We start from the raw sequence: 72089 nt of genomic DNA, 5'->3' as shown, positions 1-72089 counted from the left end.
ATTTGGACTGGCATTCAATATGGTTTTAAGTATCCTCTGTCCAGGCACAGTTTTGGTGTTTTGTTTTACCAGGCAACTGTAAGAATATGTCCTTATTTCTGAACACAAATTATTAACTTTCTATTTCTAAGACACTGATAGCATCTTCCATATTTTGACTTCAGGACATGCTGCTGGAACCTTAACTTCCACTTCCAACCAGAGAAACGTTGGAATATTTATATGGTACAGTTGTTCTGATTTTCTTTTTCTCAGTTGTCTCACCTTATAATTCACTTCACCTACTTTGTCTGCCACTTAAAAAGGACCTTGCTGCTTTCCAAAGAATTTATTTTCAATGGTTTTATGAATGCAAATATGTTTTGATTTAACCAGTATAATATTGTTTCCTGAACCCAGCAATCTTAGCAATTATTTCCCTTCTATTACAACAGTATATTCCATATGTTTGGTGCTAACACAATGGCAGAATGCATATTATATGCTTCTATGAGGTTAATAATTCAGTATACATTTAATAGACTGCTGAATAGTTTTAACCATTTTATAGAAATACTGTTGCTGCCATTAATTGGGCTGTATTTGGATATATGCCCTTTTCTAAAGCATAGAAGCATATTTAGATGAATACATACTTTAAACCATTTGTAATGGTTTAGAATCTACAACTTCACTTAGTAACAAACATCCCACCAAAGCAACTAGCTGTTCAGAAGACTTAGGGTTATTTGGAATATCAATTTCCTTAAGTTATTCGGAAATGCCATCTGAAATTTATCTGCAGCCAAAATTTCAAAAATGTACTTAACATTATTTATATGCAGTTCTAGCCACAGTTTCAAAATATGTAGCAAATCTGGCTTCGTATTAGTGTAGTACCTCACAGGATGCACAGTAGCAAGCCCGCCTAAACTCCACCCACTGTCCAACAATAGGTTACATCTTAATAAACTTAAGTAATATTCATACCAATGGCAGCATGAATATTTATTGTCTAGTTATAGTTTACCCTTTTCCTCCATGTAGTGCGATCTCGGATTTGACATATTTAATAGTGGGAGTGGAGGTTGGGGGCACAACCCCCCTCCACACAAACACACATAGGTGGTGCAGGGGGGCTTGCCCCCCCCCCCCGAAAAAAAACAAAGGAAAAAAATTCTAGTACTATAACTGCCAATACTATTTTTTCCTTTGTTTTTTTCAGGGGGGGCAAGCTCCCTGCACCCCCCCATGTGGGGGGAGGCTGCACCCTCCCTATTAAATATACCAAATCCAAGATCACAATACATTGATGAAAAGGGTAAAGCACAAATAGCCAATGAATATTCATGCTACATCTGCATGGCTGTCAATCATGGATGTTTCCTATACGAAGACACAGCACTTTCCCCTGTCAATCATTATGACCAACCTACATTTGCACAGAATGGCCTGCGAGGTACTACACTAATACAAAGCCGTAAATCTGTCATTTGTGATCTAACCAATCTGTCCATACAAAATGTCTAGTCATAAAACTTACAGGACTGCACTAAAGGTGAAATCTGCCCAGTTCTTGCTAAAATATCTTGTCCAAGTCTTCCAGGTCCTTGAAAGTTTTCAATATGTCTAGTTAGGTGAGATGATAGAATTCTGGCATATATTGTGACCAGTTCTCACTAGCTGTACACATTTTGAAACCAACCAGGGGTGGCTCATGCCATCGGACTGCAGGACTGCAGCCCTCCCAATAAAAAAGATTCAAGTTTGGAGTTTGGTCATTGACTCATTAAACAAATAAAACATGTTTGTTTGTTGCTGTGGATGTGCTAATGTAAGCAAGTCCGACTGACTCACAAAGTCCCGGAACTCGAACTGCACATGCTCGTCGAGTTCCGTTTTTTTTTTTTTTATTTTAATTAGCGATGAGAATGTTTCTAGGCTGCTTTACAAGCAGTCCAGATATGAGAGAAGGCATTAGTGTGATGCCCAGAAGTCTATGCATTTTTTAACCACACAGTAAGTAGAAGGGGGTTTGGAATGCCACGTCCGCAGGCACATATGTGACGTGGATGGCTGGATTGCTACTGATTGGTTCTCACTCTCTTCTCAAAAAAGAGAGTGAGAAACAATCAGTAGTAGCCTGTAGCACACTAAGCACAGTACTTACTTGTGCTGCAGAGTACGAAGACTATAGTATCGTTGCTTGTTAAAGTTGAAGACTTGAAGTGTCTGTGCCTTATCTTTGTTTTTTTTGGCTAATCGGCTTGCATCTGCCTTTTGCCTTGCTTATGATGAGCAGCTCCACATTGAATCAGCAATCAGACAGACAGGAAGAAAAAGTTCCTTGAAGTAAAAGTTATTAAACTGAGGTAGGTGCCGGACTCGGCTGGCTCTTTACAGATGAGATGTCAATGTATTTTTTTTTTGTACAGTCAGTAGTACTCTCGAACGCAGCAGTGAATCTGCACTAGACAGATTCATAGATAGATGATGTGACATCAGTCTTTAATATTGTATTGCCGTGTGTCAATCCTCAGAAGCAATGATGACCTCTCTATAAACTAGAAGTTTGGAGTAAAAATGATAGAGAAATATGACCACATTTGTAGTATGTTTGCTGCCAGGCGTATTATAGCCTTTAAAGTTAGCAATGCAATGCATGCATCGTATGATGATTGGTCTCTGATCAGTGAACTCAATCTTCATAAGAGTTAGAATATTTTATGTTAACTGAGAACCACTCTGTTTTTATCCTCTGTGTACAGTGTAGTTTTTAGTGAATATGACTACTGATTGTTTTCCCTGCTCCAGTTTAAAAGGGCTATGGTTTGCATTAGTTGTTTATTGTACAGTAGCGTGAATTGTGAACCTGTATTAGTGTATTCCTCCTCTTCCTATTGTTATTAAGCCTCTCAGGAATTACTTTCTGTCCTCACCAATAACTAATGAGAGGGGGGGGCAAAGTGGCACCCACTGCTATGTTGTTATTTAAGGATGTTATACTATAGGTTGTTCGTTGAGTAAGTATGTAGTTACAATGTACTTACAGTTGCATGAACATTTTAACTGTTATTAATGAGGAGGGGTTAAGGTGCATGGAGAGGGATGCCTTTCTTATCACAACTCCTCTCCACCCACAGCAAAGAAAGCTCATGGACTGCAGCCATTCCAGTATTGTCAAAAGGGAAGAAATCTAATTTCAAATTTCAGGCTGTCAGCTCCCACAACAATGCAAATGCAGCTGCATTATAAATATATAACAACATATGTAATAAAACATTTATTAATAATGCTGTTAGGCACCTAGCAAGCCTTGACATATTCATCAAAAAGTGGAAATGGAAGGCCCATGTTCTTAACATAAACTTATTCAAGTAAATAGCCCAGAGTAATATCTTCTGGGTGCTGAGGAGGTGTGACCGCCAGAACTATTTATACATAGCTTAATCTCCAGTCCTGGTATGGCATTGAAATGCTTATTTTGTAGAGCTGTTCTAATCAGATCAGTCCTTCCCAGAAACTGTTCCGATATTTAAATTTTTTTTGACTTGCAGCAGTGAAGTGTAAATTGCATAGTAAGGCTTACAAGCTTGTGGGAAATTACTTAGCTGAGTGCATGGGATTTAATTATAGGCTCTAAACTCATTCATTCAACATTGTAGTGGAATGGATAGACAAGGAAGGAAAAAAAAAAAACAAGAAAAAGAGTTTATATATAAAACAGCTTTGCTGGACAGCATGTAAAACTATCTAAGAATGGCTTTGTATGTTATGGATTTTTCATTTCCTTGCCCCCAAAACACCAGCCTCCGCATTATGCCTATCTCATTTATTTAATGACTTATACTTAACAGGTACTTGGGGTCTCAAATTTATTGAGTAGAATTCTGCAGCCCATATATTAGTTAAATAAATCCATAATAACATTAGTATTTTAAGTCCCCAAAACAGATAATCTTCTAAGTGGCTGCATTATCCTTTATTTTGAATATCACATATATGCTGAATAGTTTTTCTTTATTCCTTGTATTATGCAATACTTATATTGCAAGTATTGTGACTACTCAAGAACAGTTTTTGTCTTTGGCAACCTGTAATGGGTGCCACTTACTTTCAAGATAAGTAGCATTCCTTTTATTAACTTTATCCCTTCTCATAGGTTCATAGGTTTATAGGAGATTACTAGGCTAACGGCTCAAGAGCCCTTACAAGCCTAGCCATTATTATCTGGATTTACCCAGGTTATCAATACATAAGGGCTAGAAGATGGTTTTGGTTTGTGCATATCTATGCCTTTCGGTATTTTACAGACTGCCGCTGTCCATAAGAGACCAAAGCACGTCCCCAGGATTGAATTTATGATTCCCCATCCATTGATCCAAACTGTGTTTGAAGAGGGTCAGGGAAGGGCTCTACGTTACATGAATTAAAACTACAGTGCGAGGAGAAGTGGTTTGAACTGAGTGCTGCTTGTTTTTTTTATATTTGATTTTGACTGGCATTCCAGTAATGTATTTAAAAAGTAATTTATTTTTTCATGCCTCACAACCTTTTTGTTTCCATCTAGATATTAAGTAAGCTGTCATGTAACCAATGCATTGAAATATTTTTTTTTCTTCTACACTTCATTTTGTCTTGACTGGACTCTCATAATGATGGTTTGGCACCCAGGGCAACATATTTAATTAAAGTCCCAATGTTTGCGGTTTTTAGCATATGTCCCATCCCTTTCTGGTTGGCCACACCCCTTCCTATTGGCCCCACCCATCCAGCTGTCTCCTGCAGCCCCCCTTTGATTTGAAGGCACCAACCGCCCCTGAAACCAAATAACTTAGCCTCTACTTCATCCTCTGATCCAAGATTCTTCAGGGTTGAAATGGACTTGTACAATCCCACTAAGGTAGATGGCTGGTTAGCTAGGTGGGGAAATATGCTGCAAGAGGTTGATTAAACACTGGATCAATGGCAGCACATCCATATCTATATGTCTTTCCTAAAGACTGACCAAGAATTGTTCAGTTCATTCATCAGGGACTATACACACCTCCTAAAGGGATCAGTGGATTTTATTTATGCCACAAACATTTACTCCATTTTCTAGCACAAGACATGGTCTCACTACAGAACCAGCTACACCAAATGTAATTACCAAACTCCTTGACATAGCATAGGTTTCTCCTGCAATTTAATGCTTTCCAGACTAATTCTAGTGAGAAATGTATCTCAAGTAGAGCAGGCAGCTTTTGAGAAAATCACTATAAAAATGCATTTTTCCCCTGCATTCTCCACTAATGTAATATATTGTTTGGTTTTGTAACAAAGTCATCACTGGAGCCAACTTTCCAGTGTGAAGCTCAAATGTACTTGCAATAAAAAAGTTCAGAAAATAGAAAAATACTGTTCACACCAAATATCTCAGACTGCAGTCAGAATAAATTCTCCTTGCAGTTTTTTTTTTCCAGTTTAAGTCAAAAGCAATATTCCAACAGGGTTCTATCACAGTGGCTGGCAAAATAAATGAGCAGTACTTACAGAACCGCCACATCGATACAGAAGTTGTTTTTACTGTTCCACCAACATGGATAAACCAAAGTATTTTCTGCTTTCACAATGGCTGGGATAAGATAAATCCAGCTAACTTCTCTTCTAAAGGGTTCACCAGAACATTCTCCAGATTGCCTGTCATCTGGTGTATATAATTTCCTCTAGTGCCAATTCAGTGCATGTTCAGACCAAAAGATCATGGTCTGCTCTACACAAGGACAATAAGTTTTCCATATCCCTGTGTGTAGCTGTCCCTCATTAACTTTAACTCCTTTGCTTGTTTTGGGGTTATATTATTAAAGGTACTATCACTATGCTGCCTGACCCTTTTAAGCTAGTACATGTATAATGTGTAAACATTTTGAACTGTACTTTTATCAACCTGCACATTAAGTAAAACTTCCTAAATTCCATCTGAACAAAAATTGGACTCCAGTTTTATCTTGCATCAGTGGGGGTGGGATTCACTATTCCCCCACATACAATACCCTGTAACTCTGGAATGGGTTTTAAATTTGAGTCCTGCAGGGGGCACATACACTATTCTCCTATTTGGAAGTTTCACTGTGATATGAATTTGTAAGTATTAATGAATGATCTGTAGGTCAATATACAGGCAGTACAACTATATGTATCTATAATATAAAGTATGCATATGTATATGTTAGTTATGAAAATGTGCCTGTGCCTTCAAGGGTACTGAGAATACATATTGCAGTATGGAGTGTGGAGATATACTAACAACAATTAGATAAAATAGCAAGATTTTCATTGCCAATTATTATTATAGTATAAAAAGGAGAAACCTGGAGGGCTAAATACAGATTTATCATAACAGTAGACATCCTTCTCTTTACTGTTGCAGTATAGGAATCCCCTGCCTAGGGCAGCCTGATGTCTGGCCAGTTTACCAAAGCCTTTAGGTTGTAATGGGTACACCGTATGTCACATGTATGCTCCTCACACATGGACATACCATCTTCAGAACTGAAAAGCCCTAGAAAGAACAACAGTCTAAGGATATCATCAGGGTAACAGGCACACCCAGAAGAAAAAAGGACCAGGGGGAGGAGGGATGAAGCGGATAGTGCAACAGTGAAGAAACATCCAGCTACAGTTATGGTAAGATTTTACACAACTGTGCTATGTCTTTCCATATCACTGCTGAAGTATATTTACAATAAGGAGAGTATAAAATCTCAGTAAGAAGACTGGGAGGAGGAAGGGCCAGCAGAGCCCTATAGAAAGCCATGAAGACTGACCTTGGCAAACTAACTCTGGCCCTAGAAATCGTATCCAACTTAGTGCTTGGTAAAAGTATGCACAGAAGTCTATGCAGCTGCCTCAAGGATAGAATAAGTATCCAGACCTTTGAAAAAAGCACCAGTTGAAGCCACAGCCCTAGTAGAATGATACTTAACAGAAGAAGGAAGGCTCTTCCCATGAAAAGAATAGCAAAAATAAATAGCTGTAGATATACAAGAATGAATGGTTTGCTTGGAAACAGCCAGACCTAAAGACCTAGGATGAAAAGAAACAAAAAGTTGATCAGATTTATGAAAGCTTTAGTCTCATCCAAATAATATGTGAGTTGTCTATGCAAATCCAAGGTGTGCAAAATTTTCGCACTAGCCAGTTGTGGAGAAGGGAAAAAGTAGGCAAATGTATGAACTGATTAAGTGACAACTCATTAACCACCTTGGATATAAAAGAAGGATTAGTACGAAGTGACACCCTGTCCTTATGAAAAACTAAAAGAGGAGGAGCGCCCAGAATGCCTTGAAACTCAGACACCCATCTGGCAGAAGTAAGGGACAATCCTGTACAGAAGCTGAAGCATCAGGCTCAAAGGAGTCTGAGACAATTTTTCTAAAACAAAAGTAAGATCCCAGAAAGGAGGGACAGGATTTTTGGGAGGCCTAATGTGAAGGACACCTTTAAGAAACTGTTTGGTCTTAAAATCTTGAGGCCAAATGGGGAGTCAAAGGCAAACAAGCAGAGAGAGCTGATAGGTGAGCCATAGCAGAAGAATATGCCAACTCAACATTGAGCAATTCACACAAATAAGAGAGAATGAAAGGAACATCCAGAATAAGTGGATCCAGGTTACGAGAAAGACACCAAAGAGAAAATCTCCTTCATTGTGGCACAGTCAGGATAAGGGAATATTCCCTTTTCTCCACTGTAGTGCGATCTCTGAGGTAGAATATATAAGTAGCAGGGATGTGGGGACACAGGCTTCCACACGAGGGGTGTAGAGGGGTTTGCCCCTGCTTAAATGTGTTTTGTTTTGTCATGTTTTTTTTATTTAGTTTTCGTTGACTCAGTTTTTTGTGGAAGTACATTTTTGGATAAATGCACCTTTGGAAAAACTGGGTCACAAAATTATGTTTCGGAGAAAAGTAATTTTGGTGTGTCGAGGTAGACGAGGTACGATCTCAAAATAGTGCAAGTATATGAGTTTCCCATCACTTACAGTGTTGTTTGACACAGATGTTAGTATATTTAAAAACTGAGAATGAGGGATTCAGGGAGCCACACCTCCCTGCAAAAACACAAAAACAATGGTAGTTTGTTTTTTTCAGTACTGTTTAATTTGATTGGGAGTTTATGTATTTTTCCACTCCAAATGTGTGTTGTGTGTGTGGATACCTTATTGTTGACCAAAAACTCAGAATTTTGAATTGTGTGTGATACCAGCATAAAACATTGAAATTCCAGAAGTTCAAACTACATTGGCAGCTGTGTGTGGAAGATCATGGTATAGCAGGTTGTGAGATTTTGCATTTTCCTCATTGCAGTGCGATCTCAAAGTTGGGTTATGTAAGTTGCAAGGGGTATAGGAGATGGGGGGTAATAATTTTTTTTGCTTGTTTTTCTTTTGGTTTTGAATCTTTTGTGATTAGGGTTTTTGATCTACTGTAGATGAAGTATATATATATATATATATATATATATATATATAGATAGATAGATAGATATATATGTGTGTGTGTGTGTGTGTGTGTGTGTGTGTGTGTGTGTGTGTGTGTGTGTGTGTGTGTGTGTGTGCTTGTGTGTGTGTGTGTGTATATGTATGTATATTTACACATATATGTTACATGTATATCCATCCTCATATATGTGTGTGTCCCTGAGTATGTTTGTATATGTATGCGTATATATATATATATATATATATATATATATATATGTGTGTGTGTGTTTGTGTGTTTGTGTGTGTGTGTGTGTGTGTGTGTGTGTGTGTGTGTGTGTGTGTGTGTATCTATATATATATATATATATATATATATATATATATATATATATATATGTGTGTGTGTGTGTGTGTGTGTGTGTATGGATCCCTTTAGCTCAAAGTTTCAAAACTTTGAACTTCAAAAGGCCGAGTCCGTAAGATTGAAGTTTTGAAACTTCTAACATTTTGAATGGAGATTGCCGTACAAAGTGGAAAGGGATATTTACCATATTCCTCACTATAGTGCGATCTTGGAGTTGGTATATTTAATTAGCAGGGGGTGTGAGGGCATAGGGTGGCTTGCCCCCCTGCAAAAACTTGAAAAAAATGTTTGTTTTTATTTTTTTAATTAGGTTTTCAAAGTTTCAAAACTTGGATCTTATGGACTCGGCCATTTGAATTTCAAAGTTTTGAAACTTCCAAGTTTCTGAAGTACATCCATATATATATATATAGATAGATATAGATATATATATATATATATATATGTATATAGATATAGATATATATATAAGCGCTACAGAATCCTGAAAGCCCAAAATCCTCAGACCAAAATACTGAAAACTCAAAATCCTGAAAACACACACTTACTGTATTCCAACACAAGTACATACAGAAACAAATAAAACAAACTACATTACTGTTTTAATATATAAATCACATTCCTTTATACGAGCAGGGGAGGGGTTGTTTGATTATTGTTTTGCATTTTAGTCCTGAGGCAATTTTTAATCTGTTTTTGTTTTTTAGTTTAATATCATTGTTTTGATATAGTTTAACATTGTAGGGAGAGTTATATTAGCATCTGTCAGTTATTTCCATTTACTTCAGTCCAAAAAAGCAATTTCACCAATTACCCATCTAAACAATACTGACCACCTAAATTGTCCCCCTCCCCTATAAAGGAATGTGATTCATATATTAACCATTACAAAAAAATAAATGCAAAATAAATGCTAACAGTAAGCAGTCAACTGATAAATTGCAATAACAGCAAATCTGACTAAACAGTATGACTAACAGATGCTAATTTAACTCTCCCTACACTATTAAATGATATAAAAACAATTATATTAAACTAAAAAACAAAAACAGATTAAAAATTGGCTTGGGACTAAAATGCAAAACAGATTAAAAATTGCCTCAGGACTAAAATGCAAAACAATAATAAAACAACCCCTCCCCTCCTCGTATAAATGAATGTGATTTATTTTTATTTAAAATCAATGTTAAGAAAAAAATAAGAGATTTAAAAGAGGAGAACATCAGCAGAACACCCATAATGGAAATCAAGAATTATGTAGAATGTCAAACTGTGGCAGTAAAAGCAGCTGGGACATGGGTATTAAAAAATACCTTTTTCAAAGGTCTACATGACAATAAGGGTGCTACGGATTGCACATGGGCTTGGTTTTCCCCAAGTCAGTAATGAAAGAGACTGGTATGAATTTGTGGGACCTCCCATGCATCCAGGGAGGAAATAGGAGGTCCCTGGAGTGGTGCAGGTACTCATATCAGCCATCAGTGGACAAGGATAGAGCAATAACTGAAGTATTTCCATAGTTTTCACTCAGCATGATGTCTGGTTCTGATTGGAGAGACAGAGACAGGTAGCTCCATGTCTCAGGCAATGTATGGTCACCAAAGGACCCTGTGCTGGAGGAAAAGTTAGAGGTGCTTGAACATGAGAAAATGATTCTTTTTTGCAGCAAGCATTCAGAAGGAGAAAAGGGTGAAAACAGAGGCACAAAATTACCATCACAGCTGCTTTAAAGGCGGACTTTCTGGATGTTCTGTCTCAGTGAGAGAAGCTTGATGGTGAGCAAGCTGAAAATGCAAAATCACCATGAAAAGCAAATGAAAGACTGGCCACTGTAATGTATTTCAGCTTTTTGCTTTCAGAAATGTACAATGCTTTTGTTTTAATGTACAGCCTGTTTCCCTGCCACCATTCAATACATAGCTGATTTTCATGTACCTACTTGATGTTAGATAATGATGAAACTGAAAGAAAAAATTGCAACAGTAATGTATTTCATCTTGTTGGTCTGATACACTATATACTGTTCTACTACCATTACCAAGCTTTGCCAATGATTGATCATTTCATGATTATTATTTATTTATTACAGTTAATCATTCTTGCTTTAACCAGCTTACTTTTGAATTTCCCATGAATGACATTGTTTGGTGTACCTTAAATAAATTCTCCTTACTTTACAGTCTGCAAAACTGTCTATCAAAATAACAACTGCTTAATAAACTAATTCAGACAAATTGATAATATTTCATTTTTGATATCTGAAACATTAGATTGCTGCTATTTAAAGTCCTGTTAAACCACTACCAATACAGGATACTGTGATATCTGTGGCTCACTAATTCCTATTGCCAGAATCAAATCCAAGCGAATGATGTGATGACTTCATTTCATGAAATGCTACTACTTGAATGCAGCATGCAAGCAAAAACAGCATCGTTTTTAAACTATTGTAATTAAAATGTGCAAACTATTTTTATTAATTTCAATGCATTCTGAGACTGGAATGCTCATTCTACTGCAGCTACCAACTTTCTGGCAATTTGGCCGTCATTTAATTTCTTTGCCTTGATCTTTAATTATATGATGGGCCACAAGAATCTCCAAAGCTGACTGGTCAGCTATATTACTTGGGCATGATTAATTTAATTTAATTGGTTTGCCACTGCTGAAAATAAAATGCTTGCATATTTTTATTTCTACATTGTGACTAAAGTGTATATTTGGAACAGCATCCTCCAGGATGTGCTTTTTTATAGGCTATCTTTCTGCTTCCTCACACTGTACCTTGAGTCATGATGGTGTGACAGCCTCTGTACCCCAGGGCAGTAATCAAGGAGCCTCAATCCTCACCACTGACACCAGTGAGAGACAGCCACTTAGAAAAGGAATGGATTTACGTAGTATTTTTCAGATGCAGCTCTCTGCATCAAGCACAGTTTCTCACAAGAGCACACAGGGAACACACTCCAGACCTGGGACTAGACTCTCTGTCTCTCCAGATCCCAAACAAAACTCATTTTGGAGCACTGTGCCCCAGTTCCAAGTAGCTGACACACCCACACTTGGGTATTTAATTTTCAGACACACACACACACACACACGCACACACGCACGCACACACACACACACACACACACACACACACACACACACACACACACACACACACACACACACACACACACACCTGAGAAAGGCTGGCACAGATTTATTAGCTGTGCCCCCTCTGCTCAGACTATAAGGTAACCATGCTGCCACCAGTCAGCCACTCTAATGTTCTCACAAGGGTATCCAATTATACTGAGAAAAATCAATACTAATATAAATGGCAGAGTGTAACCAAAGTGGCAAGGCTTTTCAGAGTGGCAATGTGTCACTGAAATAAGCACAAGTACTCTCAAGATGTTAAAAGTATTCTCTAAAAGACCAGCCACAATGAAAGGTATAAAAATATTTAATAATAAATAATAAAATAGAAAATATGAGCATACTGAGTATCTAAGTACAAAAAACACCAGCGTTTCAATCACAGGAGATATAAAAATAATACAGTTGGATGGATTCACACAGATGCAGAAATAAATAGTTAATTAATCTCACTGTATTTCCTGACTGTCAAAAGAATAACCATTCCCTAGTTAACTTAATACGCCAAGGCAAGATGAGATGCTGAGATGCTTATTTCCACCATGCAAGGTGATGAGCCTCAAACTAAACTGAACTGAACTGTGATAACCAACACAGATCTTTTATATCAGGTTCAAAAGAAAAGAAAACAAACTGTTGTGTGAGTTCCATCCTCTTCGTGCTGGTTATAGAATGACATCACATTTAATCTCCTGACTCTGGTACAATATACACTCAGACCTTTGTTAAGATCTGTTGCAGTATCTGAAAGCTATAGAACAATTTCAAAAACTCCTACTCTTCCCTTCCAGAATTCTTTGTTTAAACATAAACATTTAATCAATTATAATAACACTGTTCATACATGTTTTACCAAAAGCATCTGCACAAATTAGTGCAATAGTCAAATGACACAAAATTTGTCACAAAATTCCAGCTAACCACGTTGGCACATGCCACACATGCACTGCCCCACTCTCCCTGGCACAGATGACAATATCTCACATCATCACAGAAGGTATCCAGTGATGAACAGCACACTGTTGTATGTTGGCTTGCAGATTATATATATATATATATATATGTGTGTGTGTGTGTGTGTGTGTGTGTGTGTGTGTGTGTGTGTATATATATATATATATATATATATATATATATATATATACATATATATATATATATATATATATATATATATATATATATGTGTATATATATATAAATGCACTAAGCTTTTGTCAGTCTTTCTGGTAATATTGTACAGGATCAAATCAAACAGTGTTAATATCCCAGTAGCCTTAAAAAAGTTACTAAAATAAAATTACCAAAACACAGATAGGCATCTGTGCACTTTTGTGACACTGACCTGCCGAATGACACTCTTTCATAATTTTATTTTGGCTGAAATGTAATTATTAGTATAAGTCAAAGAACTGCTTTTGTCAGTCCGCACTTAATACTTTTTTTTTTCCAAACATGGAGCTGTTGTAGAAGGATGTAGCTGTCCACAGTGTGCACTCTTTTATGTTATTTAGTCAAATGTTAAGTCATCAAACTGATTATGCCCATACCTGGAAGCATCGGAAAAATAAAGTCAGCAATGAAAAAGTCATTTTTTTCCAAAAGCACAGACAAAAGTATTTGTATCACAGGTAAGACTCCCTGCAATCCCACGTTGGAGGCTACACCCTGACCCTCCCATCTTTAAATCTACTAACTCTCCAAACACTCAACCTTGTGCTAAATAGAAAAAAATGCTCCAAGGTCTTGAATTAGTAGCACTGATACATGTCAGTAAAGTGAATTCAACAATTTATAATCAAGTTTTCATTTTAGATCGTCATGTTGATAAAAAATATATATATATATCTTTAGTCTGATGGAAACTGTAGGTAGAAACGATTGGTATAAGTGGTCTGCTTCCTCCTAGTAGGGGAATAAAAGTATATGTAATTACAGCAGACTTATGCTGAAATATTCTTATAGTACCCCAAAGTCAACATTACAGAAGACTATTTTCCTTGATGAAAGGCAAATAAATCTGCTGAGAATTTAGTTATTTGATATCCAAACTAAGATAATACAGCAGCATTACTAATAATGTTGGTACATTATGAGAGAAAGTGGGAAGATAGGTACATTTTCTCTGTGTATCAGTGTTTTTGGACTTTTATTTAAAACTATGTTTTGCAAAGAAATTTTTTCAGATGATATTTGTACAGTGGAGAGAAAATCATCCATGCATAGTCTATTTTATTGTGGCAAATTATGTAAGGTGTCATTACTCCAAAGTCACTGTCTTTCTTTCTTTAAGATGCAGTGACCTCAGAGTTGAATATAATTAAGGACAAATATGGGTGGGGTCTCTTCCTATATGGGAGATGTCAAGGTTAATTTAGTCCTAGAAAGACAAGAAAATATTCCAAGAGTAGCAACCCTGCACGTTTCCAGTTAATTTAGCAACTATTAAAAATTGACAAAGTGTAATATCCCGGGGAAGATCCAAACAGTAATGATATAATATTTCACCAGGGCAGAGTACAGGTTGTAAGGAGGCAGTCCACAGATGGGATGTGAATTCCCATCATTATTAATCAATGTAAGGATAAGATAAGATGGCAGACAGATATGGTTTGAATTCCACCACTGCCAGCCAGTGTGAATGGCCACCAGGAGTATAGCCTTTCAAGCCGCATCACTGATGCCAAACAGATTAATTCATAAATATGGCACACAAATAAGAATCACAAAATATTTCACTAAGTGCAGACTGGTCACTAGGGCATGCAGAAAATATGCACTGCTACTCTTGGTATGGGCCTTCACCCTCCATACCAAAGAAAAGACTTTATATTGAATAATCCACCAATCAGAATCTTTGGCCTAGCTCCCCAGAAACCTTTCTTACCACTATCTGAGTTTCAGTGCTTGCTTGCCCAAATACAAATATGAATGGAAAGTTTGACAAAATGCATGCCAATATGGTCAAACTAAGTGAGAACTTAATAGATTATAAAAATAACTTCACGCACAAACACACACACATTTTCAGGGAACTAAGATAATATTCTCCAGTCTTCTGTCCTGGTTCGTGGTAATAAACTGACACCATCCTCATATTATGAGGCAGCTGGTAACTTCCCATTTACTGTTTATTATAGATAATAAGCTGAATAATTATAAACATACATGATAGTGTGTAGCAAAACAGTCTGGCCAGTGGAGGTGGATGTGCACAGCTTAAAATCAGTTAGCCATTAAGTACTCTCTTTTTAATGAATACATACATGTTTGTCTTTTCAGCATTTCCTGGTTAGGGGTTGCCACAGCGGAACTCTGGTCTGCTAATGATTGGCAGTTGATTTTTTATGGTGCCGAGTTGCCAGCCCGACACCCAACCTTCAGCAAAGGCACGCCCATTCAAGCATTTCTTTCGGAGGCCACTCGACCATGGAGAGGACATGCAGACTCCACACAGAAGGCACTCCAGCCGAGAATCGAACAGAAGAACCTCTTGCTGTGAGGTAACAATGCTACCACTGTACCACAGTGGATACAATAAATAAGTAAATGATGAGCAACCTCAAGCTTTTAGAAGTAAATAATTAAAAATACTTTACTTCAAAAAGAATGTGTTAAACAATGCAGTTAACAGTTAAATAAATTTAGAGAGAGAATTAATTGAACACAAAAACATGCCCAAAATAAGAGCGATTTAAGGCAGATCAACAGCAGCTAATAAGGAAAACCTTGGGGAATTAAATGGCAACTTAGGAATGAGTATCTCCTGCTGAGCTGTATTAAAAGTAAAGGAGACACTCCAAGGAGTTAGTGTCCTTGATAATTTTAGTGGCCAAAAAAGTGATCATGAGGGAATGGAAAAATAAAAAAGCCCTCTTCCAGAGGGAAAAGATGATAAAGACAACTGGATATTTTGAATTTGGAGGGCTACAAAAGTAAACAGGACTAGCAGGATGAAATGGGACGTGGGATCAGATACTGGAACAAGAAGTAAGCAACTAAAATTGGGTCTATTTGATATCTGTTTGTGGCATCAGTGATCTAGGAAAAGGTAATGAGATCTGATTAAATGCGTGGCATTTTGAAGGAAAGAATGCCATATATGTGACATACCTCTCAACCGTCCAGATTTTCACTTCATATTTTTTGTCTGCTCCTCATAACATATGTGGTTTACTGTTAAATCACTGAGGATTGATGTCACTAAACGATCTAAATTTGAGTTTCAGACTAAACAGCCTTCAGAAAATGCATGCTGACACAAATTCTGTTATTCTAGCAGCCTTCCAAATTTGTAAGAACAATATTTAAAATCTGCCTCTATTGTATGGGACTTTGTCCCCCCATTATTTCATGCTCTGTCCAGATTTCTTGCATTAAGAGGTTGAGAGGTATGGCAATATACAAGATAAGCTATTTTAGTTTGTGAAATGTAATGAGAACTGACAGTATATATTTTATTAAAGATAGATATGTACCTCATATGGATATGTGTACTTGGAAAATAAGTTGAATAGTGCACCACACATGAAGATTGAGCTATATATAAAGTCTGGTGTTAGAAATGTGTTTTTCTAATCAAGGTCTCTATGGTTTAAAAAAAAAAAAAAGATGTCCAAGTAAATATTATTTAGTATTCGGGCACTGACATACTGAGACAACTGACATTTCCAGAAAACATGAGTGTATCATTCCCTGTAGAAAAAGAAACTGAACAAAACCAATTGATATCAGGAAAATAGAAGCTAACTTTGGGTACAAAATAAGCCCATCTTGCCAGCTCACTTCCTATTGCCTCTGTCCACTCTCACTTTGCTCTTTCTTTTCTTACTACCCAGTTTAGTATCATCTCTAATTTCTACATTATACTCTGACTTCCCCTCTATTCTACTGCAGCCCCCACATGATTTGCCACGAAAAAGCTCTATGAGCCAGACATGTTACCAATTCCCTCTATTTCCCACTCTTTTTACCCAGCCTGTCCTACTTTTTACATGATGTCCCATTCTTGGATTCTTGCTAGCTACATTATAGAGACACAGCTGCATTACAAAGACACTAATGTCAGAACATGCAAGTATATAAAAGTTGCGAATTGCAGTGGGATAATGCACTAACAACTTTATTTTAAAAGTGACTTCACTACTGTTATAATTCTAATCCATTTAAAATTAAATGGCCAATAAATCCATTTATATTTTATTTCAAAAATTCCATGCTTGGACGGTGATCCCCTTTGAATATATAAATAAAACCCATGCTAATAAACTAATGCAGCATACCACCTGACCAGAAACTAGTGAGCTATATAAGTACTGGCCAGTTTACTGCTGACCCATCTATTTCCTTATATTTTATCTCATGAATATTATACATAATCAGTACATCAGTATCTGGAATATTGTCCTTCCAGATACTGACTTTTTGCAAGTCAGCTTAATGATGGTGTTATATAGACCATCCAATTCCTCCTTTCTTGTATCTCTTCATTCTGACCATGTAACCCACCCTGGATTATGCTTAAATGGGAAAAGCAAGTTGGTGTTTTACTTACCAGATATCACATTTGGAGATTACATGAGAGAAGAAACCTTTGTACGTTTTGTATTTAGTTGGGGACTAGATGCCAAAGGAGCAAAAGGGACAACTAATGCAGTCTGAGGGAACTCCTGAAAGGGAGACACTGCTAGGTAGAGAAGCTAATATACACTATCAGTTAAACTTTCCATACCACTGTATTATTTACTAAAGTTAATTCTGAGATAAGTTGCACAAGGCCATAGAGTTGAAGTGCAGCATGAGTGGGAACAGTAGTGTAGGAAGGGCTGTGCAAAGGGGGCAACCACTCCTGGTGCAAACTTTGAGAGGGTGCATATCAATAAAATAAATGCAAAATATATATATACATTTCACTAGTTTTTATTTTACACTTTCCATTTCTATATTGGTAGTTCTATACTTCCTGACTCCTCCCTATCTCTTTGGATGTTCCTAAAGTTGGTGTCTGCTCATCCCTACATTTTATGTGAGAGATAGGCCTCAGGCACCACCCCAAATGCTACTGATTGGGGGACTAGGTGGAGGGGTGGGGTAGAGGAGACAGTTATGCTGGGTTTTATGTTTGGGGCACATAGTCAAAGAGCAATACTTGTTTTTTTTCTACATTCTGTTCGAAGAAATGAGAAGAGATTAACAAAATTAAGTAGAATTTTTGTATGGGAACCTCGACTGTGCTTCCCTATCTCTAAACATTAATATCAAATTTGGAATCTGACTACTGATTTTTTTTTTTTATTATTTAACTTTAATTTTTATTTATTTATTTATTTATTTTTTACTGCATGGACCAGGTTGGAGAGTGACAACCTGCTATTTTTGCACCTGGCTGCCTGTGTCTAGAGAAAAAAAAGTTGTTCACTTTACTTTTAAACAACAAATGGACCAAGTGGTAACCAGGTAAGTTAAAGCAAGTAGACTGGTCACTGGAGAATGGGCAGTAGGTGGGCTGAGCAGGCAGCAAGGCAGGTAGGCAGGTAGGCCAGAGTTGGCAATTATTATTATTATAATTATATTTTACTTGCTATGCTATATATATTTTTTTGTTTCTTTCTTTTAGAGGAGGTTTCTGTACTTGCTTCTTTGCTGGCTATTGCTGCAAATAATATGTTTCATAAATACTTCTGCTAATAATATATTTTGTTAGTTGTAATTGCAGTACTAGTCTAGTACAGTACTAGACTAGTGCTTCAGCTCAAATTGCAAACCATAGTATTTGAGCAGTAGCTAGCAAAGCAGCTAGTAGAGTAGAATTGTGTCGTTATTTATTGAGTTCGAGATATTAGGGGGATCAAATCAGGAACAAAGTGCAAAACAAGGCTTCCTGTTATACATTTAGAAGACTGCTGGAATAATATGTTATGCTTGCACCACTATGCACTTTCTAAAGGACGAAGTCTGAAACCCAAACATCTGTGTCATTTGATGACTTGAAGCTGGAGGGGTTGGAAGGATCAGGGACAATGTTTAAAATATTGCTTTTTGTTATAAAAGAAGGAAGTTGCTAAAATAATGTGTTATGCATTAATATGCATTCTCTGAAGCCAGGATATGAAGTATGAAACTCAAATGTCTGCCATGTAGTGAAGTGACTTTCCTGTTGGGAGGGATCACATCAGGGTCAAAGTTTAAAATACTGGTTGATGTTGTAAACCTAGAAAGTTACTAGAATAGTGTTTTGCATTAATATGCATTTTCTAAAGGATGGAGTCTGTTATCTGAACCCCAAATGTATATCATTATTTAGTGACAACTTCTAGTTGTTGGTGATGGAGGATCAGATCAGGAACATTTAAAATATTGCTGTTATAAACAAAAGAATATTGCGATCTGAAGAAGAACTATTCGAATGCTCTTATCATTGGACAAGGGACTTAATTTTTATTATTTTGTTCTTATTTTGTTTTATTTCATTCTTTTCATTAAATTCTGGATTTTAACAGAACTTTTATTACTGGATTGCACAGACAGTTTATTTGCTTTTCAGCACAGTGTTAGCCTGGGTGAACTAGCTGTCTTTTCGTTTGTAGGCCAGGGAACTGGTTTCCTTCCATATCCCCTGAAAATGTATCATCCTAGATACAGGCTATAAAGGCATTTCATTTAAGCCCTAAAACTCTCTCTACCTCCTGTCACAATTGGCTTACATGAGCAGTTGTATCACCACATGGACCTGTTATGCTCTCCCCTTGCATGTTCCCACACACTCATTGAAAGCTGTGATCACTGGTGGGGTAGCATTATGCCCCCATTCATGGTCTCATACTGCCTTACCTCACCTGCAGGCATTCACTTCCTGGTGACAAGTGCAAGAGAGCAGAACTTCTGTTCCTTTCTCCCAGGATGGGTGAGCCAGTCTTGGCTGCTCAATCCTGTTCCCTCCCCCTTACCTAGCTAATCCAGAGACCGAGCCACTTCTTGAACTTGGTTTACAGCTAAGACTTCACCCCCTTGTCCCGTGGAGCTGCATGAAGAAAAACAGGGATTGGCACACTAGTTGCTAAACAGTAGAGATTGCCTTCACACAATAGTGCCACTTCTTCCACACCTTCATTCTCCTGTCACATCTATTTGTGGCCTAGACTGGTCAGCAGGTTGGCATTATCTCAGTCATTTGGTTTCAGCCAAATTTCTGATGGTGTGAAGATACCAGATGTGAATAATAAGGGATTTTTTTTTCTGGATACTTCTCACAATGACATGTGCAACTTTTAGAGTATGTTTTCTATAATACATAAATTAAAGCAATGACTTTGACTTGACACAGAGGCCCTGTGTTAATGTGGATATCACCTAAGAGTAATAGAGACATTCAGGTATTAGGAAGTAAAAAGAGTGTGCAGAGCATCTGATTGTGAGGTTACAGACATTTTTTTACCTTAAAAATGATGTAGAGTATGGAGTGGAAAGGATGAGTATAAACTACCTGTAGTTTGCACTTTTTGAGTATTGCATAGAAAGACAGTTGTTCAAGGTTTACAGGTGCATGGCTGAAATCAAGCCAATGCATTGGTGATGACTTTGGATAACTGAAGATCACATTAACTGTGAATAGGGAACAACAGAAGCAAGAACAGGTCCTCATGAACCGAATGGTAAGAAGAGGATTCAGCCTACATGTCATGAAAGAAATCTGATAGGCCTCTGTGATCTTACACTGATTGGATGACACATAGTACAAAGGGCTTGGTGGGATATATGGGTAAAAGGAGCTTGAGGTGGATGGGATACTAGACATCCAGACCTTTGTAACAAAGAATGAAGACCTCTGTATTTTTTTTTTTAATGCTCAGTCAGCGCAAGTAAGCATGTGTGGAATCTTAAAGGACATTCAAATGGCAGGCAGAGCAGATTGTGCTGTTAGAGGTGTGTAGGGATGAGCGTTCTATGGCCCATATGTTTCAAATCTATCAGTGAACTAGTGAATGTAATTCTTAGAAACACATATCCTGTAAGAGCAAACTTAACACCTTGTCAGCTAGAGGGGACTCAAAAAGATCAATGAAGAACTTGAAACAGTCAAATCTTCCAAAAGCAAGCACAATATGAGAATTTATACCCATACTAAGGGTAATCATAACGTATTCTTCAGCTATATCAGAAACCATAGAAGTAATACTCAGCAATACTCTGAGTTTATACAAAATAACTCCACATACTCATCCCTCTGAAGACATAGTGAATGTACTAGCAGACAAACTCAGTTCAAACCTTATTCCACTATCCCCCACAAATTTTCCAGGCTTTGCCACCCTCCTGATTTCATCTGATCAAGACATGAATGCTCTCTCCAAAGCTAAGAAAACTAGCTCCATGGGCTCAGATAAAATGCCAGGTTGTCATCTTATCAGCACCAAACATTGTCTGGCAGAGCAAGTACTAAGTCTATTCAAGATCAGTCTCTCCATGACTTGTGCTAAAGGTATGGAGAACTGCTACCGTCATCCTACTTCATAAAGGAGGAATGCACTACTGATCCAGGTAACTACAGACCCATAAGCCTTACCAGACTTACTGTAAGGCACTGGAGTACATCATTATGGATCTTATTAACAAGGATATAGGCAGTCTGCAAATCCTAAACTCAAACTAGTATAGGTATGTTAAAGGCAGATACTGCCTCCTAAACCTGGTAGACTTTTTTTGAACAAGTTACTGAGACATTAGACTCCAGCAACTTGGTCCACATTGCATACCTGAGCTTGGCCAAGGCCTTTGATACCATTCCACAATCTGGTTTTACTGGATTAACTTATGTTACCTGCTGGATAGCAAACTGGCCCACACAAAACCCAAACTATTAGTGCTAGAGGCATACTCTCATCAAAAGAGTAGTTACCAGTGGTGCCCACAGTCATCAGTCATGGGACTACACCTCTTAGTTATCTACTTCTCTGATGCCAAGACTGACATCAAAGGCCTATGACTAATGATTATAAGCTCAGTGTGCTGTCATAATTTCCCCAAATGACCGAACACACTCTAACAATTGGTGCTTGAGCCATAGACTTAATTTAAATGCCAAGAAGTGCAGCATCGTATCCTTTGACAAACCTGTGCACCCATGCTCCTGACACATAGGTGACACCCCCTAAACAACTGACCCTGACATTAGGGACTTGGGCAATTTCCATACCCCTCAATCTCTTAGACAAAAAAACTGGACAAAGGCAAAAATAGTTGGGGAACAAAGCTCAAAAATAGGCACAACTTTTAAATATTGCTCTCATAAACTTATAAAGTTGTTATAATAAAAAGTATTGTGTTATCATGTATTTTCTGAAGAATATGAAGTCTGAAACTCAAATGCCTGTCATTATTTAGTGAATTCAGTCCTCACTGATTTGCCACAAAAATCCAGTAAACCACAAATTTTATGAGGAACAGACTAAAAATATGAGCAAAAATCTGGACAATTGAGAGGTATGTTAGGAAATCCTTTTATGTAGTCAAACTGATCACCAGGGTTATACCTTCTAGATCTAAGGAAGTCAACATCCCTCCCTACTCCTCCCTTATCAGGCCAATAAGCAAGAAATAATATCTGGCAGAGTGGATATTACTAGGAAAATAATGCCTGCCCAGGGATACTGTGTGACACACACACCCCTAGAAGGTATTATTTCCCCAGTAACACCCGCCCTTGAGGGTATTATTGCACTTAGATAATAAGCTATCTGTTAAATTCTTTCATACATAATTGGGTAATTGGGGATGGAAGAACTATTTTATATTCAAAAGTTATAAGTTGCAAGCTTATATATATATATATATATATATATATATATATATATATATATATATATATATATCACACACACACACACACACACACACACACACACACACACACAGAGTCACACAGACAGACATGCAGAGGCAGACAGAATCACCAGACCTCTCAACCGCTTAGAGCAAGAAATCTGGACAAAGCCATGAATAAAAGTGGGACCAAGGCCCAAAAATAGGGACATTTTTAAATATTGTTCTTACAAAACTTAGAAAATTGATAAAATAACAGGTTTTGCATTAGCATGCTTTTTCTGAAGGGTATGAAGTCTGAAACAATTGTCTGTCATTGTTTTCTAACTTCAAATGCCACTAATTGGCCAGAAAACCACAGTTTTATGAAAAACTGACAAAAATATGAGGCAAAAATCTGGACATTCTGTGACAAATCTGTACAGTTGAGAGGTATGGTCACATTCATGCATATAAACACAGAAACACAGTACAGAAACACACATACACTCTGGATATTTATATATGCAAGGAGGTCCTTAAGAAGTATTTGTGTACTTATTTTCAAACCTGTCAAATGTGGGGAAAAGAATGGCAGATTATTCTTTAACAAGTAGTGATAGGAGCAGCATTTATTAGGTTCAACATAGGTTTGCATTTTATTCCATCCTAATCAAAATAAGCAAAAATGTGGAATACACAAACAAGAAGTTAGGTTCTTGTGGCAGGGAGTAGGGGAAAACTTGAGGGGCATAACAAGTCAGACACATTTTTGCTAATAGCTGCATAGTGTTTAATAAAGGACATTATGTAACCTACACTTATTAGGATGACAGACGTGTTAGAAATGCAAATCTTATATGTTGCTGTTAGGCAGAAAATAGGTACGCTGTGTGTCAATTCTGATTCTCGATAGCTGTATCTTAAAGTACACAAATATACTGTAGCAAACAGTGCAGAGATAGAGCATACAGCCTTCTGGTGACACTGTGTCTCAGTTCCAGGCAACAGGAGTTTACATTCTGCAAGCTGCTGAAAATCAAAAGTAGAATTTCAATTCTTCCTTTCATTCAGGATGGTGGCGGCAATGCCTACCACCATACATCAAGCAGAGGTTGTGGGTGTTGCAATCTCTTATTTATTATAATCAGATATGAAGTTGCTGAAATTTTGGGAAGGTAAAATTTCACCTGTAGCAACCTCATCCAAAAGAACAGCAGTTTTCTTAGTGACAGCTGTTAAAGCATTCATCACAACTGAAATATACTGCATTTTCTAACCTTCCCAACATCAAAGTTGTGTGCCACCTGCACTAGTGATGCTCAGGTAAACTTTGGGAAAATGCTGTTTACTAAGTTTCAGGAGCACCAAAGAGAATGTTCCAGTTTATTTTAAGATTTTTTTTTCTAACTATGACAAACTGAATCAGTACTTAGTCAAGATTGTGTTTAGGAATGCTCCCTCATTAAAGCAGACAACAGAAGCATCACCAAGATTTGGGAAGAAGTTACCTGTCCAGGTACTAGATGCACTGCTGGACTGTTTCCCAATTCACATCTCAGGAGTTTATTTTTATTTATTTATTATTTTATTCTTATTTTATATTTGTTTACCAGGAAAGTCAGACTGTACACAGGTCCATTTTCAGCGGTGGCCCGGGGAGAAAAACTCCACATTACAATACATCTCTCTCTCTCTCTCTCTCTCTCTCTCTCTCTCTCACAGCCTCATAAAGAAGAAGGATTTAGTCAGTGGTTGATATTCTACTACATCAGGTATGAGACATGTCAATTTTAAGACTTTCTGTCCTGCTTGCAGATAAGCAGCAGAAAGTTAGCAGGGAGGGGCACAGGGCATTCATGAGTAGTGATTATCATACAGATACCTGACGGAGAAACCATATCGGATTCTGTTTTCTTTCTCTTTCCTGAAGTTACTGTATAATTATATAAACCATATAGTCATGCAAGATGGGTGTTCTACGTGTGTGTCTGACATTTGTTTTTTGCCAGTGACTTCTATGCTATGACCTAAACATCATAAATGTTAAATTTCTGATTTTAGCCTCTATGTAGTAGACTATGTATCTGCTGCATCTAGTGTCTCTCCTTGACCCAAGTTGCCAGGAATCATTCCTGACAGCAATGCAGTTATGCACTACTTGACAGGAGACTGAGGCATTCCACTGCAGTGTCATACTCTAGATCATAGAATTTTTTTTTGTTTTATGTCCTACCCATTTCCCACTACTGCCCCCACACCTGACATGTAGTGCTTTAAGGACATGAAAGCTGATATCTGTTTGTGCATGCCTCCAGTGTTCATAAACTTAAGATGCATAACCCCAGTATCACTACTGGGGTTATCATCTTATACTTAAGACCCTTCCTCCCCCCCCAGGATAGATGAGTCAGTAAATTATGACTACATTTTTCCCATCCTCCACAAATGACTCTTCAGGTGCTGCACATGCTAGTTGTACCAGGTCACCTTGTCCCAGTCAAGGTTGCATCCCCCTGTGTCATGCAGCTGACTTAAAATAATGTAATAATTTTTATTAAGTGTAGTAACGAAAAATGTGTAGCACATTTTCATTAGTAGCATTCTGCTATAATAGTATTTGCCCTCTACATTCTCCCCAACCAACATTCGTCTTCAGGTGTCCCCCAAACAGTTGTACTCACAGCATTTGTTAAGATTCAATTTGGAATGACATATCAGTCCATAATAATTTCAGTAGGCCTTTTGACATCAAGTGTCTATAACTGTCTCTCATAAATGCAAAGGAATTCAGTGTAGTTATGTCATTAACTGAGATGTGGTGTAGTGTCTGTTTTTATGCCACTTTTCTTTTCAGGAACATCAATTATTCAAACCCATCAGATTATGGGATTCGTTCACATTGGTATTCTACACCAGCTTCTATATGAACTGCTTTTTCTAAAGTGTAAAACTGGAGACCTGCATAAACAAGTCATTCTTGGGAGTGAGTGACTAAACAGTGAATAGATACTAGGAGGTGATATTAGCGGTGATCAGAATACAAAAACATGCAATCTTGCAGTGTTTAGTTTGACAGCATTTCCTCATGTACTTTCCACTCATTGCCTGCATCCCTGCACTGCGTCATGATTGCAGTGGTACTTGTGTATAAGAACAGGTATCAGGACTATTAGGATCTCTATTTAACCACAGCCTCTGGACTGGCTTTGTCCCAACAGAGTGGAGGACAGCAACAGTCATCCCTTTGCATACAGGGAGACCGTTTACTGACCAGGGAAATTACAGACCCATAAGTTTGACTAGTCTTATATGTAAGGTCATGGAAAGAATAATCATTGACCTGATGATAATAATAACATAGGAAACCTCCAAGCACTTGACCTGATCCAATTTGGCTTTTTCAGAAGCAGGTCATGCCTATTAAATCTGATGGACTTGTTTGAAAAAGTCAATAAGGCCATGGATGTGGGTAAAACAGTACATGCTGCCTAACTCAAACTGACCAAAGCATTTGACACAATTGCCCACTCAGGTATTATAAATAAACTCACAAATCTTGGTTTAAATCCCTGTGTCACCAGATGGATAGCCAATTGGCTCATGGACAGGACATGTGGTTAAAGTGGGTGAATCCGGATCCAGCAATAGGCCAGTTACTAATGGAGTGCCACAGGGGACAGTGCTGAGACCATCCCTATTCAGAATAAACTTCTCTGAAGTCAAGGCTAATGTGAGATGTCTCGGGATGACAAAGTTTGCCATTGACTACAAGCTGGGGGTAATCATTGAACCCCCCCCCCAATGGTGAAGATATCCTTCAGGAGGTTCTATATCAAACAAATGATTTACCAGAGCCATGGCCTAAAACTAAATACGAAAAAATGCATTATCATATCCTTTGGGAAGTCACATACCCCTGCAAATTATAACATTAACAGCATACCCCTAAGAGTAGACTCAGGGGCAAGATCTAAGTACACAGATAGATAGTAGCCTGAACTTTGACTGCCATGTATCCACAGTAGTGAGGAAGTCCTTCTATATGGCACAACTTATAAGTAAATGTATGATTTCCAGATCCAAAGAAATTATAGTCCCATTGTACTTAGCCCTCATTAGACCAATAATCAAGTACAATTTGTCATGTGCTTGTCTAGGCATGTACAGCAATTACATCAACCTCAGAGGTTCCTCACAAAGAAAATACAGGATGTAAACAACATGGCCTATGTAGATAGACTAAAAGCCCTATCCACTGACTCTGTCTTCTACCGACTATTAAGGGATTATATGCCTGAGCTACAAGGCACTCACAAATCCAGCCCTGATGGAGCTTCTGTACATCCGCAAGTCAAACAGCATGAAGGTCACCCAATCTAGGGATCTAAACTAAGTCAGTGATTCAAACAAAACATGCTGGAGAGATGGACACGTGTCTCAGAGATTGCCTCTTCTTTGGAACAGGCCTCTTATTCACATTAAGCAGAGGCCTCCCCTGGCCCTCTTCAAATGTAGTTTGGATCAATGGATGGGGAATCACAAATTCACACCTGGGGTAGTGCCTATGTCCCTTATGAACAGGGACAAATCTGTAACATACTCAAAGCATAGGCAAAAACCCATGCCATCCTCTTGCCTCTAGGGGTCATATATTGGATAAAATTGGTTGGGAAGGTGACCTAATGGTTAAGGTGTTTGTCTTACAAACACAAGGTACAGGGTTTGAGTCTCACAAGGGATAATTGACTAGGCTTAAATGGCTTGCAAGGGCAGTTAGCTTAGTACTAATCTATGAACCTATGAATGGGTTATATTGGCTAGGCTTGTAAGGCCTCTTAAGCTGTTACCCTAATAATCTTCTATGAACCTAAAGGTGACTAGTCATATGTGTTATCAAGGATTCAGGCTGCTAGATCATAAGACATTTCTCTGCAGTACATTTGGTTGGGGACACATGGCTATAGTGAAATTTTGCTGCAGAGACCTGTAGTAGATATAGATTCACTGTAGGCACAGAGAAGCACGCAACACTATGCCTACAGCTTCAATAACCAAGTGCATGGAGGCAGAGAAGGTAATGTACATTGTACTTGGTGTGCAGTACATGCTTGTGCAACTATAACAAGCAGATGTGTGCTTCAGCATGGAGGAAATCCTGCATGTAACTATAGTCACCATTTACTCTAGTATGTGTTTTTAGGCAATGTTCTCTAGACCCTGCGAAGGGGGTAATGGTCCACACACACATCATTAATAATGCCATTACCCATTGTACACTGCATTTTCACTAATACTGACATGCCTAGTGGGCAGCCTGCTGCTGATCACTGCCATGCTGCTTGGAGTTTCAAGGTGCCTTGGGGGCCATGCACTTTACTTACTGTGCACTTGGTTATTGAAATTGTGGGAGCTGTGCTGCATGCTTTTCTGTGCCCACAGTAAATATATGACTGCCATATGTCTCTGCAGCTGAATTTCACTTCAGGCATGAGTCCCCAAACAAATATACTGCAGAGAAATGCCTTGCCATTTAGCAGCCTGAACCTGTATTAGCAGAGCAAGCATGCCGCAGACATTTCATACAGCACTTATCTGTCTCGTGTTCTTGTACTTCAATGCATATTCTGAATACTCTTGACTGCATTTCAGTAATACAGTCTGACTATCTGATGAGTGTCAAAGTGTGTACGTGTAGTAGTAGACAACAAATCAAGTTACTGTTTATAGAGCACTCAAAAGATATTCCTTCCTGAATGATTTGCTTGAAGAAAATATTTTGTTTTATTAAGGTAAACAGGATAGGGAATACGTGTAGACCCAGAAGTACTCACATTACAAGCCCAGTTCAGATGCCAGGTCCACTATGCTTATAAACAATAGGATGCTTCCTGTCTTTAGCAAAGAACATCTAAAATGTAAACAAGACTTTTCACTAATGATTATGCCAGTCTTTTCTTCAGTGTGTTCTGTTAATATCATCTTACCAGGCTGGCAGTGCAGCTACAGAAATGAATAGCATGAAACTGTTACTTTATTTGCTTGTTTAGCTGTATGATACCAACACTATGGCTCCCCAGCAATAACCGTGGGGATGCATGGCCAGTGAAAATCCATGTTTAGGACTGCTGACACTGTCAATCACAGCAGAACTGAAATACATTCTGAGAAGGATGGAGAAGCACAACTCTTCAGCCTGGTGCCCATTAATTTAGTGCCACTACAGAATATGTATTTGTATATTTGTATATTTATATATCTCTCTCAATGGTTCCCATTCAGAAGCCTGAAACATCATAAGCCTGAAAATCAAAATCCTGAAACCAAAAGCCTGAAAATTCAGAATCCTGAAAACTCAAAATCCTGAAAGCCCAAAATCCTGAAAGACCAAAATCCTGAAACTCAAAATCCTGAAAACACAAAATAGACATACTGATGTCATTGTGGCTTTGCTATTGTTAGCCTGTGGTGTTAACGGACCTTAGGGTTAGGGTTAGGGTCAGGGTCAGTTGGTAGATATTAGTGTCTTTATAGTGACATATTAGCATTATTTGTGTTTTCAGGATTTTGAGTTTCAGGATTTTGGTCTTTCAGGATTTTGGGCTTTCAGGATTTTGAGTTTTCAGGATTCTGAATTTTCAGGCTTTTGGTTTCAGGATTTTGATTTTCAGGCTTATGATGTTTCAGGCTTCTGAATGGGAACCCTCTCAATATATATATATATATATATATATATATATATAGAGAGAGAGAGAGAGAGAGAGATCCCACAACTAGGCTTCATGGAACAGTGGGACCTCTGACATTTTTCTCCATTTATTTTTAAAGCTTACACATTCATATAAAATAGAATACTGGAAATCCTACCAAAAGTGTCCTGCGTTCTGTTTCTGTAAGGAATTTATATATACATGAATACACATGTATATTTTTTATTTTTTCCCTTTATTCATAGCACCCATTTGTATAGTTTGCATTGTAATACACAGTGTAGAAAGTGAAAGCTGCCTACCTAATGTGCACTGGTAATATAACATCAGTGATACTGTAGGGGTTGAGATCCTATTCTTCTTGTTTTTTTTAAAGACCTAGTAAATTAATTCAAACAGCATTTTCCTTCAATAGTTACTCAAACACATGGTTACTGTTCTTTTTTCTGCTTTTGTCATACAGCCTCGTAACTGCACAAAAGCAGAACAAGTGAGATTTTATATGATAGCAATGGCATTGCTTATCCACCATGCATTCTGTTGTTCTGTAAAGACCCTGCAGCTTTATGTCTTTAATTAGCTAAAACAAACTACTCACACAAAATGATGCCCACATTAGGCTGATTAGTTCTTGGAAGAAGCTGGACCACTAAGTATACCCCCTTCAGACCAGAAAGATGGCAAAGGGGATACCCCGTAGGAATAGCATTCAGCCAGCAGCACTCCTCCAGTGCTGCATTTGTAATATCTACGTTAGATGCATTGCTTCACTGCTTTTGTTTGCATTCCTTTTATCATGTGATCCTCAGCTTGATTCTCTCAGTTGCTACTTGCAGATACTTTGAGCAAGTCAATTAACCAGACAGTATTCCTAGATCATCTCTGAAACCACACTGTTGAACTTATCAGGATTTCCTATTTAGCAAATGACCAGAATAAAAAGAAATCAATAACAAAAGAACACAATCAGTGAGTCTCCCAAAAATATGACCAAGTCCCACACTACCAGAAATATTCTTCACATCACATCATTTTAGTTTGCTCATTGAATTGGATCATTCACCCTGTTTATGTATGTTTCTCTTGCCTATTTTATGTTGTTTCTTCTCCACCCATCCATTCCTATCACCAAGGCTTGTCTGCTAGGTGCCCAGTCCCTTCTTTAACCTGTCTTCCAGCTGCTCTTCAGCACGTTGCTGGTAATTTTACAGAACTGCATGTTTTTATGGACAGAGGCCACGCATGCACTTGTTACAGATCACATCTGTCTGTACACTGCTAGACAGTATTAACTACACTTTGCCTGAAGCTACCCTGGAATAGGTTCATAGGTTGGTACTAGGCTATCAGCCCTAGGGCCTATACAACCCTAGCCATAACATTTCCCTGGCTATTTCTTCCCACACTATTTGTGGAGTATAGTAACATTGCACAGTCCTGCAGTAGCATTGTCGTCTCACAGTTAGACGTTGCCCGTTCGATTCTCAGTTAAAGCGTCTTCTGTGTGGCGACATGCGTGAATGGGCATTCCTTCGTTGAAGGTTGTGCATTAGGCCTGGCAAGCCAGCATGTAAAAATCTACTGCCAATCATTAGCGGACCGGAGTTCCGCTGTGGCGACCCCTAACCAGGAAAAAGCCGAAAGACCTTACTTAGCAGCATTGCACAGTCCCACAAATGTTACTCTGTCTGTCTGTCTGTGTCTTGTACAGGCAACATGGGATAAATCGTATAGGTCCTATAGGCTGTATAAGTTCATGTGTACTGACCAGACTAGGATGATCTGGAATGCTACATTGGCTTATCTGGTACTGTTCCCACAGTAGTGGTAAGTCGCCTTGTGCAGTGTATACAGCATTGTCCTGTCACACATCTGCTGTGCTGTTAAAATATGCATCTTGTGTGAACAGTCTTTGCCTTGCTGCCATGATTTTGTGCTAACTGAATGGTGGACAGCAACAGTTATCCCTCGCTACAAAGGGGGAGCCACCACTGATCCCAGGAACTATCCCCTATTAGCCTGACGAGCATGGTCTGCAAGGCCATGGAACGTACATCATGGAACTCATAAACAAAGACATAGGTAACCTCCAAACTCTGGATCCCTCCCAGTTCGGGTTTGTGAAAGGCAGATCATGCCTCCTGAACCTGATCGACTTCTTTGAGGCAGTCATCAAAGCCGTAGATGAGGGTAAGGTGGCTCACACAGCCTATCTTGACATTGCCAAAGCTTTTGACACCATCCCCCATTCTGGAATTATAGCTAAACTCACTAAACTAGTTATAAAGCCCTACGTCACAAGATGGGTTGCCAACCGGCTCACTGTCAGAACACACACTGTAAAAGTTGTAGACTCCAAATCTGACCTCAAACCAGTGACAAGTGGAGTACCACAGGGTTCAGTCCTGGGACCTCTCCTTTTTGGTATCTACTTCTCTAAAGTACAGGCTAACACAGAAGGCCTCTGGCTAACGAAGTTCGCAGATGATTGCAAACTAGGAGCCATAGTCAAGTCCCCAAATGATGTGGACATCCTACAGAAGGGCCTCACTGAGACAGATGCCTGGTGTCAAAGCCATGGCCTCAAGCTCAATGCCAAAAAGTGCAGTGTCATCCCCTTTGGTAAAAACTCTGTACCCATGAACTACCACATAGGCAGCAATCTACTTAACACCAAATGTGTGATAAGAGACTTTGGGATCCAGGTGGACAATAGTCTCTCCTTTGATAGTCTCATCGCCACAGTGGTCAGGAAGTCCTTCTACTTGGCACACCTCATCATAAAAGGGTTCTCATCCAGGAAAAAAAGAGGTCATTGTTCCCCTCTACTCAACACTCATTAGACCCATTTTAGAGTACAGTGCCCCTTTTGGAATGTTCCTCACAAGACATCTGCAGTAGTTGGAAAGGCCACAGAAGTACCTCACAAAGAGGATTACTGGCCTCAAACAAATGCCCTACACTGACCGTCTCAAAAAACTTCAGCTTTACTCCATAGCATATCGCCTACTCCGAGATGATCTCTGCCCAACATATAAAGCTATGTCAAACCCAGGGCTGTTGAACATGCTACACCTAAAGAAATCCCAATCCCTCCAAGCTAAATGCTCTAGGGACCTAAACCTTGTCACCACAACAAACAAGACATGCTGGAGGGATAGATTCCTCTCCCAGAGACTTCCCATACTCTGGAACAGGCTACCCATCTATGTCAAGCAAAGTTCTTCATTAGCACTCTTCAAGAAAAATCTTGATGAGTGGTTGGGAAATGGGAAATACACCCCGGCGATCACTTTTGTATCTCTGCTCGACAGTGGCACAGGAAAATAACTTTCTTGGGTGGCGTAAGCCAGTGAACCTTGTCAGCTAGGGTTACGTAGGCCCTTGGGCCAAGAGCCTAGTACCTACCTATGAACCTATAAGAGCAAATAAATAATTTATACAAAATAATGTGAGTGTCTTGCGAACCTCGATGAAACAGAGCAAGTATGTAAGGTTATAGAATACAAAATCAAACCACTCCTCTGCAGGCATTGAGATTACCCAGTAAGCCATATTTAAAGTGCCTAATAAACAGGATATCCTTTATATGTATGTTTCATGGAAATGTGATAGATATGATTTTGTGTAGAACAGTTCATATCAGTCCTTAACATAACCCAAAAGCTACCACGGATATGTTAAATGGCAGTTATGACTTCAGACATTAGGATACGCTAAACTTCTGCAACACAATGAGAATGTAGTATTCTGAAACACAAATAATGCTGCTTATCTAAGTTTACAAGTTCAAGTGATCTTGTGCTCTCATACTTAGACCTTTAAGGAACACAGAATCCTTCATGCTGCCCTTGAACTTCCTGTTTCCTAGCCGCTCATCCGCCCAGTTTCAAAATGTTCAGTGATTTTAAGTATCCTTATCTCTGGATGTAGTTTATTCCATACTCTGTTGTTAAATAATATAAATCCCATATTACAGTGATGGTAGATTGTATTACTTTTGTAAAAAAAAAAGTTCCAGACCCAGCATTGCTCAAAGTGTTTCATTCCTGGAGGCTTTCTATGCCACAAGTCTCTTGTCACTGATAAGTCTGTAATTAATGTGGTGCTGCGGTAGCATTGTTGCCTCACAGTAAGATGTTGTCCGGTTCGATTCTCAGCTAGAGCATCTTCTGCGTTGAGACATGCGTGAATGGGCGTACCTTCGTTGAAGGTTGTGTGTCAGGGCTGGTAACTCGGCACGTAAAAATCAACTACCAATCATTAGCGGACCGGAGTTCCGCTGTGGCGACTCCTAACCGGGAAAAGCCGAAAGACACAACAACAAGTCCAACATCAAGTGTCCAAGTACTCTGTTAGCTCTCATTGATAGACTTTTATTAAATTTCTTCTGTGCTGCTTCTAAGAAGTTCAACTTAGTCATTGTAAAAGCAGAAAAAAATTTATGTTCTAATATAGTCACGTGAGCATCTTGAACAAGCTGTATAAAATCACAGTCCTTCTGATACTTGCTGTATTTAACAACAAATCATCTAACTTAATAGCCTTAGGTTTTCATATATATTCCAAGGCCACTGAGTCTTATGACCATTTACACTTTGTCAGTATCTTCCCTCATGATGTACCTCCTTTCTCAAAGAGCACCTCGCTAGTTAATCCCAGAGTAAATTTGTGAATACTCATCCAGTCATATAATAGTATATTCCATAAATCTTAAGATATTATAAACTAAAATTCCAAGTTCTATTTTATTTCAGGCTATATCTTTTGACTGCCGAATATCATTATTTTATGTTTACTATGTATCCCTTATGTGTTGTTAGCAGATAACACTATTTTGTTAAAAAAAAAGAGTATGGTCCCAACTGTACAATCCAGGTGTCATTTGAATTAGTAATCTTAGAATGAACTTTTATGAATATTACATATGTAGTGCTTATAATGTTGTGATTGGCATCAAACAAAAAAAAAAAATCATCCAGGAATGATGCCACTGAAGAACAAGAACGTTTATTCCATTTAACACTTTCTTCCAACACAGGACTCCATGAGAATAAAGTTACAGTGCACCTCACTATTTTAAAATTGTAAAGAACCAGTGAAAATTGCAATATTAATTTAATACTTGTCAGCTCACAGTAAGACGCTGTCCGGTTCGATTCTCGGCTAGAGCGTCTTCTGCGTGGAGAAATGTGTGAATGGGCGTACCTTCGTTGAAGGTTGTGCATCAGAGCTGGCAACTCGGCACGTAAAAATCTACTGCCAATCATTTGCGGACCGGAGTTTCACTGTGGCGACCCCTCACCGGGAAAAGCCGAAAGACGCAACAACAACAACTTGATTCCAATCAACCAGATTTAAAGACACATTGGTAAACTCTTAACATGCATACATTTTACCTTTAAAAAAACATTTAATATTAACAGTTTTATTCACTCCAGGAATTTTGTCAGCTTGCAATCTTAACTGCCATAAAGTTTCCCTCTTCTCAAGAGTATTCTTGAAACAACCCCCTCTATAATCAAATGCTACACTCTCTAAAACAAAAAAATAGAATTTCTTAAAAGGTTTACAAATCTGAGTATGTTTAGAAAGAGCATTATTTACATCTTTTGATTTGAAAGAATATAAATTTTCCTTAATCCTTTTGAATAATCTGTGGGTAGTCATGCCCACATAAAATGCTTCACATTGTGAACAGGTGGCAGTATATATACTATCCCCATAGAACTGCAATCAAATGCTCATTGACCTTAAAGAACCTATCAAAATGTGTCAGAAAGATATTAGGGCCTTCTAATATAAAATTACATGCACTACAAAAACCACATCAAAATTGAACTTCAGCTTTGTTATTGTGCAGTGTAGGTATTTTAGTGTTCTCAGACTCTAAATATTGTTTAATAGATCAAGATTTCTTATAAGCCACGGTGGTGCAACAGTTAGCGTTGTTGCCTCACAGCAAGAGGTTCTCCCATTCAATTCTCGGCTGGAGCGCCTTCTGTGTGGAGTCTGCATGTCCTCCCCATGGTCGAGTGATGTTAAAGACATGCAAGTAGGTGCGAGCGTGAATGGGCGTGCCTTCTTTAAAGGTTGGGCTGGCAACTTGGCACCATAAAAATCTACTGCCAGTCATGAGCAGGCCAGAGTTCTGCTGTGGCGACCTTAGCTGGGAAAAGCCAAAAGTCTTTAGATCTAGATTTTTTATAAATGAAACTGGGGCCAGAACCTATAATTTGGTGGGTCTATATTATATCATCGAATGCTGATTGATCAACCTAATTTAAGCGAAAGCTTACAATCTCGAGCTGTCAGATCAGCAATTTTTTTCCCAGGGAAATGATTATCTCAGATGAATGTATAGTCCCTTTTCTGAGTCCTTAATGAAAATAATTAAGGACTTATGGCCCATCATTATCTCAGATGAATTTTTAGCAACTCAAAATCAAACAGGATGAAGCACAGCAGAATCCACAAAGTATAGTTTATTAAGCGCTTTCATCTTCTAAATAAAAACTTCTTCAGAAACTATACTTTGTGGATTCTGTTGTGATTCATCCTGTTTGATTTTGAGTTTCAGATGAATTTTTAAATACAAGTTTTCTGAGAGAGTGACTTTTTCCTTCAGCCGTTATTGTAATTTAAAGGAATTACTTAATAGACCAGTTAGAATTGGACAGTCCACTTCTAAACAGGTTGTGTCATTTCCATGCGGTAGCTGTAGTGTATGCAGTAAAATTCGTAATATGTCAGGATCCATTATTAATGGCTGAAAATATGTGGCAAGTAATACATTTAATTGTCAATCTTGTGGAGTTGTCTACATTTTGGGTTGTGGATGTGAGACTATTTGATGGTACATAGGGCAGACAAAAAGGACGGTAAGGATATGGGTGTTGGAACATTTGGCTGACATTAGGAATGGAAGGAAGGACAGCCCTGTAGCTCAACATTTTCTATCTGAGCATGGTGGTGATGGGGCTTCTCTGTTTTTCAGTATTTTGGCACAGCCTACATGGTTTAGGGGGGATTTTTGTTTAAGGTTAAATCACTTAGAAACCACATATATTTTTAATTATAGTACCCTCTGCCCCGGGGGCTTAAATCAGGAGGTATGTTTGAACTTTTGAAAGGTTTGAAATTTTGAAATGCTTGAAGGTTGAAATTTTGGTATTTTAGAATTTGGAATCAATAATATGGTGTTTTGTTAAAACGCTTTGTGGGTTTTTGGTGGGGGAAGTTTTTTCATATATTTATATTTATGCATTTAGTTTGCATATAAATCAATGTATTAAATTAAGTAGAGAAAGTTTTGTATATATTTATGTATATTTATATATGTATGTAACAATGTATTTAAATTTGGCACTGAATTTATATATGGTATTTGAGGGGTTAAATGATTGGAGGGTTGTTTAATTGTTGAATTGATTAATTAACCCACAATAAAATAAATAAAAATAAATAAAACCCATCAGGGTATCTGTACTTAAGAACTGCTGGTTATGTGGAAAGTTATCCCTTGAAGGCGAAAGGCCGTGGTACCAGGAGAATAAAGTGGTGCATTGGCTTCTTGTGTTGTTTGTTAATTTGATATCTGTGTGTGGTGTTTTTCTAAGGTACGTACCATCCCTTCTTTTATTATGTACCTCCATGAAAATGTTTTCTGCAAATATCTCTGAATATCTCCTCCTATTAAGAATTTCCCTTAATTTAGTACTTTCTTCCACATATGTATTGTACTTGGACACCATCTGTGATAAGCACACAAGTTGCCCTTTCACCAAGGCTTTTTTTCTGATATTGTGGATGACAAATACTATAGTCTAGAAGTGAATTTGAACAGGTTGGTTTCCTAAATATGTTAGAGACAAAATGTATATTCTGACCCTCCTTTTTGTTTCCAATGTCCAAATAACAAATCTTTCTTTGGTAACATCCATGGTAAAACTAATACAGTCTATTGTTCTGTTAATATATTGAAAAAAGTCAAAAAGCCTTTCTTTTGAATCAATTCAAAAATACAAAAGTTGTCCAGGAACAGTACATGAATTACATGAATTTTTAAATTTTAAATTCAGGAAGAGCAACAAATAGACATTACTGGATATGGTGTAGTTAAAAGTCACAATTATAACAACTGTGGATCAAGATGAATAATATATATGTAAAGAATGTCCCTGTTTATACACCTGGCTGTTTCAGTGCAAGACCTGCAGTGCTGGCCTCTGAAGCATGCTGACCTCCTGTTATCAGCACATACAGCCTATCAAGTATGCACACATTATGACCCAGTAATGATATCTCGACTTTATCATCCAACCTCCATAGATGTCAGTGAAGAACACATGCCTCACAGCCTTTCTCAGGACAGGAAAGTTGGCATCAGCTGTTCACTATCTTCCCCATCCCCCAGCCCTGGCTAACGCCTGCAGTGCATTGAGTGCTACTGAATCCCAAGCAGAGTTGCCAGGTCTGTCCTTTTCCCACCCAACTGGGTTGATTTTGGCAGCTGCCTGTGGGAAATTTGGAGTAGTTGTGGGCTATGTGTTTTTGGGCTGGAAACACTGGATTCACTGGAACTTCCTGGAGGTGGAGCCAGGTAGAAAGGCGAAAGTCAGGTAGTGCTGTGGTGGCTTTCCATTTGACTCAGTAATGTAAAGTGAACACGCACAGGTGCAGCACACCATGATGCACGTATGCAGGCAACAGCAGGTGTAGCACACCATGATGCACGTATGCAGGCAACAGCAGGTGCAGCACACCATGATGCATGTATGCAGGTGTCAAAGGAAAAATATACTTTAAAAATGATCAAAACACGGTAGGTTCAGGTTAAGGCACTTTAATCTTGCAGCAAGGAGACAAAAACGTGCTAATACAGCATTTGTCTAACCAGAAACAGGAAATGCATTCATTTTTATAGGTTATCAAATTAATCCTGTCCTACCATGCTGACATAACGAATTACCACCTTTTGGTCATCATCTGCTGACCATCTTTCCCATGATTTTCTGCTGATTTAAACAATTTTTATATGAAACATCCTGAGGAAAACAACATGGCCTTGGTTACTTTCAGTTAGATACTTGTTATGTTACATTCAAGATACTATAGCTAAATCGAACACAATGCTAGCAGTTCATTTCTCTAAAAAGTGTTTGTTTAACTTATCTCTAACTACTACAACTGCAGAGGTTCCCATCCTCTGAACAAAGCTGTCTGTCTGAAATCATTACATTTATTCAATGGTATATTGTCTATTCATATGCTTCTGACCTTAGCAGATTAACACCTGTTTTTCAAGTACATTTCCACAAGGCATAAACAAGAATATTGCTGTGCTAGCAGTTACTAGGTTAGAGGGCAACTTGCAAGTTTCAGTAAGCATGCTGCAGTTTCAATAAGGATTATTTTTGGCCTCGTATGAAACTCAATTTATAAAAATCACAGTGCATAAGGAATAGAATGAAAAGCATATTAAAAACACTTGATTATTAATTTGTTATTAAGCAAACACATATTAATACATATTTTTCTAACATCTCCCTCCTGTTAATACTTTTTATTCTATTTTCAAAAAAAGGATAAACAGTTTGCTTTTTTCCCTAACCTCTTCCATTCAGGATTTGCAGTTAAGAAAGTCATTTAGTTTAAACTTTTTATGAAAGTGTCTCACATTCTAGCAGCTCTTCAAATTCAGTACTTTGATACATAGTTTCAGATACAGGTATATCTATGAATTCCTTAATTAATTTCTTCATGCAGGGGATTCCGCAACAAATACAAGCTCCTATTAGGAGTAAACCTACCCCAATAGCAATCAGTATGTTCATAAAGATGGAACCCCACCCCCCAAAGGCATTCTGAAAAAACTCTGTCAGAGGGTTTGGGCCTGGTTTGGTCATGGCCGACACTTGCTGAATCACCTCGAGATGGTCATTTATCTCATGCTGATGGTCAGGAATAAACGCACAGCATTCTTCTTTGATTAAAGTGCAAGTCCCACCTCTCACCGCTAGGGTGAAGTCAAGAGCCATTCGGTTTTGAAGCACTACAGTTCTCATGGCATTCAGTTCATCAGTTATCAGTTCAAGGGCAGAAAAGGTTGCATTACTCATTATTTCGAGGAGTTTAGACAGTTTTTTCAGTTCCCATATTGATTTAACTCCGCCATACATGGGTGATATACCTGCCCTGGATATAACAGCATCGCTCAAGTCCATGTGCACAACTTTGGTTCCCACATTACGATGGTCTTTCCAACCCGCTTCGATTCGTCCCACTGGATTCTCCGGTTTCTTAACAGTCTTTTTGGTTCCATCTCAAGTATTTCGAATACTCCCTTGAGGCAAGGCTGCAGTGTGTCGGATGGCCGGAACCAGGTATCCCAAAAAACAACTGCCAGACCAATTCTCAGGTAACCATTTATATGCCTTTTTTCCACATACAAAATAACAGTCCTCTGCTTTTGTCATTACTTTGTTAAGAAATGACTGCCCTGCATGAAACATTTTCTTATCTATCACTGATAGTTGTTTGAAAAGTACAGGATTTTGCTGTACCTGATCAAGAGTTTTATGCATAGATTTCAAAAATGAGTCATAATCTGTACTACAAGATCCACTCAAATCATTTGGTTTTCTATAACATTTGTACTGTACAGTAACATTACATTTACTCCACCCAACTTGGATGGAGTCATTTTTATAAAAACATACAATTCCTTTTTGTGTCACAGGCAAATACAGTGCTACCTTATCTTGTGCTTTAATAGCAACTGTGTCAAAAAACAGATTTTCCCAGGTCTCATTGACCCCTAGGGGGATAGCAGTCATTAACAAACCCCCCGTATGCTGTTGGTATGGCCAGACCCAGCAGTTCGAAACATTGAAAGTCTCTGTATATACACGTGTAATTGCCTGATAAGTGTTAAAGTTCGGATGCCAGTCTATGTTTGGTTCATTACATCTAATCAGTTCAACTTTTGTGGCAGGAAAAAGGTATGGCCACAGCAAAAAGAACAGTGTGATCAATATTGCACCAAAAACAATCGTGCAAGTTTTCTGAAATTGTTCAGTGTCTCTACTCACTCTGTATCTGGCCATTTTGTTCTTGTTGTGCAACAGTAACAAAGATTTTGTCCAGTTCAAAGTTTTTAACCAGTTTACAGTGTGTCAAATGGATCCAAGAAGCTCGTTCCATGATTTTGACTGCGGTGGGTGTCGACAGCAGTACCTGGTACGGACCTTCCCACTTCGGAGAGCTCCAGTTCTTCCGTTTCGTAATTTTCACCCAGACCCAAGTGCCTGGGGCTACTGGTGCTTCCAATTTTGGTTGCTCTTTATCTGAAACAGAATTTAACTGCAAAAGTTTGTTATTCAAAAATATCCTCATATATCCTGCAAGTGAACTGTCAGCCTCCTGCTCTGTAGACATGAGAGGTTTCCACTGAGGTGTGTAATATGCCCTCCCAAACAAAGTTTCAAAAGGAGTTAATCCCTTTACATTTGGAACAGTTCTCATACTCAACAGTGCCAAAGGCAAACAGTGCACCCAATTTTTCTGTGTTTCTTCTATCAATTTCCTGAGTCTATTCTTCAGTACATCAGGAACACCATGCCCCTCACGTAGAGCTTGCACGGCCAACCAAACTTGTAAAAACACAAACAGCCAGCAAGATGGTTCCAATGCTTTATTATAAGTCGAGGAATGGACATAAAAATGTCCAAATCAACAGTAAATTCAAACCGGTTTCGGCACGAAGCCTTCCTCAGTGAGACAAGTATATAAGTGACTGTGCCAATGTTGCACGAAAGAGTTTTTTATATGATAGTACATAACAGATCCACCAATCATATCCGTTACTACAGTTCTCATTAACATAAAAATTTATTTTTAAATCACCACTTTATACATACATCAAAATATATGTTAATAAAACAACAGATGAAATGTAGAAAATAAAGTGTAAAAAATAACAATAATGTAATATAATATACACAATGTGTAATTACACCAAGGACATGGGGCAAAAATGATAAAAAGGAATGTATCTAAGTCTATGACCATGTTAACATCAACATTATATCAAAGATAACTAATCTACTAGATATGATCAGAAAAGAGTGATATTAAATTCAACAATACTACACAATAATAATAAGGAATATATATAGTATACACATACTCCATCCACTAGCAAAAATAATATATAAAAAATCCTTACAATTAACAACATATAGTAATATTTCATTATAGTATATTTGGATGATGATATACATCTGTGAGCCATGTGTGTTGTGTTCCAATAGGACAACAACACAGAGAAGAGCTATACTTCATAAATGGTCATTAAGACCTGGAGAAAACAAGGCTCCAAGATGAATTATCCAATATTTTTCTTTAAAAGTAAGTGTATTCTCCCAACCTTGTTGATGGCTTCTGTCCCCCACTATTCGGTCAATGACAGTAAACATAAAACTGGCTGTAGGATGTTTAAGTGTGTGTTGATACAATGCATTTGTGTTTTTTTTATTCCTTATATTACTTCTGTGTTCACCAATCCTAATCCTAAGTGAGCGTGATGTTTTACCCACATAAAAGGCTGAACACTGACATGTAGCAAGATATATAACCCAGCTGCTGGAGCAATTCCCAAAAATTTTTAAGTCATACACTTTGCTGGTGTTAGCACTGCTAAACTGTTTTGTTTTATTAACCTGATTACAGGACATACAGTGCCCACATGGAGAGGTGCCCACAAGTTCATTTCCACTCATGGTCAATTGTTTATATTTGGCTCCACCACTATCATGATGTTTATAGTGAGAAAAAAATTGAGCCCAATGTTTTACCCCTTCTATATGAAAATTGGCAATGGTGACCCAGTTGTTCCCTTAAGTAATCATTGGCTAGTAGAATATTCCAATTACTGTCCATAATATTCCTAATGACCTGATGATTTCTCCCATAGGTGGTTACAAATCTCAAAGTGCAGTCCCCTTTCCTGGCTTTATTAGTCTTATACTCCAGCAACTGTGTTCTAGATTGTCTGTCCGAGTATGTTTTGGCTGATATTATGTCAAATGGACGATATCCTCTATCCAAAAATCGTTTAGTTAGATCCATACTGGCATCCTCATAATCATCCAACGAACAACTGATGTTTCATCCTTAGAAACTGAGATTTCGGGATATTGCGGACAGTGTGGCGTGGATGCATACTGGATGCATGTAGTAATGTGTTGTATTCTGGATATTTACGATGTATCTTAGTACCCAGTGTATTGTCCGGATTTCTATAAGCAGTAACATCCAGAAATTCAATTTGTGTTGGGTTGCTAGTTACAGTAAATTCAATACCCCAAACATTACTGTTGAGGTATTCAATGAATTCCTGAAGATATTCAGAATCTGCATGCCACACCATCCAGCAATCGTCCAGATATCTTCGCCAAATGTCCATTTCCACCAGGTAAATATTGTGTGATGTATTATATATCAAGCATTCTTCTAGGTAGGCCATGAACAAATCCACATAAATGGAAGCAAAGGATGCTCCCATAGCGGTTCCCTGAAGTTGCCAATAGCATTCCCCTTGGAAATATAAGATGTTTTTGTTTAAAACATGTTCAGACATGCAAATAATTAGTGTATTAAAGCCAGGTGGGTATAGATTTGTTTTATCAAGCCAAAACTGAAGGGCTTGTAGTCCTGCCCAATGTGGAATACTTGTATAAAGGGATTTAACGTCCCGTGTACATAGTAACCAATCCAGTTCGATTTGTGTCTCCTGTATGATCTGCAAAAATTGCGTTGTGTCTTTAATCCTGGCTCTAACATGGACTAAAAGTGGTTGCAATTGTTGTGTAAGAAACACTGATAGAGGTTCAGTCAGTGAACCATGGCCAGAGACAATTGGTCTTCCTGGTGGAGAAGTCAAAGATTTATGTATTTTTGGTAATAAATATAGTATTTGTTTGCATGGTTCTTTGACCATGAGATGTTTTGCTGTATTGGATGATATAATCCCTTCCTCAACTGCATTCTGCAAAAATGCATCAATCTCCTTTTTAAATGTAGGAGTAGGGTCTATGCCCATATACATGTAACATCTTGAGTCCGACAGTTGTCGAAGACCCTCCTGGACATAATAATCCATGTCCAAAATAACCACAGCTCCACCTTTGTCAGCCTGAAGGATAGCTATTTTATTATTATTTTTGAGTTCCATCAGGGCCTTTCTTTCTACATCATTGATGTTATCATGTAGTATTTCACTAGTATATGGTGGGAAGTGTAATTCTCTGAGCACAGCCTGTTGAAATGCAGCTACATGGGTATTCATAGGGGGTTGAAATGTGGATTTGAGAAAACGGAATTCAGTAGATCTTTGAGAACTGCTGTTATCTTTATCTGAAAAAAATATTTTGAGGTTAAGACAACGGCAAAACTCTAGCAAGTCAGTGACAGTCTGATATTGATCACAGAAAAAACTCTGTATGAATCCCAAGCCTTTATTTAAAATCCTTTGTTGATCCCAAGTTAGAACAGTTTTAGAATGGTTAAGAACATTATTGAACACAGTCTCATTTATTTCAATAGCACTTGTATCAACCCATCTATTGAGTCCATATCTAGACCTTTTTGAGTGTTTACGCCCACCTCTGCGTTTGGTGTTCCTCCTAAAGGGATAGGAACATTACTTTTCTTTTTGGCCGGTGAACTCACCGATGGTGCACCTTCACTGTCGGTAAGAGAAGACTCCTCACCCGAGGTGCTGGTATACATTTTGTCTTTACGTTTTAGAATAGATCTAGGCCTTTTCCTTGTCTCTACCCTACCATTACCTGAAGACGTATCCTTAAATCTAACTGACCTTTGGATTTCAAAGGGACGTCCACGACTATAGTCTGTAACATCCCTATTGAATTTTTTAACTTTCCTTTCCTTTGTTAATTTATCATATAGGGTTAGCTCTTTGGATAAATTCGTTACCATGGTTTCATAATTGCAGGTGGACTCAAATTTTTTACATTTGGTACTAAGATCCTTAATTTCTGCTATATTGATATCAATTGCTCTTTCATAATAGCCAGCCAGTATTTTAACCAATCTCATAGATCCTTCCTGTACTGCCTCATTCCATTCCTCAATCAGCCTCTGTTCAGATCTGCTGACCATTGGTTTTAACCTGATCCAAAGAGCCCTAGGAACTAATTTTTTGAATAAATAGGCTTTGAATAGCCTCAGGTGCCATATATTGGCACGTAGTCCTTTGAGGGCTTTTTCCAAATTAAAGAAAGCTGACTGGCATTCATCTTGTAAAAAGGAATTATCATTGTTCATGTTGTTGCTTGGGATGGAATCAAGACCAAATACTTTGATATCCTCCCGATCAGCACACAACCCTTCTAGAATATTGTCCAAATCCACGGTCTGGAAATATATTAAATATGAGATGATTAGTCACCGCGAGGTGACCTATACCAAGCTTACTGAAAATAACAAGGGATATATATATAGGTATAGTAAGGCAGAATGGCAAGAAAAAGGCCTCACTATATTGTTGGACCAAGGCCAAAACAACTAGTACAAGGTTAAGTATATAGAATATTTAAACCTTAGTTACCAATCAACTAAATACCAGTACCTCCTATTTACAAAACCATATATAATGTCATATACTCAATAGAGTTTATAGCTACCCATAGTTATAAAAAGGTCTGGGGGAACCAAGAAGCCAAAAACAAATAAATAGGTCACGGAGAAGAAATGGCAAGAAGGACAATGTGAATATACCCAATATAGTTAGTTGATAACGACAACAGCTAGTAAACATATAATGTCCCTATGGATTATTTGTTCACAAGCATAAAAATAGTATGTATTGATATTTACTATATCAAAGTAGAATACAAACTATATTGCTATCCACTATGCAGCCTACAACAATATTGCTGTTGGTACAAATGTACCTATACCAAAAAAATGTTATATACACTAAAAGAGAGAAAGGATGATTGTTTGTCAAAAAATAATAAAGTGTTGCAAAGGCAAACCACCATATAGTAGAATATATCTCAATTTAGTATCCTATTTGGTATAGTGGGTTTGAACCATGCCCAGTCAAACCTTAGTACCTAGCCAAGAATTGAAAACAACAGTACATTTGTCATTGGTTTGACCATAAAAGTCAAAATCACAAACCATAGTATGGGAACATATATGTACGTATGCCTCAGTATTATTATATTAAACCTTGACTCAGATATTATACATCATGGCAAAACTATATAAAATATAGACACTATAGTCCAAATCGTCCCCTAAATATATTTAAAGCAATGTCCTTATATGCTATGTAGCTTCTATGGTGTAAAACATCGAAATACTCATATGTATTGTATCAAAGTATCATAAATACAACACAAAATGTCCCATAGATCCTAGTAAACAATTGTGATGTTCATCATAAATCGTCGCAAATAATCAGTGGTTTAAATGTCCAGGACCCGAAGAACACAGAGAAAATAGTGTTAGACTGTATGTACATCCACAATGTCCCAATAGGCCCGACACATTACTCACAAGCTGAAGTCTCTTCACAAATGGTAATCACGATTCATGTAGTAAAACATTCATAAAGAAAAAAATAAATTCTCTTTACTCTTGGCCCAATGTTAATCGAATTATATGCAGTTCCAAAAAACAGTCGCTGTAGGCCCAACACACTATTGACGAGCTGAAACCCTTTCATGAAAGGTCATCACAAATCCCAAAGATAGAGAATAAATATACTTTATTCTTGGCCTGGTAAATCTCGAATGATACATAGTTCCCAAAAAACAGTACCTTGACTTGTGTAGACCGCGCGTTCAATAGTACCAAAAAATGCTTCTTACTTCTGATCTTGTGTACACATATCCACTAATCACTTTGCCCCAATGTCCATACGAAAGACATATGCCAGATAAAGTGTCGATAACCAAGATAAGTGCATACACCAACGTTGGCAAAAACAGAAAAATATATAAAAATTATAAGTGAGGAGCCTTCTCCCACCGACAGCAAGGAACCGTTGCTCACAGAGAGATCAACCAAGACATCAGGAACACCATGCCCCTCACGTAGAGCTTGCACGGCCAACCAAACTTGTAAAAACACAAACGGCCAGCAAGATGGTTCCAACGCTTTATTATAAGTCGAAGAATGGACATAAATGTCCAAATCAACAGTAAATTCAAACCGGTTTCGGCATGAAGCCTTCCTCAGTGAGACAAGTATATAAGTGACTGTGCCAACGTTGCATGAAAGAGTTTTTTATATGATAGTACATAACAGATCCACCAATCATATCCGTTACTACAGTTCTCATTAACATAAAAATTTCTTTTTAAATCTCCACTTTATACATACATCAAAATATATGTTAATAAAACAACAGATGAAATGTAGAAAATAAAGTGTAAAAAATAACAATAATGTAATATAATATACACAATGTGTAATTACACCAAGGACATGGGGCAAAAATTATAAAAAGGAATGTATCTAAGTCTATGACCATGTTAACATCAACATTATATCAAAGATAACTAATCTACTAGATATTCTTCAGTACCCCATTGTGCCTCTCTACTAGTCCTGCAGATTGGGGGTGATACGCACAGTGATTCTTTAACAATAGTCCGAAGTAACGACTAAGTTGCTGAATTGTTTGGTTCACGAAATGTGTCCCGTTATCACTATAAATCTTTTCCGGTATCCCAAATCTGGCTATAATTTCTTTAACAAGAACCTTTGCAACCATAGCTGCATCTGGGTTTTTAGTTGGGAATGCTTCTACCCATTTGGAAAACATGTCTATAATAACTAAACAGTATTTCTTATTCTCACATTTATTCATAGGTTCATAGGTTCATAGGTTTATACTAGGCTATCTGCCCGAGGGCATTTACAAGCCTAGCCCATCGTTTTGTGGCTTACGCCACCCCTTTAGTATGGGGAACTATACCCATTATTTTGCTGTGCCTCTGTCGAGCAGTGACACTGAGGTAATCCCTGGGGTATATCTGCGATCTCCCATCCATTGGTCAAGATTTCTCTTGAACAAGGCCAGCGAGGTGCTCTGCCTCACATGTACCGGATTTTGTTCCACAGCATAGGAGTCTTTGGGTAATGAATCTATCCCTCCAGCACGCCCTATTAATAGCCGTGTCGAGGTTTAAGTCTCCCCTTGTGGCTCTGATGGATCTAGATTTTTGAGGTGAAGCATATTCATCAAATCTGGGTTTGACATGGCCTTGTATGTTAGGCAAAGGTCACCTCTGAGCAGCGTGTTTACTGAATAGAGCTGGAGTTCTTTCAGTCGGGCAGCATAGGACAGATTTTTGAGACCCTTTATCCTTTTGGTGAGGAACTTTGTGGCCTCTCCAGCTGCTGCAGGTGTCGGGTCAGATACATCCCAAATGGGGCATTGTACTCAATCATTGGTCTGATGAGTGATGAGTAAAGGGAGACTATGACCTCCCTTGATCTAGATGAGAATCCCTTCATGATAAGGTGGGCAATGTAGAAAGTCTTCCTAACTACTTTAGCTACATGGGTGTCGAATGACAGACTACTATCAACCTGGGTCCCCAGGTCCCTGATAACTTCTTCTGTGCTCAGTGGATTGCCACCTATTTGGTAGCTAGGGGTAACCTTGTTTTTCCCAAAGGGTATGACTATGCATTTTTGGCATTTAACTTCAGGCCGTGGCTCTGGCACCAGTTATCCGCTTCTGTGAGACCCTTCTGAAGGATATCTGTGTCAGATGTGTTTTCTACTATGGCCCAGTTTGCAGTCATCTGCAAACTTTGTCAGCCATAACCCTCCTGTGTTTGCTTGTACTTCCGAAAAGTAGATGCCAAACAAGAGTGGGCCCAGGACTGAGCCCTGTGGGACACCACTTGTGACAGGTTTTGAGTCTGACATGGCGCCAGCAACTCTGACCCTGTGGGTTCTGTCACTCAGCCAGTTTGCAACCCATCTTGTGATGTATGGGTTAACATTTAAGCTGATGAGTTTTTCAATGATACCCGAGTGGGGTATTGTATCAAGGCCTTAGCCAGATCGAGGTAGGCTGTATGGACTGCCTTTCCTCGCCAATGGCTTTGGTGACTGTTTCAAGAAGTCAACCAAGTTTAAAAGGCATGATCTGCCTTTGACAAAGCCAAACTGGGTTGGATCCAAAGTCTGCAAATTCCCTATGTCTTTATTTATGAGGTCCATTATGATCCTCTCCATGGCTTTGCAGATAAGGCTTGTCAGGCTAATGGGCCGGTAATTTCCAGGGTCGGTGGAGGCACCGCCTTTGTGAAGTGGGACCACAGTTGCAGTGCGCCACCCCTGGGCACGATCCAGAGGTAAGACTTTGATTAAACAGCTGTCCTAGCTGTGGGTTTAATTCCTCATTGAGTTCGTGGAGCACACAGCCGGGACACCATCAGGTCCCATGGATGCTGTGTTTTTGCTTTGGAGAGAGCAGTTCTCACTTGGGCTGGAGATGTTTGGGGCTGCAATCGCTTGGTATAGATATCTCTCCTTTGGGGGAGAGGACAAGTTTGCACTGAACCTGTCAGCCAGTATGTTGGCAATGTCTGTAGGATCAGTAATCTTCACATCATTTTGAACTAGTTCTGAGCATATCTGGGAGTTTCCTCCTAGGTGTCTAACATAGCTAAAGAAGGCCTTATGATTGTCTTTGAGTCTTTAGCTATTTTTCTCTCGAAATTTGCTTTGGATGATTTTATGAGAGCTCTTAGTTTTTACTTATAGTGATCAAGGGTGTCTTACCTTTTAAGGATTTTGCTGTATCTTGTAGTAGCTTCCTCCTTTTATTGTAGAGTTTGTTTATGGCTGGGGTCCACCAGACTGGACGCTTGCCTTTGGTACTAAGAGTCTTTGTTTTGTTTGGGATTGCCTTATCCATGCAGTCCTGCAGGTGCTGGTAGAAGGCGCCTGTAAGTGATTCAGCTGCTTGAGTACTGTTTTCCACCAGCTCGGGGCCTTAAAGGAGACCACACTAGTCTTTAGAAGTGTGAAGTCGGCTTTGAGAAGTTCTTTACTGTGGTCTTTTATTTCAGGTGGGGTGGGATGAGGACCTCCAGCGAGATTAGTTTGTGATCTGATCTCACCAGTGAGGGGTATACTTCCGTGTTGAACATTGTGCTCCCATGTTCGTGATGATGAGATCAAGTATGTTATCTCCTCTTGTGGGATGGTGACTAGTTGTTCCATGGCATTTGAGTTTATGAATTCCAGGAACTTTTGGGCTAGGGTGTTTGGGCTTGAGTAGTGTTCCCAGTCTATATTAGGGTAATTGAAGTCACCTAGTATGATGGTGTTTGGTGATACATTTATCCCTCTAGTGTTTTCAGGAAGGCCATGTGAGGTTCCTGAGTTTGTGAGGGTGGCCTGTAACATGCTACAATTTGCAGAGCAGTCTTGCCTATGGTTAATTGCACCTGGATGGTCTCCGATGCATCGCGGCGTTGCCACCAGTCTTGAGGTGTGGGTGTCCTTAATGAATATGGATACCCCTCCTTTCTTGGTATTGTCCGGATTTTGGGGCCGGAACGCATGATATGAGGTAAAACCTGATAGCGCTGGGGTGCTCTCAGGAGCCTTGAACCAGGTTTCTGTCACAGCACAGACATCGATGTTCTCCATACTGAGAAGGGCCTCGAGTGCGTGCATTTTGAGATTGAGACTTCTGGCATTGAGCAGCATTACCCTTAGTTTTTTCCCTTTTGTGTTCTAGGGTGGTAGGTTTAGAATTTGAGCCTTGCCTAAAAAGGCACTATGGGGTGGCAAGAGCCTTTGCCAATATCCGAATCCCAGGGTGACAGGTGCAAGCCGCCCCTTGAAGCAGCGTGGCTTGTCCAGCATGTCATCCCAGGCAGACAGATACTGATCCCCTTTGAATGACACCAGTGTTTAAGCCAATTGTTAAAGCTGATCATCTTATCTCTGTATTGTGGCATCACTCTTGGTGAAGGTAGGATACTGCTCAAGGTCAGGGTCATACCTGCCTGGGCTACATAGTCAGAGAGCTCCTCAATGTCTCTTTTCATGTAGTCCAAGGAGGTACGCCTCAGGTCGCTTACACCAGCGTGGACAATGACTGAGTCATATTTGTACTTGCTGTTGAGAGACCTGAGTGCTTATGCTATGTGGCGGATTCTAGCCCGACAGGCAGCTTACTGTGACCTTCTCCTTACTCAGTCTGGTGAGCCGGACATCAGTGTGTCTGACTATGGAGTCACCAATGACTAGTGTGTCTGGCATTGTGTTTGGCCTTAAGGGCTGTGACTGTTTGACACTCTGACTGTGAGGTCTATGTGTTGCAGGTGTTGTGTTCTGAGGTGGTGGTTGTTTGGGTGTCTGCTTTGGTGGCCTCTGCTGTTTTGGTAGATTTTTGATCAGAGCCTCCGAGTATGTCTTTGTGTGTTTATGTGTATGATTTGAGGTTGTAATGGTGCTATGTGAGACTGGGTCTATAGTGTGTGTGGTAACCTTCTCCTCCTGACTGGTCTTGCCAGTCCTGTGTTGAGAGAGCTCAGCCTCCAGTTTGGCCGTGATAGTTGCATCTCTCGCATGTATTTGTGTTTTGTGGGAGGAGGAGAGGGTTGTCTGTGTACATGAGGCAATTGTAACATTGCCTCAGTATTCCCAGGTTCACCAGCTGAGCAGGAGAGGACACTAGCAACTGATCCCTCGACATGCTAGAAGGATAGACAAAAACTATAAAAAGATTTCGGGGGGACGTGGGTGACCGAGAAATGGGGGGGTTACCTTTTTGGGGTACTATGACAAGAGTGCCGTATCAAGGTAATAAGTACTGTAGGAGCAAGTGCTAGGTTTAACAGATAGAGAATAGTCTACTTGGAGTCAAGTGGAGATGATCTTTTAGTTATAGGATAAGCTGATTAGATCAGTAGTATAGTTCGAGGAAGGTAGTTTTAAGGGAAATTTGAAGAGTGGACTTTAGGTAGCCCGAATAGTTTAAACCTGCCTAACCGGCGCTGCCCTAGTGTGCAACAGTGGCAGCTCCGCGTTAAATCAAGGCTTAACGCTACATCATGCTTTATACCAGGGGCTGGAAAAGCTAGAAACTGGCCCAAAACGACCAATAAACTACTAGTTACTGGCTGAAACCTCACAAAACTGGACAAAAGGCAGCTCAATGCTTCCCACTCCCACTGGTAAGCAAGGTAACTTCCTCTCCCCCAAATAAGGCAAGGAAACAGTACACAGGAACTACAACCAAAGCCCAGGAATCAGCAACTCTGAAACTGGACTAAACTAGTAAAGCAGGAAAAACAAGAGATATTTTTTTCTTTTTTTTTTTTTTCACAGAACAGGCAGAAACAGGTACAGCAAACACTTATAAATGCTATGAATCAGCTACTACAGCTTACACAGAAGAATTTGCTACAAATACAGTCAAATAGTAACAAACAAGGATTCCAAGTGCAATATTAAGTTAAATGCAGTAAAAACAGCTTCAGTGTAACAGAAAGGCAGGCAAAATACAGTCGCTAGGTATTCAGATGTGGAAAGCAACAAAAATTATACTTAGTATCAAGAAAAGTCGCTTATTCAGCTCAGAAGGGCAGAGTCCAGCCTCTCCTCCCACAAGAGTGCAGACCGCAATCCTTCCTAACGTAAAATAACTGGCCTGAAGCCCAAGTGCTTAAACCAGAACTAATACACTTTTAGAATAACAGACACTGAGCTCTCAATCAGCAGTTCCTAACCTAGAAGGATGTAAGCTGCCTGTCCTGCCACCACAGTGCAGGCCACAAACCTTCCTAATGTAAAACAACTGGTCTGAAGCCCAAGTGCTTAATCCAAAAGACTTAGAAATGATAGCTACACTTTAATCAAGTTACTACCAGCAGTAATAAATACAACTGAATACTTTAAAAATGCCTGGATTAGTGCTCAAGTTATACAAACAAAGCTAGATTCAGCAGGTCTGGATCTAGTCTATGCCAAACGAGGTGTACCAATTTCAGTAAGAAGCAGTTCAAATATGCAGGCACTATAAGCTTTAACCAGAAATTCCCAGCTCAGAAGGACAGAGTCCAGCCTCTCCTCCCACAAGAGTGCAGAACACGAACCCTCTTAATGTAAAATAACTGGCCTCAAGCCCAAGTGCTTAAACCAGAATTAATACACTTTTAGAATAACAGACACTGAGCCCTCAATCAGCAGTTCCCAACTTAGAAGGATGTAAGCTACCTGTTCTGCCACTACAGTGCAGACCACAAACCTTCCTAATGTAAAACTGGTCTGAAGCCCAGGTGCTTAAACTAAAAGGCTTACAATGAGTTACACCAAGCAGTAATAAATACAATTGAGTACTTTTAAGATGACGCAAGAGCAAAATAAAGTAAGAAAAACACAAATACAGTATATATTTTTTTTTGAAAGAGAGAAAGGAAAGAGAGAAAGGAGTAGCAGAAACTAAGCTGATTGGCCTTCTCAAATGCTCTCCCTGTACTGGGTAGAATGAGGTAATGACGCTAGACTGGGAGGAGGGTCCCAGATCAAATTTACACTAGGGCGGCAACTGCAAAGCCACCAACTATAAAAACACTATACCAACAGGGAGGGAGGGTGGGAAACAAACTGCAGAAGTGTTACTCCCAGCTGAAAAGCAGCAGTGAGCCTTTAAATGAAAGTTTTAAACAGCTAAAGGAGCCACTAGAAAAAAAGAGTTTAACTGCAACAAGTTATCATAAACAAACAACCCAACAGATGCTTAATAAGGGTGGACAATTTCCAGTTAATACCTCACACACAGTGAAACTAGCTAGAAAAATACACAGTACACAAAGTGCTATAAACAACAAAGAAATAAAGAACAAAATAAACAAAACCAGGATAATTAATGTTATATATTGTAGCTCGAAGTTTGCTGAGTGTCCTTCCTTCGATAAGCTCACTGTAAAATGGCTGAACACTCACAACTGAGCTTCTTAGGTAACAGAAAGTTGAAACCTGAGACAGTTTTAAGAAAGAAATCTCAAAAGAACCAATGAGGTGCTTAGTCTAAGTTGTAGTCCAGGAGACCTCAGTCAGCCAATGACCTCAAACAAGTCTCTCTCACTGAAATGCCTAATGGCTTTGGCTAAAACAAGATGTCCCTGAATTATGTACTCAGACACACAGCCTCCACAAACACTAGGCCCAAATACAAGCCTGAATATGGAAATGCTACAAATATCCACACTACTTAGAACAAACTGCAGAAGTGTTACTCCCAGCTGAAAAGCAGCAGTGAGCCTTTAAATGAAAGTTTTAAACAGCTAAAGGAGCCACTAGAAAAAAGAGTTTAACTGCAACAAGTTATCATAAACAAACAACCCAACAGATGCTTAATAAGGGTGGACAATTTCCAGTTAATACCTCACACACAGTGAAACTAGCTAGAAAAAATACACAGTACACAAAGTGCTATAAACAACAAAGAAATAAAGAACAAAATAAACAAAACCAGGATACTTAATGTTATATATTGTAGCTCGAGTTTGCTGAGTGTCCTTCCTTCGATAAGCTCACTGTAAAATGGCTGAACACTCACAACTGAGCTTCTTAGGTAACAGAAAGTTGAAACCTGAGACAGTTTTTAAGAAAGAAATCTCAAAAGAACCAATGAGGTGCTTAGTCTAAGCTGTAGTCCAGGAGACCTCAGTCAGCCAATGACCTTAAACAAGTCTCTCTCACTGAAATGCCTAATGGCTTTGGCTAAAACAAGATGTCCCTGAATTATGTACTCAGACACACAGCCTCCACAAACACTAGGCCCAAATACAAGCCTGAATATGGAAATGCTACAAATATCCACACTACTTAGAACAAACTGCAGAAGTGTTACTCCCAGCTGAAAAGCAGCAGTGAGCCTTTAAATGAAAGTTTTAAACAGCTAAAGGAGCCACTAGAAAAAAAGAGTTTAACTGCAACAAGTTATCATAAACAAACAACCCAACAGATGCTTAATAAGGGTGGACAATTTCCAGTTAATACCTCACACACAGTGAAACTAGCTAGAAACATACACAGTACACAAACTGCTATAAACAACAAAGAAATAAAGAACAAAATAAACAATAACCTGGATACTTATTGTTATATATTGTAGCTCGAAGTTTGCTGAGTGTGCTTCCTTCGATAAGCTCACTGTAAAATGGCTGAACACTCAGAACTGAGCTACTTAGGTAACAGAAAGTTGAAACCTGAGACAGTTTTAAGAAAGAAATCTCAAAGAACCAATGAGGTGCTTAGTCTAAGCTGTAGTCCAGGAGACCTCAGTCAGCCAATGACCTTAAACAAGTCTCTCTCACTGAAATGCCTAATGGCTTTGGCTAAAACAAGATGTCCCTGAATTATGTACTCAGACACACAGCCTCCACAAACACTAGGCCCAAATACAAGCCTGAATATGGAAATGCTACAAATATCCACACTACTTAGAACAAACTGCAGAAGTGTTACTCCCAGCTGAAAAGCAGCAGTGAGCCTTTAAATGAAAGTTTTAAACAGCTAAAGGAGCCACTAGAAAAAAAGAGTTTAACTGCAACAAGTTATCATAAACAAACAACCCAACAGATGCTTAATAAGGGTGGACAATTTCCAGTTAATACCTCACACACAGTGAAACTAGCTAGAAAAAATACACAGTACACAAAGTGCTATAAACAACAAAGAAATAAAGAACAAAATAAACAAAAACCAGGATACTTAATGTTATATATTGTAGCTCCGAGTTTGCTGAGTGTCCTTCCTTCGATAAGCTCACTGTTCTATGAAGTCCATACAAATGGTATGAAAGGGTATGGTGGTGTTGGAAAATTCCCCCGCTTAGGCTTCAATGCCCCTTGTGCATGATGCTTGTTACAAACATGGCATACTGCACAACATTTTTTTGTATAGTTTGAAAATCCATAGGTTGTAAACACTCGATTCACTAACTGTACCATCCCCCCTGTTGAGACATGGCTCTGCCCATGGCTCAACAATGCTGCATATCTAAATAAATTAGATGGCAAAATTGGTTTCTTTTCCTTGGAGATGTACAATCCCTTCTCGAGGATTGCTCCTTGTTTTATCCACTTTTGTTTCTCAAGATTTGTAGTAAGTGTCTGCATTGTTTTTAACATTTCTAAATCTAAAGTCTCTGAGGGTTGTAATTACTCGCTCAAAAGAAATGTTTCTGTGGCTGAAGCTGCTTGTTTTGTAGCTGTATCAGCCTGTGCATTACCTTTCGAAATTCTGTCCTGTTGTTTTGTATGAGCTACGCATTTGCAAATAGCTAATTTCTTAGGTAATTGAATTGAGTCTAATAAGTCTAAAATAAGTTGCGCATGATTAATCGGTTTACCGGTAGATGTTATCATTTCTCTATTCTTCCACTGTTGTGCAAAAACATGTACAGTAGAAAAAGCATACTGACTGTCAGTATAAATGTTCACTTTCTTACCTTTTGCTAAGGTACATGCCCTAATTAGGGAAATCAATTCTGCTACTTGTGCAGATAAGTTGTGTGGCAAAGATTTTGTCTCTAGAGTTTCAGTATCAGAAATGACTGCATACCCCACTAGGTTCTGTCCTGTAGGACCCCTCCTGCATGAGCCATCCACATAGCATGTCACCTCGGCATCATCCAAGGGAACATCCGTAAGGTCTTGTCTAGGTAGTGTCTTTTGCTCAATCTCCTGCAGGCAGCAGTGCAGTTTGCCATCTACAGGGGTTGGAAGCAAAGTCGACAGATTCAAAGTTGTACATCGTTCAATTGTCATATGAGGCTGGCCCAACAGAATGGTCATACAGGAAAGGTGTCTAGCTGGAGAAAGATATGCTACTTTTTCTTGCAGTAAAATAATTGTGACTGCATGAGGCACTCTCAATGTGAGAGGGTGGAACAATACTACTGAGGTTGAAGCCTGCACTGCCATTGCAGCTGCAACTACTGCTTGTACACAGTGAGGCAAAGACCGAGCCACTAGATCTAACTGTGATGAATAATAAGCTATGGGGCGTTGTTTGTCCCCATGTTGCTGTATCAACACTGATGTCATATAACCTTGCTTACAATCTACAGTTTGAATAAACTGCTTGTTATAATTTGGTAATCCTAAAACTAAGGATGATGCTATCAATTGTTTTAGCTTACAGAAAGCTACTTCTGCTTCAGGTGTCCATTGTAATAAATCCTGTGCAGCCATCGTTTTTTTAAATATTAACTCAGCCAGAGGAGCAGACTCCAAAGCATAGTTTGGTATCCAACTCCAACAAAAATTAGTAGTTCCCAGGAAGGACATCATTTCCTTCTTGGTAGTTGGTCTAGGTGCTTGTAAAATCGCTGTTTTTCTGTCTTCATCTAATATTCTACCTTCTTTGGATGTTACATATCCTAGGTATTTAACTTGTTTTCTCCAAAGCTGTAACTTGTCTTTGTTTACTTTGTGACCTTGAGTAGCTAAAAATTGTAACAAAGCTACCGTGTCTTCTTTGCACTCTTGCTGGGTGGGGGCTGCCAGCAGAATGTCGTCTACATAAAGCAGAATCTGACTACCTTTCGGTGGGATAAATCCCGCCAGGTTGCTTGCCATTTCTTGTGCAAATATCATTGGACTTTCACAATACCCCTGTGGTAATCTGGTATATGTATACCGCTTTCCCTGAAATGTGAATGCAAACCAATATTGGCTGTCAGGGTGTATCGGTATTGAGAAAAATGCATTACTTATGTCTACCACTAAAAAATATTTCTGTTCTGGCTTTAAATCATTCAGTAAGGTATGTGGATCTGGCACCGTTGGTGCTCTAGGTATAACTGCATTGTTCACTGCTTGTAAGTCTTGGACCATACGCCATTCCCCATTTGCTTTTTTGACAGGAAATATGGGTGTGTTACATGGTGAATCAGGGGATTCTATTAAGACTCCTTCCTTGAGTAAGGCTGCTATGATAGGTTTGATTCCTACCTCTGCATCCTTTCTCAAGGGATACTGTCTTTTCTGGGGTCTAAAAGCTGACTTTGGCGTTATGGTAACTGGTCCTGCTGTTCGTATTAATCCTACATCTGATTTCCCTGCTGACCAGAGAATGTCTGGTATGTTCCGCAAGGCTCTTTCCTCATCCTCTAACAAAAGTAATACTCAGCTATCCTCACTAGCCTGTGAGTGTACAGCTGGGTGTGTCTGTGTGATCCAATTCAATTTCTGTTTCTGTACTCCTTGTTCTGAGAGTTCTAGTTCGGTCTGTTTTTCCCACCTTGTGACTTTTTCACCTAAATCTGCCCATTTTAGAGTTTTATTCTTAGTCAAACTAACATGGGGCAGTCGATTAGATTTGTAGAGTGTCAAAAATTCCTGGGGCAATGAACAGCTTGCTACACTGTTCCCTTCTGTATCCCAGTACAAATTTCGCAATACCAGCCTATTTGCATGGTTCTGAAACAATTCTAGTTCATAATCTTTATCAGGACCTGGTTTGTTACAGTAATATAGAGTACAATGCAACAAATGTTGTTTGTCAATGTTGAGGGAGGTGAACTTGCTGATAGCCACATTCATTAGTTCTTCAGTTACTGCCCCTGGACCAGTTGTAACGAAGTCCTGGCTGTACCAATAATGCATTTCACCCTCCGGTCGCACTACAAAAGTGTCCATTTGTCGCTGTGCTTCCATACCCTGCATGGTTGGAACTACTGCTATGCCAAATATCTGCATTAAATCTCTACCCAAAAGGTTCACTGGGCATTTTGCAGAAACTACAATTTTACTTTTCTGAGTCATCCCTGAAACAGGGTCTATTATTGTAATGTCACGGGAGAGTGGCTCCCGATATAGCTGTCCGTTAGCTGCTTTCACTAGTATATAGTCTAGTGATTCTGTATCTTCTGGCAGTTTGGAAGGGTGTATCAGGGTCCGTGAAGCCCCTGAGTCACACAAAAATTTGACTTCCCTCCCCTCCACCAGAAGCGTCACTTCCGGTTTTGTATCTGCTAAGTAAAGGTCTAAGCTCAAAAGAGCTATATTCATATACATCCTCTATCCCTTGTGTCACATCCTCTTCACCTGCTATCACATTTACGCTTGCCTTTCCTTGCTCACTTTCACTCAATGATTCCTGACTATCATATAGTCATTCCTCATCCTCCTTATTTTCTGTAGTCGCCTTTTTATTTAGCCTGCAATCCCTTGCTAAATGTCCTTTTTTCCCGCACTTAAAACACTCACCCTTTTTCTTTCTTTCTTCGAAATCTTCTGATCGTTTGTCAGATTGTTTATTTCCCTGGGCATTTTTCTTACCCTTTTTCCCAGTTTGTACTACAAATACTTCTGACCCAACTTCTGCTGAAAATACTTGGGTTTTCTTTTTCTTTTTACTATTAAAATGTCTTTCTGCATGTCTAGCATATTCAAGTAAGGCTTGTAACCTACTTGTTCAATGATCTATCATATGCTTCGTAATGAAGCTACTAATAGGTGCAATGCACCCTTTCAAAAATGCATTTTTCAATTGTTGTTCATACGGGGAATCATTCGCTTGATTTTCAGGAACTGTCATGCCATTATGATTGTTAAAGCATTCTAATAATCTGGCATAGTACCAGCTGTATACATTGATTAATACAAGTCCAATCAGCCCTAGGCTTCCACTTTTCAGAGATCCGGTCTGCCAGACCTTTCACTCTGCCATCTAGTTCTGCATCAGTGTGTGTGACTGGTCTAAGTTGTGCGTCACGAGGATTCCAGCTGCCACAAATTATGTGCCAATCTGGACCTACAATTTGTCTAACTACTTTTTCTACTTCCTCTCCATTTAAATGGTAACTTAATCTCATACCTTGTAAATCTTCTAAAAACTTCCTAAAATTAACTTTTGGGTGGGGAATACCTTCTGTAGCTTTCCGGATATCTTCCGGTGTCCACGGTCTATAAACTAAAAGAGTCGGATCTTGTCCTGCCTATCCTGCCTGAGGATTCGGTACTTCTATGAGCGGACATATCTCTTCTTCACTCATAGCTTGTGATGCTCTATTTAACTCATTTAATTCAATTTCCCTCCTCAAGTCACGTGTTCGAGACCTGGTGTCGATGGGATCCTGACAAACGGTTGTGCTTTTGCAGTGCCTGCTGGGTATAGCGGAGGTGGATCAGTTCGTCCACTTGCTTCATATTCTGGTAACGGAAGTGGAGGGGGCGAAGGAGGGGCCGTCGCTGTTACTAAATTATTATCTTCTTTGTCTAAAAACATAGTTTTTGAATTTTTAACTCTTTGCTCTCTACAATTTGCTTCCTCAAGCCACCTATGCGCCTGAGGGACTCCTAATTGTTTCTGCTTTTTTAATTTGCCTTTCGCATCTATTTTTAACTGTTTTACAAGTTTCATAAGTGCGAGTTTATCTAAATTACCCTCGAATTTGTACTTATCGACCCATTTGGTATAATATTTAACATTATCGGAACGCTGTAATTGCATATACTTCGCGTCTTCAGTTAGGGGTGTGTCCCGGGAGCTTTTTGTGCACTGATTTCCCATTGGTGTCTTAGCTAAGTTGTAAATTGTTATGTAACCCTTTCTATCACGTGGTACCACAAGTCTACACCTTTTTTACAGTTTATCTAGAATAACTGTCTACCTATCATGTTTCCCTGATCTATGACAAAAAACAGTAATACCTTCTTCTGTCTCTAATTTGCATAAGCAATTTACCTGACAAAAAAAAAGAATAATTCTGTAACTAGTCCCTGATCTTGAAGCAAAATAAGGTAATTCCTCCTTACCTGACCCTCCGTGAGTTGATCCACCGGATCGTTGACTCGTTCTCCAATCCCAGATCAGAAACAGTGGCTGGCCTCTTTCGAACGACAATTCAGTCGGAGGTCTTTCAAAGCAGAAGAGCCGATTTGGCCTCTTCTCCGTACGGATGCATGCCACCGGGCCCAATTCTGACCTAGGTCCAGAGCGAGAGATACGATTTCCGGTCTGAAGGACCAATCTGTCAAAGGAAAAATATACTTTAAAAATGATCAAAATACGGTAGGTTCAGGTTAAGGCACTTTAATCTTGCAGCAAGGAGACAAAAACGTGCTAATACAGAGTTTGTCTAACCAGAAACAGGAAATGCATTCATTTTTATAGGTTATCAAATTAATCCTGTCCTACCATGCTGACATAACGAATTACCACCTTTTGGTCATCATCTGCTGACCATCTTTCCCATGATTTTCTGCTGATTTAAACAATTTTTATATGAAACATCCTGAGGAAAACAACATGGCCTTGGTTACTTTCAGTTAGATACTTGTTATGTTACATTCAAGATACTATAGCTAAATCGAACACAATGCTAGCAGTTCATTTCTCTAAAAAGCCTTTGTCTAACTTATCTCTAACTACTACAGCTGCAGAGGTTCCCATCCTCTGAACAAAGCTGTCTGTCTGAAATCATTACATTTATTCAATGGTATATTATCTATTCATTTGCTTCTGACCTAGCAGATTAACACATGTTTTTCAAGTACATTTCCACAAGGCATAAACAAGAATATTGCTGTGCTAGCAGTTACTAGGTCAGAGGGCAACTTGCAAGTTTCAGTAAGTATGCTGCAGTTTCAATAAGGATTATTTTCGGCCTCGTATGAAACTCAATTTATAAAAATCACAGTGCATAAGGAATAGAATGAAAAGCATATTAAAAACACTTGATTATTAATTTGTTATTAAGCAAACACATATTAATACATATTTTTCTAACAGCAGGCAACAGCAGGTGCAGCACACCATGATGCACGTATGCAGGCAACAGCAGGTGCAGCACACCATGATGCACGTATGCAGGCAACAGCAGGTGCAGCACACCATGATGCACGTATGCAGGCAACAGCAGGTGCAGCACACCATGATGCATGTATGCAGGCAACAGCAGGTGCAGCACACCATGATGCACGTATGCAGGCAACAGCAGCTGAGCAGATTTGCAGAAACAGGAGCAGGACTGAACTTCTTCAACTCCCACCCATGCTTGGCTTCCTGTAAAGTTGTTGAACCCTCTGATCATTTAATTTCTGAAAATAAAAAGAAGAAAATGAAAATGAATGACTGCCTGGTGTGGTGGAAGTGAGTGACTCTGGTCTGGTGATGGTGAGAGAAGATTTTTCTTTGAACTTAAGGTGTGTGTACTGTAGTTTAACTAAGTTAAAGAAGTAATCTGTTGAACTCTGAAGAACTGATGAGTCACAGATGACTCCCTGGCATGGTGGTAGTGACTCTGATGAGATTAATTTATTGAGATAAGTTAACATTTGCATTTGAACTTCACAGGTTAGAAAGAAAAGTAGTAAACTTTCATGTTTCGCTTTAACATACTTGCTGAGCATGTACAGGGTGTTGTTGAGAGTTAAGTTGTTGTCTTTATCTGCAGGCCAGGCCCAGCACAGGCCCAGGCTTGAAAAAAAAATTCATGTGCTCAGCTGCCTTCAGCAAGATTGCATATGGCCATAGGTGCTGGGAGTTAACTGTCTGTTGTTGTTAAGGAGTGCAGATGTTGACTGTTTTTGTTGTATGTATTTTAGCAATTAGATTGGCATTAGCCAGTACATATGTAGTTTTCTTTAAAGATGCGTCATGCTGTACCATGGAAGTGGGGGTATTACGGGTAAATAATATATTTGTTGCATTATTTTAGTTGGATTAGGGTAAAAGTGTTAAACCTAGGTGGTTTAACTCCGAACTGTACAGATTTTCACAGAAAGTCCATATTTTTACCTCATATTTTTCATCTATTTCTCATAAAACTCTGTTTTTTTGCAAATCATTGAGGACTGAAGTCAGGAAAATAGTGGCAAACATTTGAGTTTCAGTCTTCATATCATTCAGAAAATTCATGCTAATGCAAAGTTGTTATTCTGTCATCTTTCTAAGTTTGTAAGAGCAATATTTAGAAACTGTCCCTACTTTTGGGCCTTTGTCCTCCCATTATTTGAGGTTTTCTCCAGATTTCTTGCTCTAGGAGGTTGAGAGGACTTTTAATTATCTGACTTTTGGCTCAGAAATTTGCTGTGTGCCCCCCCACGTGGCCTGAAATGTCTCACAGTTATGCTCCCCTTATGCAACATAACTCCACAAGTGAAGTGGTAATTGAAAAAATAAATAAAAATGGTACACTTACTCCTTTCAGTAGTGCATTTAGTGGAAGGTTGCCTTTCATGTGGAACAACTGTGAGAAGGTTACTAATAATTTCAACAAAGAAGCTTATAAGATGACTTAAAAAACATTATTTTCATGAATTAATCTTTTTCAGTATTATTTACTATGTGGAAGAAATAATTCAGTCATAACATGGTTTAGTCAAGTTTGCCCAGATATTGTGCACATAAAGTGTATATGTCATTCAATACAACTAAGTTCATCTCATACACTGAATGTGATACCAAGAAACATTGAATTCATGCTATCTGAGATGAGACCTACAACTGGTTTGCCCACAGTACCATTCACCAGCCGAAATATAAGCAATTATTCAAACGCATTAATGTTGGCGAAGAACCACTTAAGATTTTCAGGTTGTCAGACAGTCGGCTGTCTATCGCCTCCTGTGTTCAGTGGGTCCTTGATCAATATGACAAACTGAAGCTACATTTTCAGATAGTCAAAGTGACCACATGCCTGAGCTACTGTATCAGATGTTCAGTTCACCAGAGCATACACTTTACTTGCTGTTTTTGCGGCTCATATTACAGGAACTGAACAGAATGAACAAATTATTCCAGTTAGACAAAGTGAGTCCTGTAAAGGTGCTGACTGAACTGTTACCTTAGTATTGAAACATGATTCAGGGAATTGTTAAGACCAACCAGATTTACATTATGGAGAGCAACAATGGCTTTTGATCTGGAAAACATGTCTAACCATCTACCCCTAGCAACTATTAACTATGGCATTGAATTCTACTTACTGTTGTATGAGTATAACATTGAGCGCTCTCTGGCAGAGTAAATAAAACAGTGCTGTCATGATTTTCTGTTGGAACGTCTAAGGGAACTGCGTCAGAGATTGTTGGCAAATGTGCAGCTGCTAGAGTCTCTTGCTGATGTCTCACCTTCTGTCGTTCTTGGAGCACAGAAACCAAACCTGTCAAACTTGTCATTTTTACCTTTGTACAAAGAGAATTTGGGAGATCTGGAGCAGTACTGGATTTGAATCGGCACAATGTTGTGGCCAAACGTCACTATAATGACATTGATCAGTTCTGGATAATCGTTGCAAATCACACTGATGCTTCAGGAAATTTTGACTTTCTACAGCTGGGACATTCTGCCTTGAGTATGTTGATGATACCTTTCAGTAATGCAGCCATAGAAAGAACATTCTCTGAAGTGAATCTGATTAAAATGAAACTTAGAAACAGAATGCAGCAAGGCATGCTAGAAACTTTGTTTTGCATTTGAAGCTACATGAAGTGCAAAGGGATCTGTTGCAATAGATTTATCCCAACAACAGCAATGCTGAGTACATTCAGTTTGAACATTTATTTGACTGATGATCGATGATGATGATGATGTTCTGTTTGACGCATATTTTGCAGTTACAGATAAGTATCAGGTAATTAAGATTAATTATTAGTAATTTGTGAAATATTTTACAATTAGTTTTATCACATTGTCAGGACATGCAGTCACACATTACAGTAAGGTTTATTATGACTTTAATTGTAGCTGATTTGTGGCATTTTGTTTTTATTTACTCTTGGGGATATGAAGACAGACATTAGGCTGGTTTTGGGAGTTAAGTGGGCTGGTATTTAAAAAAGTATCAGGCAACCCTGGTCCCAAATTTATTTCATCAGAGACAAGGATTCATCTTTCTGTACCACAGCACCAGCACCTTATCCAGTTTTTTGATATTCTCAGACCACACATGACGATTTATTGCTATAATAATATTACATCATACAACTTCCCTCAAACATGTGATCAGCCGATGTTAAGTTGTCTATCTCGCCTTCATTCTTGCTGGATGGGTTCGGAGCCGACCTCGGCTCCGACTCGGCCACTCTAAAAGCTCGAGAGTTGGTTCCACCGGCTCGAGGCTCCCCTTATATCCCACAATGCTAGGCGAGAGTTACCTCAGATCTCGTTTGCCGCTACAGCTATCGAGGTGTTGGTTTTCTACCGGTTCTTGGTAAGTGACTTTTCTTGTGTAGTTAGTCTATTAAAACCCCTTTAATTTTAATATTTTTACTTATTTCCCTTAGTTTAGAGAAATTCTTATCCCCTTTCTTAAAAATTCCAGCAGACCAGCAAGGATCCGGAATCTACTCAAGGTTCTTTTTAGTTCCAAAGAAAACAGGGGACTGGAGACCAATTTTGGATCTCAGTATCTTGAACAGATCAGTCAAGAAAACAAGATTTCGGATGGTCATGCTGCAATCCATCCTTCCCCTTTTGGGCAAAGGAAACTGGATGTGCTCTATAGACCTTCAGGATGCGTACTATCACATAAAAATGAACAGACGCTCAAGAAGATTCCTCCGCTTCAGGCTGGGAACCAGTCATTTTCAGTTCAGGGCCCTGCCCTTTGGTCTCACCACTGCCCCCCCGGTGTTTACCAAATGCATGGCAGTGGTAGCTTCTCACCTGAGACGACAAGGATTCCAGGTGTTTCCATATTTGGACGACTGGCTCCTCACAGCTCCCACCAAGCATCTCCTTCTGATGGCCAGGGATTACACTTTTCGCATTTGTCAAAAGTTAGGCATTTCAATAAATTGCGAAAAGTCTGTTTTGTCGCCTTGTCGTACTATTACCTACATAGGCGCAAATCTAGACACAGTAAACATGTCTGCGAGACTAACACATCAGAGAATAACAGACATTCACAAACTGGTCTCACTCCTTTTCAACAACAACAGAATCAAAGCCAGGTTAGTTCTGAAAGTGTTGGGAATTATGGCGGCGGCCATACCTCTGCTTCCATTAGCCAGATTCCACATGCGGATCCTTCAATGGATGCTCTTTACTTAATGGTCATACCAGCAACTTCCAATGTCTCACACCATTATGATCGCAGCGTGCAAAATCATCTCATGTGGTGGATGTCTTCCCCTCAGCTCTTGTTGGGAAGACCCTTTGTTCCACCCCCTCTGGTTGCTACTCTGACAACGGATGCCTCCCTGATCGGGTGGGGGGGGCATTATCAGGGCAGGACGGTCCAGGGCACATGGCAACCAAACGAATGCCACTTGCACATAAATGTTCTGGAGATGAGAGCAGTGCTTTTAGCGTTGCAAGCCCTTCAAGACTCTCTTCCCTTGGGAACGATTGCAATCCAGACAGACAATATGTCTGTAGTGTGGTACATCAACAAACAAGGCGGAACCAGGTCATACCCCCTGTGTCGAGAAGCACTCAGATTGTGGCAATGGGCAATTTCTTCTCAGCGGTTTCTGATAGCAACGCACATCTCCGGGAAGTCCAATCAAATTGCGGACAAGTTGAGCAGAGCTATCCTCATGCCTCACGAGTGGTCTCTGAAAGACTCTGTTGTGAGAGAAATTTTCCTCAAGTGGGGTCAGCCTTGCTGCGATCTTTTTGCTACTCCCCAAAACAGCAAGTGCAGAGAATATTTCACTCTATTCCCTTTACCAGGCCAACCCAGCAGAGACGCTCTAGTCCAAGTTTGGCCCCGGGGACTTCTGTATGCATTTCCTCCCTTCCCACTAATCTCTCAAGTGATACAGAAAGCTATCGCTCAGAAGGCCTCATTGATCCTCATTGCTCCTTACTGGCCTCGACAGGTGTGGTTCCCCTTTCTACATCGATTTCTTTTGAGCGACCGTGGAATCTGGACCTAGTTCCAGATCTTTTGATCCATCAGTCGGGTCAGTTTCATCGCTCCCTCCCTCTCTGAACCTCACTGCTTGGTTCCTCCAGTTCCAACCTTAGCCAGGCTTCCTCAATTATCTCACTCCGTTCGAGATATTTTGATAGCTTCCCATAAATCTTCCACTCGGAAGATTTATTTGAGTAAGTGGAAACGTTTCACATATTGGGCTCAAGGAAAGGACATAGATCCTTTCACTGCTTCCATCCAATTAGTCCTTGAATTTCTAGCTGAACTCTTCCATGCAGGTTCATCTCCCTCTACTCTTAAAGTTCAATTGGCAGCTATTTCTAACTTTCATGTGGGTATTTCTGAATCTGCCTTAATGTCCCACAAGCTTTGCAAAGCCTTTTTGAAAGGAGTTTTTCTTCTCAGACCTCCTATAAGAAATCCTCCTTCTCCTTGGGACCTAAATTTGGTACTTGCTTCTTTGATTCTTCCCCCTTTCGAACCTGCAGTCTCCTGTTCTTTAAAATTGCTATCATGGAAGACTCTCTTTCTGGTAGCTATTACTTCAGCTAGAAGAGTTTCAGAGCTTCAAGCACTCAGCTGTCGACCTCCTTATCTATTGTTTCATAAGGACAGAGTATCCTTACGAACTAACCCGTCCTTTTTGCCTAAGGTGGTCTCGACGTCAAATCTAAATCAAAGCATTGACCTCCCTGTCTTTTTCCAGAATATTCCAATAGGTCTGAAAAAAATTACACTGCCTGGATGTTCATCGTCAATTGAGGTACTACTTGGATAGAACAAAACAATTCAGAAAATCTGATCAGCTGTTTGTCTCCTATGCGGAAAGCAGAAAGGGACTTTCAGTTTCAAAGGTATCATTATCCAGATGGCTAACATCTTTGATTTCCTTGTATATGAAATTAGACACCAAAACTGCCTAATAAACCTAAGGCCCATTCCACCAGAGCTTTGGCTACTTCTTTAGCCTTCCAAGACAGACTGCCTATTGACACCATTTGTGCAGCGGCTACTTGGGCTACTCCTCACACTTTCATTTCTCATTATAAGTTGGACTTAGCTTCTAGGCATAGAGCTAACTTTGGTTCCACTGTTCTCAGGAGTCTGTTCCGTTAGGCCACCGGGACAAGGTGCTAGGGACGCTGTCCCATCCAGCAAGAATGAAGGCGAGATAGACAACTTAACATATAGAAGTTATGTTCTTACCATAACGCTCCATGTTAGTTGTCTTCTTCTCCTTCTTCTTGCGCCCCACCCTCCTTCCCCTGGCCTGGACAGACCTAGAGGAGTTGTGATTGTGACCTCTCTTTCTACCACCTCTTTCTTAGGCATATGCTGTTGTGCATATTTCCCGGTTCAGGATGTAGGTCACCCTTCTTTCTTCCTGTTGTTAGAGGTGGACTCTGTTTAGAGTTATTCTGTTACTATTATAAGCTGGGGTTAGCTTACAAACGAGATATGAGGTAACTCTCGCCTAGCATTGTGGGATATAAGGGGAGCCTCGAGCCGGTGGAACCAACTCTCGAGCTTTTAGAGTGGCCGAGTCGGAGCCGAGGTCGGCTCCGAACCCATCCAGCAAGAAGAAGGCGAGAAGAAGACAACTAACATGGAACGTTATGGTAAGAACATAACTTCTATTTATTGTCACTGGGTGAATCCTGTGCAAACCTTCTTTGTTGTCAACGTCTTACATCCTATTGCTATGTGTTTTTATATGTTTTCAATAAGTGCATGCTTTGCTTTGTTACAAGCACTATGACACATATCTATTGTTGTCCTTTCTACCACATGCTTCTGGTTCAGTTTTCCATTTGCTCCAACTCTACTTGCCCCCCCCCAACTTTATTTTCTTCTAGTACTTCTCATGTTTTCATACTTTAACTGCTCCTCTTCCTTCATCGTCCATTTCTATCAATATTCATAGATGCTACTCATATAGGATTACCATCTGTCCCACTTTGCGAGGGACAGTCCCTCTTTGGGCAGTTGTGTCCTGTGAAAAAAATCGAAAGAATGGCAAATGCCCCGAGATTTTAGGACAAAAATATTTCCTAAGTTTTCTTTAATAGTTGCAAAAAACAGTTTTTTTTTTTTTATTTGAAACACCTAAATGTTATATGAAATGGCATAAGCAACTCAAATACTACAAGAATAATCTTTTATTTTTGGCAAAAAAAAAAAAGAAGTTCTATCCTTTTTACTGGTTATGGGTATGTTTTGTCCTGCAAAATCTGACATTTCTACAAAAAAATGCCCCTCTTTGGACATTTGAAAAGGTGGCAACCCATAACTCTCAACTGTCCAGATTTTTGCAAAATGTCGATTTTTGCCTCATGTTTTTGGTCTGCTCCTCATAAAACTTGTGGTTTTCTGACAAATCACTGATGACTGCATACACTAAATGGAGTACATTTGAATTTCAGACTTCATATCTTTCAGAAAATACATGCTAACACAAATCATGTAATTTTAACAACTTTTTAAGTTTATAATTTAAAGTATGTCCCTATTTAGGGGGCTTTGTCACTCCACTGTTTTAGGCTATGCCCAGATTTCTTGTACTAAGAGGTTGAGAGGTACGCAGTTAAGTCCAGTCCTACTAAAAATTTGAATCAGTTTCTGAGATCCTTCCTTGTGACATATATAAGTATCATAGGATCATAGGAAGTTACTATGCTATTGGCCTTGAGGCCCTTATAAGCCTAGCCAAAAGTTTAGCCCATGCATAGACAAATCAGCACCTGATGCCCCTGTCCAGCAGGGAAACGGATGGAATCCCAGGGATGTATTTTTTATTTCCCATCCAGTTACCCAGATTGTGCTTAAAAAGGGGTAAAGAGGTACTCTGCTTGACATGGAGAGGGAGTCTATTCCACAGATGGGGGAGTCTCTGGGACACAAATCTGTCCTCCCAGCAAGCCCTATTGATGACACAGACCAGATTGAGGCCACATGTGTGGGTTACTCAAGTGGCACTTGACTTGTGGATATGCAGCAGTCCCATCAAGGCGGGGTCCGAGATCGCCTTGTTTGCCAGACAGAGGTCACCTCTGAGGTGTCTGTATGAAACAGATTAGAGGCATAGGGCTTTTAGCCTATCCATGTACGGTAGATTTTTCAGGCCCTCGATTCTCCTGGTGAGGAACCTCTGTGGTCTCCCTAGCTGCTGCAAGTGCTTTGCGAGGTACATGCCGAATGCGGTGTTGTACTCAATAATGGGCCTTATGCATTTTGCATCTAATGGGCCTTATAAGGGAAGAATACAGGGATGTTATGACCTCCTTGTCCCTGGATGAGATACCCTTACTTATGAGGTGGTCCATGTTGAAAGCTTTCTGTACAATGGAAGCAACACGGTGGTCAAAAGTCAGACTGCTACCAATCTGGGTGCCCAAATTCCTCACGAATGACTGCATGCTTAGAACGTTATTTATGTGATCATTTGTGGAGACATCTCTCTCCCCAAAGGGGGTGATGATGCATTTTTTTGTATTCAGCTTGAGGCCATGTTTCTGGCACTAGTCATTTGTTTGGGTGAGACCCTCTTGGAGGATGTCCACTTCACTAGGGGAATTCATGACAGCTCCCAACCTGCAGTCATCTGCAAACTTGGTCAGCCATAGCCCACTGGTTTTGGTCTGTACGCCAGAAAAGTATATCCCAAATAACAGAGGCTTCAAGACCAAACCCTGGGGTATGCTACTGCTTGAGGTGGCTTCCCCTATTTTGACTAGGTGGGTTCTATCAGTGAGCCACTTGGCTATCCATCTGATAACATACAGATTGATGCCTAGTTGAGAGAGTTTATCTATTATGGGGAATAGTGTTGAAGGCTTTGGCCACGTCAAGGTAGGCAGTGTGCACTATATTCCCCTCATCCATGGCTTTGGTGACTGTCTCAAAAAAGTCAACCAAATTTAACAGACATGACCTCCTCTTGATGAAGCCAAACTGTATGGGATTGAGTGTTTGGAGGTTGCCAATGTCCTTGTTAATGAGGTCCATGATAAACCATTCCATGGCCTTGCGGATCAGGTTAGTTAGGCTAATGGGTCTATAATTTCCTGGATCAGGGGACGCTCCACCTTTGTGTAAAGGGATGACAGCAGCCGGGACAAAACTGGGCTTTGGTTGAAGAGGGTGCATAATGGTGCTGCAAGTTCTTGCCTGAGTTCATGCAGGATGCAGAATGGGATCTTATCAGGTCCCATGGAGACTGTATTTTTTGCCTTTGAGAGAGCAGTGATGACTTGGCAGGTACTGGGAATGTCCTGATTTATTGATGTGGGGACAGAGGGGTGAAAGTTTCACTGAATCTGTCAGCCAGCAAGTTTGCTATATCTATGGCATTTGTATATGTGGTGTCCTTGACCATCAGTTCTGAACAGATGTGGGTGTTACCTTTGAGATTATGGACATAAGTGAAGAAGGCCTTATGATTGTCTCTAGTAAAAGTAATGTCTTTCAGCTTTTTCTGGTTAGGGGTCGCCACAGCGGATCACCGGTCCGCTTATGATTGGCAGTGGATTTTTACAGTGTTGAGTTGCCAGCCCAGTGCCCAACCTTCAAAAAAGGCACACCCACTCACGCACGCACCTACCTGCAGGTCTTTAAGGTTCACTTGACCATGGGGAGGACATGCAGACTCCACACAGAAGGTGCTCCAGCCGAGAATTGAAGTGAAGCGCCTCTTGCTGTGAGGCGACAATGCTAATTGTCTCTAGTAGGCTAAGGATAGATTGCTTCCAATTGGGCATCTGCTCCTTCTTGGTCCTGGTCAGCAATTGTTTTCTTTTGTTATACAGTTTATTTATTGCAGATGTCCACCAGACAGATTTACTTTTCATTGCGGAGGATGATTTAGTCATGTCAGGTATACCTTAATTCCATGCATCTATATAAATGTTCATATAGTAATTTGGTATAGTTTTGGATACTGGTGCCAGTTCCTAGAGATGGGGAGGAGACTGCGAAGCTGTTTATGCCATCCCTCAGGAGGCTGTAATCAGCTTTGGAGAAGTTTTTTGATTGACCCTAGCTAGAGGGGGGTCTGGGGAGATGGTGACTTCAAACATGACTGCTTTATGGTCAGATCTTACAAGGAAGGATGATACTACAGGGATGCTGCAGTGGTGACTCATGTTGGTTAATGCCAAGTCCAAGATATTATCACCTCTCGTGGGGTTCTAAAGTATTTGCACTGACAAAATCAAGTAAACTTCAGCTTGGCCAGCTAAGAACTTGGTTATATTCAACTGGACGTATAAGAGAATTTAAGTACCTTTATCTGCTCTTTTTTTTTAAAAAAAATACAGTATTTAATTTGAGAAGGAATTGTTAACTGAAGTTATTCTGCTCTTCAGTAACTTGAACTGAAGCTAGTGTTGGCTGAATTTTGTTATTTGCTAGTAATTACAGGTGTGGGGGTAGCCACATTCTTTGATTTCCTGTCCTTGCATATTTAAACTGGTGCATGTGAAATAATTCCTGCTTTAAAACTTCAGCTTGGCCAGCTAAGAACTTGGTTATATTCAACTGGACGTATAAGAGAATTTAAGTACCTTTATCTGCTCTTTTTTTTTTTTTAAAATACAGTATTTAATTTGAGAAGGAATTGTTAACTGAAGTTATTCTGCTCTTCAGTAACTTGAACTGAAGCTAGTGTTGGCTGAATTTTGTTATTTGCTAGTAATTACAGGTGTGGGG

This window comes from Protopterus annectens, chromosome 11.part0 (assembly GCF_019279795.1).
Source record: "Protopterus annectens isolate FY-2018-M chromosome 11.part0, PAN1.0, whole genome shotgun sequence".
In the NCBI taxonomy this organism is placed as follows: domain Eukaryota; kingdom Metazoa; phylum Chordata; order Ceratodontiformes; family Protopteridae; genus Protopterus; species Protopterus annectens.
The sequence above is the reverse complement of the archived record's forward strand: the minus strand, read 5'-3'. Positions refer to the sequence as shown.